At 46.8% G+C, this 72,089-nt stretch overlaps 1 pseudogene; it reads right to left on the reverse strand.

Annotated features, from left to right (window-relative positions):
* Positions 1-6,042: 6,042 nt before the first annotated feature.
* On the reverse strand, positions 6,043-56,058 carry LOC120879405 (annotated as a pseudogene).
* Between the last annotated feature and the right edge of the window lie 16,031 nt (positions 56,059-72,089).

Here is a 72,089-nt window from a genome sequence, read left to right on the forward strand (position 1 = left end):
ATTTGAGCAGTTTGGAGTTCAGCCTTTAAATGAGGAGGGACATGATCAGATTTGTATTCACCCACTTAGAAGCTCCAGTTTGATCCCTGGGTTGGGAAGATTCCCTTGGAGAAGGGAACGGCTACCACTTTGGAATTCTTGCCTGGAGAATTCCATTGACAGAGGAGCCTGGCGGACTACAGTCCATGGGGCCACAGAGAGTCAGACCTGGCTGAGCGACTAACGCTACTACTACTATTTATTTGACAAAGACGTATGGACTACCTACTACATGCCCAGGACTGTTTGACCCTAGGGATATAGGAGCGAGACAGACTCCTTCCTCACAGGAGCCAACACTCTTGTGGGAAAACAGAAAACTTGTAAACTATTAAGAAATAGTGTATCTTCAGCTAGTGTTGAAATGCTAGGTAGGAAAATTAATATGGGTAAGAGGCTAGAAATCATTCAGAGGGGGCAGTTTCAGAGCCAGATGAGGAACACGTTGGATACAATTACATTTACTGCAAGGAGCAAAAGAGCTGGTTCACAAATAGCCTGGTGTGTAGGAGTTTATTTGTATCTCACAACAGGAAGTTCAAGAGGTAAGCACTCCGGGGCTGGATGGGGACTCAGGGATGATGTCAAGAAAACCTGTTCCTCCATCTTCTTGTTCTATGCTATGAGCTTTATCTCTGATGTTTTAATTTTCCTTAATGAAGAGTCATGCATTACATATTTACTTCAAGTTCATAATTAAAGACACAATGCTTTGCTGATATATAAATTTCTCCATCCAGAAAAATTCAGAAAAGTCTGACGCTCACAAAAATGACTGATAGGAGTTTGGGGCAGTGGGAAATTGGAAAAAGGGCCAAAGCCACATCTGTATTGATACGGTAGATGATTAGATGGCACCTGTATGTATGCAAGGTATTCAGTTCCTATCCTGGGCAAATTCAGTGGAAGCAGGTCTTCAAAACCAGAAATGGCCATGAGTGTGTAAGTCCCGTCTCCCCACATCTCGCACAAAGAAACATTTTAGTGGAAGTGTCAGGCTTCCTAAATGTAATAGATTGGGAGATATGGGACAAGCTGACCGCCCGACTGACTCTTGGTTTAGAGAGGATCACTCTGGGGTGGTGGGGAAGAAGGATGTGAGGAGCAAAGTCTGGAAGCAATCATCCTGGGAGAGATGGGGAAGGCTGGCCTGGGCAGGTGACGGGAATGGAGATGCAGGAGCAGCTTTGAGAACTATGGGGTAGAAAGCTGACACTGTGGCAGTTCAGGGAGAGATGAAGGAAGGGCGACTGAGAGGAGGGGGCCCGGAGGCAGCTGCAGGAATTGGTGAGCTGTTCCCAAGCCCCAGCGTTCTTGCGCCCCCTTTGGATTGCTGCTTGTAAGAGGCGAATTCCAAGATGGCTTTCTGAATGCTAAGGAGTTCCTGGGGTCAACCTGTCCTTCTTTGATTGGTGGAGCCAGCCAGTCATGAGATTCAAATACTGACTGGGTACTGAGCATTTATTAGTGTCTTGGTAACCAATGACAAATCTGTTTAAAAAATACACACACACACACACACACACACACACACACAGGGTAGCCGATATTTAAGGAACTTGAGGGAATGCAGGCCAAGGAACCCAGCCCTCGGGCCCCAGTTACTGGACTCTTGACTTGGTTACTGTTTAGGGGAGATTTTGTTGAGAGCTGGTAAAAGTTGCTCTAAAAAACCTGGGGCTAGGAATTCCCTGCAGTCTGGTGATTAGGGCTCCTCACTCTTACTGCCAAGGGCCAGGTTCGATCCCTAATCAGGGAACTAAGATCCCACAAGTCATGTAGTACAGCCAAAAAAATAAAAATGAAACAAAAACCCAAAAGAAACAACACCCTTAGGGGCATGAATATCATCTCCTAAACAAGGAAGGGAGGGTATTGGTCTGAGAAAGCTTCCTTCCTCATAGATTAAGACTTTTATTTTTCTTTAATGTAACTAGTTAAACTGGTTTCAGGTAAACAGTCTACCCTGCCTAGGCCAGGCACTAAAAACAAAACAGAAGAAATTCCTTCCCTCAGAATTGTGGTAGTAGGAGACACCCAAAGCCCTAAATAAACAAGTTGTCTGTATATGGTATACTAGTGGTTTCCTTTTGTTTTCCTATGTTAAGCAGTGTTCTTGGAGCTAAATCTATCCTTCTTTGCATAATTCACTCATAAGTCAAGTTGGGTTTTTTCTTCTTCAATCATACAGTCAAAAAGAGATTTTGGTTCAGACGTGTGCCTGTCAACCAGCAACAGGAAAAGTTCTGGCTAGCTGTTGTCCCAAAGTTTCTCATTCTTGAATCTGGGAGAATTCAAAATGGAATGACTGAAGCCCCAGAGTGAACTGTCCAAGGATCAGTCAACTGACAAACAAGATCCAGGCTCCCCAGTTCACAGGCCGAAGTGGTAAATTCAGCATCATCTGATGGTGAGACTGCCTGTTCTACACTCCAGAGCAAGCTGCTGGCCCAGGGGCTGCTACACACACCCCCCCGTGGTAAAGACATTGTTAAGTATACAGCTCTTGCTAGGCGACAGAGAATTTCCACATTTGTCACCTCACTTCACACAGACTTACTAAATTTAGTAAATGAAGTTACAAATTACCCAGTTAAATCTGAATGCAATATTTGGAACACACTTACACTTAAAAAAAATCTGTCTATTTGAAGTTTGATTTTAATTGAGTGTCTTAGTGCATTAGCGCTGCTATAACAAAATACACCAGACTGGGTGGCTTAAAAAGTACACATTTATTCCTCATGGTTCTGGAGGCTAATAAGTCCAAGATCAAGGCACTAGCAGATTTGGAGTCTGGAGAGAGCCCTTCTCCGGAATTCACAGATGGCTGTCTTCCCCCTGGGTCCTTGTATGGTAGGAAGGATGAGGGAGCTCGGTGGGGTCGCTTGCATCAGCAGTCACGGCATTCAGGGAGCCTCTGATCTTGTGACCTGTGTACCTCCCAGAGGTCCCACCTCCTAATACCATCACGTAGGGCAGAGGATTTAGCAAATGAGTTTTGGTGAGATATAGGATTTAGTCTATAGCACTGGGTGCTCTGTATTTTGTCTGGCAACCCTAACCCCACAATCCTCAGAGGCAGGCAGTATCAGTGTCCCTGTCTAATCGCTGAGGCTCACAAAGAAAATTGCCTAAGGTCAATCAACCGAGGTGGTGGAGGAACCTGGCCCCTGGGTTCACCCCTGGGTGTCATCTTTAAGGCACCAAGGATGTGCTGGGGTGGAGTGTGGGTGTCTTGGGGCTAGAAGAGATGAACTATGTAAGCTAAGGCCATAGAGGGACTAATCAGCGTAAGTCGTGGATCCTGTGGTCTTCATATTAGAGGGCAGAGAAGAGAGCGTTTCCGCTCTTAGCTGTAACTGATTTTCGGTTTTAGTTTACTGTACCAAGACCTGGGCACCCTAGCCAACAAGGCTGGAAATGCAGGAAGCCATCTGGAGCTGTGTGCTGAGTCATAGGGCCCGGAGAAAAACAAGAACATCATGATGGCAGAGGAGGAGGTGGGGAGCAACCTCCCTGGAGATCACGAATGGCCACCAGAAATAGAAACTGCTCCCTCTGAAGCATCTGTTAGAAGGGCCAAGATCACCACGCAACTGGAATCCCCTTTCTATTAAACACCGACTGAATGCAGAGCTCTGTTCTGTGAGAATGTCAAAAAGTCAGGTGGTTAGTGAAAGTTCCTAGCTTTTTTTGAGGGGTGGGGTGGGGTATTGGTTCTTTTTTTTTTTTTCAAATCCAGACTCATCCTCTTCTCTTACTACCTGTGAGCCCTTGGGTGGTATACTCAAATTTTCTGACCCCATTTCATCTTCAGGAATAACAATCCTCATCTCACTAAGACAGTGTGAGGGTTTCAATGAAATCACATTTTTAAAAAGTGTCTTGCCTAGGTCTAGCACACAGTAGATGGTCCCAAAAGAGTAGATTTTGTTGTCAGAGAGACATAAAAATATCTTCCTTTGGGGTTGGTGCAGGGATTAAATCAGATAATGTGGGGAGGGGAAACACTGGATACAGGTCTCAGGGAGAAGTCAGCTAAAGGTGAAATTCCTTTTTCCTTGTTTTGCCCCTAAGTCCTGAGATGGCTGGTTCTGGTCCCCCTGGATGCTGTTTAGTAAGGCTAAATACAAACACAGTGAAGGCTTATATATGTTCATTCAATCCACAAATGTTTCCTTTAACATTGTGCATATCACTGGTTCTCTAGCCTCTGTGGAGGTAGAGACAAAATGAAGATGAATTCCTGTTTGTCCATTGATTTCAGCAATTGTTTCGTGGTCAGGCACTCTGTGAAGCACTTTATGTAGACTGGATTCTCAGAGCAACTCTTTCAGATAGGTACTATTATAATCCCACTTTACAGATGGGAAAACTGAGGCTCAGAAGGATTCAATACATTGTCCAAAGGCACAGAGCTAATAGGAAGCAGAGTCAAGGCTCAGTCCCAGGCCTGACTATCCCTCCCACGGACCAGTTCCCAGAGGGAGAAAAACACTCAGTTGGAGATTTCAACTTATCCAGGCACAAAGGTATCTACACAGCACAGTGAGATGAAATGTCAGAGGAGAGATTGGTCATCAGAGTGACTGACAGCGGTTCTGGGCTGCAAGGGGCTCCCTGGGGGGCTTCTGAGAAGGTGAGAGTGGGGAGTAGCCCTAGACCGTGGGGAAGCAGATGGAAGAGAGTATAGTGAAGGCGGGTGAGCAAAGGCACACAAGACTTGGTCAGGTGTGGGCAGGGTTCAGCGGCAGGCCAGTTGGCTGAGCCCAGGGCCTGTTTGAGACACAAAAGGAGGAATATCCAATTGGGACAGAATCTGGTTGGGGCAGGCTGTCATCAGTTTCCAGAATGATAAACTCGGGCCCAGCTGAAGCGACTTCTAGTCTTAAAGCATCACTGCTTAGAGGATCCCTACAAATCACATGCTGGCTGTCAGCGGTGCTCGAAGGTGTACCTGTCACTGGAAATGAAGGAGGTTTCTGTAGGCAGTAGACATCACCTGTCTTGCTGCGTGACCTCAACCTTAAGGAAGGAGATAGTGACATTTCCTTTGTATTCAGAGGATTCCACTAAGAAGGCCAAGTGCTAAGGGTCATCAAAGCAAACTCAGAGATGGTACAACTGTTCTTCAAGCCAGTCCGGCAATATATATCAAGAGGATAAACATGATCCCCGCTTTGATGCCACAATTTTACTGCTAGAAATTAATCCTAGGGAAATGGAGGGATGCAAAACTCTGTGTACAAGGATGGTTGCTATAGTGTCACTTGCAAATACAAGTACCAGAAATGTCCCCCCTCCAACCCCAAGAAAGAGAACAGATCTGTGGGTAGCAAAGGGGGAAGGGGAGTGGGGGAGGGGTGGATTGGGAGTTTGGGATTAAGAAATGCAAACTATTATATATAAGATGGATAAACAATAAGGTCCTACAGGGTACTAAATTCAATATTCTGTGATAAACCATAATGGAAAAGGACATGAAAAAGAATGTATATGATTATATAACTGAATCATTTGGCTGTACAGCAGAAATTAACACAACATTATAAATTGATTATACTTCAATAAAACAAATCAAATAAAAAAGAAATGTCCCAACTAGTCAATAACAGGGACTTAGCTGAAAATGCTGATATATCCATTCAATGGACTACCACACTACCATTCAAAGTCGCTGTTTAGTTGCTAAGTCGTGTCCGACTCTCTTGCAACCCTATGGACTGTAGCCTGCCAGGCTCCTCTGTCCATGTGGGATTTCCCAGGTGAAAATACTGGAGTGTGTTTCCATTTCCTTCTCCAGGGGATCTTCCTGACCCAGGGATCGAACCCAGGTCTTCTGTTTGGCAGGAGGATTCCTTACCACTGAGCCACCACCTGGGAAAAGTCATTGTGGTCACACCATATTAAGTGAAAACATCAAGTTGAAAACCATTAATATAGTATGATCTCAGCTTGAAAGTACATTAATAAAATCCATCCCCCCCACTTTTTTTTTAATTCCACAGACATTTACTGAGCACCTGTCAAGTAGCAGGAGCAGTCCTAGGCATGGAATACAGCGGTGACTATAACCCACGGGATGCCTGCCTCTGGGAGAGGGGTGAATGCAAGGCTGCGGATGGTGGTCAGCACGGTGGGAGGGCAGCAGGGGAGCGGCAAAGGCTTGGCCAGGAGAGCTGCTCCCCAGTTAAGGAGGAGGCCCCAGTACCCGAGGGGTCTGTGGGGAGGCACTTGGGGCCTCCTCACCTGCTGCTCGGCGCCCCCTGAGCCAGCCCATTTCTGCCCAACTTGCACAGGCCTCAGGGAGCGACCCAAGGCCATGACTTCAGCCCAAAGAAGACAGCGGTGGGAGGGGGACCCCCACGCACCCACCCCAGCAGACAGGTGGGCCTGACCTTTTAGGCCTTGGGACTTTGGTGTGCAGCTAAAGGCACTTGAAGCTGCCTCTGGGGTTTGGGGGTCCCCAGAGTTCCCGGTGATGGCACGCTGGGGGGCCTAGGCACCAGAACACAGTCTCCCCGGCAGGGGAGGGCCAGAGCCGCAGCCTGGACCACAGCAGCCTGGCTGTCAGGAGTGTCGGTACTCACCACATCGCAAGAAGCTGCGGTGCACACGGAGGGCTGGCGCCTGCAGACGCGGTCAACCGCGCTCTAGCTTCAGGCTCTTGTACAGGCAGCTCGTGAAGAGCACGCCAAACACCTGCACACAGGTGATGCCCAGGCCCATGGCCCTGCTCATCCTCAGGTGCTCCTGGATGAGGGTCTCCAGCTTGGTGATGCAGCCGCCCCCGACTCTGCAGATGTTGGAGCTGTGGTCCCACTGCCCACGGCCAGCAACCATGGTCTTGCAGCAGCTGTCGGGGACCACATGTCCACCTGCCTGGCCTGAGTGGATGCGCTCACTGTCCTGCCAGGCCTGCGAGCTGTTGCTGCCACAACAGTGGAGCTCCTGCTGCAACTTGTCCACAGCGCTGCTCACGCCCTCGTGGCCCGGCTGGTGGTTCCCCTTGGTCCTGGTGTCCTTCAGGTTCTCCTTGAGCTCTGCGTTCAGCCGCTGAGTAGACACAGACTCCTGCGATGATCTCCAGCAGAGCTAATAAGGGGAAGGGTGCGGTCCCCATGTAGCAGTTTCCTCTGTTCCGTGAAGGTGGCACAGCAGCCCAGAACCCCAGTCACAGTGACGACGGCGCCCACCACCACCAGGATGCAGGCTGTGGCCAGGCAGGTGCCCCCGGCCAGCGGCTGGTGCACTCACGCCGGAGGGCCAGCGTCCAGATGCCCACGGCCGAGACGGCCAGGCCAGCCAGCCAGAAGCAGCAGCTGCAAGTGAAGAGCAGGCACTCGAGGCAGACGGTGCCGCGTGCAGCTGTGGACTTCTCCCCGAACTCGCCCGCCCATCCCGGGGCTGGCAGGCGGGGAAGGCGCTGGCTGGTGGGGAGTGCTCCTCTGTAAGGCGGGAAGACAGAAATTCCCCGCCTGAGGAGGCTCCACGAGAAGGCCAGGGACAGACAGGTCACAGCCCCGCATCCGAGTCCGCGGGCGGTGGGCTGCGCGGGCCGCGGCTCTGAGCGCAGAGAATACGCAGCTGGCGCGGGGCCGGCCCGCGGCCAAGGACGCCGCGACGCGGGTCAGAGCAGAGCTCCGCGCATGGGCCGGACACCCACTCGGGCCCCCGGGGTCCACCCAAGGCGGCAGAGGCCAGGTGGGCTGTGGCCCCGGGGTGCCCACAGCTCCACTGCGGCCCACGCCCTCTCCATTCACTTTTTAAGTAGCTAAGGTGCTGTGTCCCAGACAATATTCTGAACACTTTGGTGATGGAGGGCAACGAGGTGAGTGTATTATTTGGGGGGCAGCCAGATGACATACATATAGAATATGTTCAGGAATAAGGTAATTCTGAGGGTAGTACAGTGCCATAAAGAAGATATAAGATGGGCTAGTTCAGAGGGAGGGACAGGTAGGGATGATCCGAGGAACTGACGGGTTGATTGCCTCCTGCGTATTGAAAAACATCTGGTCGTGAGGATCTGGGGAGGAGCATTTCCGGCAGAGTGCGGAAGGCTTTAAGGACAATGCAACTGGAGTATTAGAAAAGAAAATAAAGGAAGAGAAGTAGTGTGTGAGCAGGGAAAAAAGAGGTGGGGAGAGTCAGGCACAGGGAGAAAAGAGGTGGGGAGAGTCAGGCAGGATAACTAGTCAGAAAGCCAAGGTGAGGCGTTTACAGGGAGTTTGGATTTGATTCTAAGTGCAATGGGACACTGCTGGATTTCGTCAGGCAATGATTATATTCACATTTACATTTTTGTAGGAGATGGCACCCCACTCCAGTACTCTTGCCTGGAAAATCCCATGGACGGAGGAGCCTGGTGGGCTGCCGTCCATGGGGTCGCTAAGAGTCGGACACGACTTCACTTTCACTTTTCACTTTCATGCATTGGAGAAGGAAATGGCAACCCACTCCAGTGTTCTTGCCTGGAGAATCCCGGGGACGGGGGAGCCTGGGGGGCTGCCGTCTGTGGGGTCGCACAGAATCAGACATGACTGAAGCGACTTAGCAGCAGCAGCAGCAGCCAGAAGGAAATACATCAATGGGTTAATAGAGATCATCAAGGGGTAGAGGGGTAATGAACAATTTTTTCTTTGTTTCTGTGTGTTTTTCTATAATACCCAAACTTTGACAACTAGAGACAAACAATAATTTCTCTTTTAAAAACCATGCACCAGAGAGCAAAGCAAGCTAATGGCCACCACTTACGTGGAGCCATTTACAGGAAGAAAAGTCTTAGGCCCATCATCCCATTGCATTTTTGCAATAACCCCATGAGTTAAGTCAGACCATTTGGAAGGCGCAGAGACTCTAGCAGAAAATGTCAGAACTGGGACCAGAATAAAGTTTCTACAGCCTTTGCCCAGGTTGGCTGATTCCATCACACAGTGAGGTCTCTGGGGCCCTTAGGTCTGCCTTAGATGCATCCAGATACCCAGAGGCCCCAGGAAGAAGTCATGAGATTACTGAACCCTACCCCTGTCTGAGAGAGAGTAGGGAGGGAACAATGCCCCCAGTTGTACATGGCTAGTGCAAGAGCACGTGTGTGCAAGAAGAGGGGTCTTGCCCATAGGGTAGATGCTCCATAAACATTTGTTAATTAGTGAAATGACTTGCTTTCAGGAAAATGCTGCTTACTCTTGGGAGGTGGTTTAGCTGACTCTACAATTCATTAGCTGTGTGATCTCAGGCTAATTATTCTACCCTCCAAGCCCAGAGTCATCATCTCTAAGATGAAGATAAAGCCTGTACTCATTCACCTCTGTGAAATGTGATAGATAGGGGCAGGCTCTAGAACCAGACTGCCTGGGCTTGAATCTGCTTCTACCCTCTTCTGATTATGTCCTTGTGGAGACGCTGAGCCTCTCAAGACCTCAGTTTTCTCATCTGTAAAATGTGAGTAATAAAACTTGTCTCCTAACATTGGTGTTAGGATTAAATGAATGGATGGAGAACTTTGAAGAGGTCATAGCACATAGAATGTGCGCCTTGAATGTCAGGTAATATTAGCGTTAGCATTTTAGGGAGTTTGCATCAAGGGAGAAGCTTTTGGAAGCACAGAACTTAACACAGGGTGCCAATAAGGCTGCTACTGCCTTTCTACCGCCATGCCTGCCATGATCACTGTTTCAGTGATTTTTCATAGGAATCATATAAATTCACCAGCCACCTTTTTGTTTAGAGGGGAGACCCCTTACCCACCAGGAGGTCCTTTGCCAAGTTAAACAGTAGATCTACTCTCTCGCATCTCAGGAGGTTTATCTGTTCAAGGTCTTGGGAAGAATCCTGACATTTTCCAGGGTCTCTGTCTCTAATTCAGTTAAGGAGCCACTTTTTACATTTCAGGCTTGACATCTGCTGAATGACATGAATGGAGCCTGCTTAGGTGAGCAGCCTGGGATCATGTGACCTCTGACCTTTACCCCTGTTTTCAAGCTTCAGTTGTTTGAAGACCACCAATAATTGTGCAACAGCTGTATACCCCTGGTCTACTGGGTCTCCTCTTCCCTCATTATTTTTCTTGAATTTGTCTCACATTTAAAGCTCAAAATATGTTGATTCTAAAGGGAAGCATACTCATTACTATAAATGGAAAGCCACAAATAGAAGCTACTCATAAAAAGAAATATTATGCAAATGAAGCAGGATTGCTGAATTCTAGAGGAATAGGGTCGCCCACTGAAGGCTCGAGGCTCATGAAGCCTTTTAGATGTTCATTTAAATGGGAGATCTGGAGAGGTGTGACAGACGTTAGTGCCCCAGTGAGTGTCTTCTTTGTGGAATAAGGATTGAGAAAGACTTCAGAGGGAAAAACTCTCTAACCACCTGATTCTATCTTTTTATTCCTGTGTCTGTTCACCTCCTAGAACTTCCTCCTGCCTGCTAGGGGCTCCCTTCTATGCTATTCAGTTCTCAATTCAGAAAGGTAAGGAGTGAACAGCCCATTCTCTGCTTCTTGCTTGTTAGGTCTTTTTAGGAAGATCCTTAGTCCTCTCTGAAATGCCACTGCTATGCTTTTGCTTAGTTGTATCTGATTCTTTGTGATTCCATGGACTGGAGCCTGCCAGGCTCCCCTGTTCATGGAATTTTTTAGGCACGAATACTGGAATGGGTTGCCATTTTCTACTCCAGGGGATGTTTTTGACCCAGGGATCAAACCCGCATCTCCTGAGTCTCCTGCATTAGCAGGCAGATTCTTTACCATTGCACCACCTGGGAAGCCCCTCTCTGAATTGAGGGAGCTGGATTAGAAACATATTCTTCTCTGATGATTTTCAGGCTCCCAAAGTGTGCTTGGCTGCCCATCCATGTTTTTCACCTGCGGACAGAGCAGGAGTGAAACCCACCCCCAGGATGGTCTTGTGGAATAGTTCAGGTCCCATGAGAAGCAAAGAAGTGGGATTCACCACATAGCCACGAATGAATGTGTGTTTCCAGAGGGGTGCATTTTCTGCGCGTTGAACTGAGCAGATGGCTGTGTTTGAATGAAAAAGGAAATACACCCTAGGAAGAAGTGACAAAACGACTTCGGGTTTCATCCCCTCATTCAGCAGCCCCTGCAAAAGTTTCCTTCTTTAGAGATCCTGGTAAATGCTGCTGAGGCATCGCTCCGAAATGATTCCTCTTTCCAGGTCTCTTCCCTGCTTCTAAATTGCTTGGAATCTGCCGCACCTGTGTGTATTCAGATTCTGTAGCCTGACGTGTGAGCCCCTCCTCTGCTGCTGCTGCTGCTAAGTCACTTCAGTCGTGTCCAACTCTGTGTGACCCCACAGACGGCAGTCCACCAGCTCCCCCGTCCCTGGGATTCTCCAGGCAAGAACGCTGCAGTGGGTTGCCATTTCCTTCTCCAATGCATGAAAGTGAACAGTGAAAGTGAAGTTGCTCAGTTGTATCCGACTCAGCCTACCAGACTCCTCTGTCCATGGGATTTTCCAGGCAAGAGTACTGGAGTGGGCTGCCATTGCCTTCTCCGGAGCCCCTCCTCAGTCTGGTTCTAATCTGCACTTGCAGTTCTGGCTGCTGGAATGCCCCTTCCTTGAATCTCCTGCTTCGGGCAACCTGGTTCCCTGGCACAGAGTAGGTGTGAAAAAACATAATTGAAGAAAAGAATCTGTCTTATGCTGGGATGCCTCTACAGTCCCTTTCAACATGTAGTTCTTGAGTGTCAGAGACGAATGGTGATTGAAAAGTTCCTGTATGCCTGCCGTGGTGGGGTGACCACTGTCTCAATTTGCTGAGGATTTTCCTGATTCTGGCACTGGCAGACCAAGAACCAGGAAACCCATGTGACAAAGGCAATCAGGATGGTCGGTCACCCTGTGTGTTAAGACTGCACGTGCTCTCTCTCCGTGGGAACTCCGGCACAGTGGAGGAGGAGATGGTAAACAAATTATCCCACAAAGAAATAGGTCATTACAAGCTGTGGTGAGTGCAAAAAGAAGCAGCCCCAGGACTTCCCTGGTGGCTCAGTGGTAAAGAACCCACCTGCTAGTGTAAGGGACATGGGTTCGATACCTGGTCTAGCAAGATCCCACATGCTGCAGGGCAACCTAGCCCACAATCCACAGCTACTGAGCCTGGGTGCCCTAGAGAAGTCCCTGCAGTGAGAAGTCCACACACAGCAATGAAGAGGGGCTCCCCGCTGGCTACAACTAGAGAAAGCCCATGCACAGCAATGAAGACCCAGCACAGCCAGAACTAAAGAAGAAGGCAGCTGTGAGCTGAGTGATGTGGGTTCGAAAAGGAAAACACAGGGTCCCAGCCCTGAAGAAGTTTCTGGTTGTAGCTAGGAGAGAGGAGGATACACAGCTTGCTTAATGTCAAGTACCGAGTGTAATGGATCAGAAATACACGCTCCCTTTTCCCTCTTCACAATGCACCATTTCTATTTTAATTGCGGTGTCAAGCATCAGAAACTCACTGGTAAATTAAATAGATATACGTCAATCGAAAGGGCATTACCAGGAAAAGCTGAAAAACTAGGAGGCCTTGGAAGAGAGAGAAATGATGGTCTCTTAGGGAGCTGAGAGAGTAAAAAAAATATGCCAGAACAAAAGAACATGCCTTGTTCCATTTCCATTAGAAAAACTGACTCAAGCCATCCTTTGCCCGTGGGTTTCTCTGCCCAATATTCTAACTCTAGTAAGAAAGAATTTGATAGCCAAGCCTGGGTCTCATGCCAACCCCTTGGCTAGGCTAGGGTGGCTACCATGATTAGAAATCCACCAAAATAGTTTGTGATGGGGCCCTGGGTAGCAGGGTGGTTGCTAATGGCAATGGAATAGCCAGGATGCTGGAAAGGTGAGGGCCTCAGTCACCTGTATCTCTCTTCATGAGGCGGTCCAGACACCGCCTGCCCGAGGCCTTCCTGTACTGTGCTCACTGCCTTCCAAGGAGCTCTGCTGGCCTTGTGTCCAGAATATCCTGTTCTATTCTGTGACCATGGACAGCCCCATGCTGACGTCTGCCTTCAGCTGATGGCACCTTGGCCATGCCCCCCTTAGAGTGTGCACTGGGTCCTTGGGCACGGCCTGCACATTTCCTGGCACAGAGGCATGCTACTGAGGACTTTCAAGAGAGTTCTAAAAGAGCCCATTGCCCTGATGATCCCACCCGCCTTCCCCCCGGGCCACTGCCCTCGAGCCAAACCAGTCTTCTTTCTGCTTCTCACGCACTCAGCCTGCTTTGCTATCCCTTCTGCCCATTTGTCTGCTTTGCTGACCTCATAGCTCAGCAGTTCTGCATCGGGGAGATTTTGTCCTCCAGGAACATCTGGGGACATCTGGGGACAGTGTCAGCTGTCACACTAGAGAGCAGGCTGCCACCAGCATCTTACAGGTCGAGGCCAGTGATGCTACTAAATGCCTCATAAAGCACAGGACAGACCCCTGACAGATCCTCCAATAGAGAGCTATCAGGCCACACACACCCCTCGGGCAGAGGTGGAGGAGTCCAGGGGTGAGGCTGAATGCCATGTCTCTGCTCAGAAGTTCTCCTCAGGAGGCTTTCTCTCCCCATCTGCCCGTGTCTCTCTATCTCGCCCCCTTTTGTATTTTCCTAAAATGACTGTGTCTGTGTATTCAGTTGCTTATTTGGGGCCTGTCTCCTGTACAGAAGGGGCAGCCCTAGGAGAGTGGGCCCCCGTGGGCCTTCTTTCCAGCCTGGAAAGCAGCACCCGGCACCCTGTGGGCTGCTCCACAAAAATGTGATGAGTGAATGTTTCATAGAGGAGAGTGGCTCCACCTCCTCAAAGAGCAGAGGTCAGAACACTGGGCTGTGAAGCCCCGCCCTTCTCAGACTGGCCATCTTGGGATTCATTTGCATTTGTTTATTTCCCCAGCCAGTTCACATTTAGCCTTTGGCAAGTTTCTGAAGCCTCCTGTGACTCAGTTTCTGCATCTGTCAAGTGGGGCTATGTTTATTAGCTCCTTCCTTGCAGAGCCGTGGTGGAGATGAAATAAATTAACCCACAAGACACTTAAGAACATGCCTGACTCAGAAGCGCCTTAGTAAATGCCATGTCTCATCATCATCATCACAACGGCTTGGCCAGAGTAGGCGGTGAAGATGACAGAACCGGCTCTGGGGCCCTCCCAGAAGATTAGGGGATTAATGCAGCTTGCAAAGCCAAAGCTGTCCCCACTTGGTTTTGCCAGCTCCTTCTCTGTCCATGAAATAAACCAGATGAAGCCTTTATCCATCTCTTGTTTTGAGAAGGAGGCTATCAGGAACTGTGGATTTAATGTGGCAGATGGTGCTGTCCTTGAATTATGAAACCAAAGGAGGAAATTAAAGTGCTCCCTTGCAACAGATATGGGCCAGAAGGGGTAGAGGGCAGGGCCCGGGCCACAAAGGAGAGTGAAGGAGGTGTTTTATCAGCTGGACAATGGCTATTCCTGAGAGTAGCTGGAGTCCTAGAATAATAGAATTTTATAGCCTAAAATCATTTGAGACTACTTTCTTCATTTTATATAAGCAAATGAGGCCCAGAGAGGGAAAGTGACCTCGAGGTCACATAGCCAGTTAGTGACAGAGCAACCCATACCTCTTGTTTTGTTGATCAGGGTTATGTTTTCTGTCCCAGGCCAAGACCAGGGGCAGCCTCTGTCCCAGGGCGTCCAGACTTCGAGCATCTCTGCTCTGCAGAGCCTGGGGCACATGTACGCCATGTCTCTCCCCAGCACATCAGGGGAGTATGAGCCAGAGCTCTGGAACCCTGTCTGGGTCTTAGAACCTCAGTTTGCTTATCTGTAAAATGGAAATAATAATAGGCTGTATCTCACAGGGTCACTGTGAGAATTTAGTGAGTTACTATCATATCAAGCATTTAGCCATGGGCTTGGCACATAAAATGCTCTGTCAAATGTTGGTTGTTATTATGGCTCCAGAACTGACTAGGGTCTGAAGGTCCCTAGGCTGCAGGCCCCTCAGAGGCAGTGCCCATCTACAGGATATCTTTTGTCCTCTATGCTGTGCCAGGCAATTATCACCTGCCAGGAGCTCAGTAAATGGTAGTGGCTGACAGCTGGCCCCCTTAGAGACCCCCATTTCTCAATAGGAACAACAGAGCACCAGGAAATGCTGCCAGCAATGCATGTGACTTTGGTCACTAGTTTAGACTTTAATCCTAAACAGATAAAGCAACCCTCTTGTCCAGTGGTGAACCAGCCTCATGATGAGGGCTGTGTTTGTTTCCCATCCTTCCTCGGCAGGCAGTGTGGAATCTTTCCCCAACTTGCTGTGGGCTATTTGCATTTAAATTGGTTTTCTCTCATTATAGAAATCTCTTAGGTCAGCTGCAGTTTCCATTTTCCCCAGCATCAGTCTGGAAGCTCCATTTCTTGCTCAAGGGTCCCTCATGCCTTCCTCCTTCTCGCCAACAGTGAGATGTGCTCACCTATTCTCACTGTGGACACCAGATAGCCTGAGAAATTTGCCTGAATCCCAGGCAGGCTTGGCATGTTTCCCCCATGAGAAGGTGGAGGCTGGGGAGGGGCTGGAGGATTCTGGACCCTGCTATTGCAGTAAGGAGACCCTGGGGGCTTCGTCTTCTGCACCTAGGCCTTATTTTCTCATTTGCTTAAAAAACACACACACACACACACACATTGATCAAGTAAGTATGATGCTAGGTGCTTGGAATGCAGAGATAAATAAGACACATCTACCATCTCCCAGGAAAGGAGAGAGAAAAGAATACCAAAAAATTTAATATAGTCAAATAATTGCTTTAATATGGATCAAAATAGATTCAGCCAGAGCACAGGCTTTCAGATAAGGCTCATCATAAACCACGGTCATACACACGCACACACACGCTAGCTAACATGTTTATAGCATCCATGTGTGGCCGGGGATCTTTCTAAGCAGATAATACATTAGATCTCTATTACATCTACATCTGTATTATATCTATATTGAGCTTCCCAGGTGGCACTAGTGGTAAAGAAGCTGCCTGCTGACAGGAGACACAAGAGACGCGGATTTGATCTCTGGGTCGGGAAGATCTCCTGGAGACGGGAATGGCAACCCACTCTAGTATTCTTGGCTGGAAAGTCCCATGGACAGAGGAGCCTGGTGGGCTGTAGTCCCTAAGATCGAAAAGAGTCAGACAAAACTGAAGTGACTTAGCACCATATATATATATATGTATATATAATATGTATCTGGATGTGTGTACATGTTCAGTTGCTAAGTCATGTCCAACTCTGACACCACACGGAATGTAGCCCGCCAGGCTCCCCTGTCCATGGGACTTTCCAGCCAAGAATACTGGAGTGGGTTGCCATTTCCTCCTTCAGGGGATCCTCCCAACCCAGGGATTTAATCCACATCTCCTGCATTGCAGGTAGATTCTTTACTACTGTGCCACCAGGGAAACCCATAAGGCATTTCCTTTGCTTTATTGCGCTTCACAGATATTATGTTTTTCGTAAATTGAAAGTTTGTGGCAACTCTGTGTCGAGCAAGTTTGGGTGCCATTTTTCCAATAGTATTGTTTTTTAATTAAGGTATGTACATTGTTTTCTTAGAAATAATGCTATTGCATACTTAATAGACTATAGTGTAAACATAATTTATATGCACCAGGACACCAAAAAAGTTGTGTGACTTGATTTGTTACAATATTTGCTTTATTGCATTGATCTGGAACCAAATGTGCTATATCTCCAAGGTATGGTTGTGCAAATATACAAATATATTTATACATAATATATAAATATATATTAAGTAATATACTGATTTCATGTTCATGGTAGGCCATTAAGGAAGTGCTATCATTCTCATTGTTCTCCAAATGAGGGAATTGAGACACAGAAAGATGAAGTCACTTGCCCAAGTGAAAGTGAAGTTGCTCAGTTGTGTCCGACTCTTTGCGACCCCGTGGACTATAGCCCACCAGGCTCCTCCGTCCATGGGATTCTCCAGGCAAGAATCCTGGAGTGGGTTGCCATTTCCTTCTCCAGAGGATCTTCCCGACCCAGGGATCGAACCCAGGTCTCCCACATTGCAGGCAGACGCTTTAACCTCTGAGCCACCAGGGAAGCCCTTAGGCCATTGCTAATCAATCGTAGCGCTAGATTTGAGCGCAGGCACTCCAGCTCCAAGGCTTGTGCTGTTCATCCTGTGTTATACCCACAGCTGACAAAGAGTGATGCACTTACGCGTTTTCCACCCTAGCTCATCTTTCAGGAAGCATCCTCAAGCTCCACTGCTTTGCTAACCTGACCCACTGATGGGCTATGGACCATGGTTGAATCGAAATGCAGAAGGAGGTTCCAAGTCTGCTTGGGAGAACTGGGGAGCGTGAAACAGGGAGGAGATGCTTGCAGTGGATTTGAAGGATGACTAGGAATTTTCTGGATGGGCAAGAGGAAGAGCAGAGTATTTCACTAAGGACAAGACTGTGCTGATCCCCACAATATTAGCAAGTGTGGAAGTCTAGGTCTCGTGGCCAGTGGCGGGGGGCTCAAATTGCATGACAGGGCTCAGATGTGATGTGGACTGAGCAGGTTGTGAGCCATGGGACAGGGAGACTAGCCAAGACCAAAGCACGAAGGGCCTTGAATGCCATGTTCATCACAGGCTCTGTCCTGGGGGCCAGGGAAGCCATGAAGTGGTCAAGTTGGTTACAAGGATCACTCTAGCTCTGGTGTGGAGGACTGCCTGGACAGGGACACCAGGAGACACTATAATCAACAGACGGAACCAAGAGGTGTAAGAGCTACAGTTGATTCAGTGTAATCAACAGTGTTAGGTGGGGGGTTTTCCAGCCAAGAGGCACTCCTGCTGCCCAGCGACGAGTGGTGGCGCTGCACCTACCCACAGAAGATATCCTTATCTAATTCACCCAGACACCTTATGGGCTGGTGGTGGCCCTTGTGTGTGATAGTCAAGACGGGTGGGGAAAGGGCTGAACGAAGGCTGTGGCACTTGAGGAAGAGATGGGGACCAAATGTACGAGACAGTGTGGGGAGATGGGGGACCAAATGTATGAGACAGTGTGCAGCAAAATAATCTGGTCTTGGTGATCAGCCTGATGCCAGGGCTTGAGGGAGAGCGAGAGATGGGATGGTGCCCATCCCATCTGGTTCTGGTTGAGCTCAACCAGCTTTAATCCTACTTCAATCTAACATCAGGGGGTCGGCAAACTTTTCTGTAAAGGACCAGACAGAAACTTTTGTAGATTGTGCAAGCCCTGTGGTCTCGGTTACAACTACTGAACTCTGCCATTATGGCGCAAAACACTCCTAGGCATTGTGTAAGGGAATGGTCGTGACTGTGTTTCAGTAAAGCTTTATTTACAGAAACAGACTGTGGGACGGATTTGGCCTGAGGACTGTTGTTTGCTGACCACTGCTTTATGCCATCAGGTGACCAACCACCAAGACGACCAGCTCACATACCAGGCACCCACTGAGGAAGAGAAAGGCTCACACCGTATCAGGTACAGATAGATCTCATATCTCCTCTTGAATGAGGTCTTCCTGTTCACAAAAACTCACCTGCGTTAAGGAGTAACTCCAGCGTCTAATTCCTGGAGCTCAGCTCTGGCAGAAGGGACGCTGCTGTCCCACTGCAGCTGCGCGGCCTCTGTTGCACTCCCAGTGGAGGCCTGGGCTGGCGCTTCCGTCAGTTACCGACGCGGTGCAACAGCAACACTAGCTCTCCTCCATTGAGCACTCTCTACACCAGACGCTGGGTCAAGGGCTTTACTTGGATGAGCTCCTTTAATGTTGGCCAAACCTCAGTGAGGCAGATAATGTACTATTATGTATCCCCTTTTTACAGATGAGGAAACTGAGGTACAAAAAGGTTCAGTATCTCTGAGGCTGGAAACCAAGTAGTCCAACTCCAGAGCCTAGGTCCTCAACCACTCTCCAAAGCTGACGTCACAGGTCTACATGGATGACCTCGGTCCTTATGACAAACCCCCACGCTAGCCCTAGTACACTGGAGAAAGCTGGCCAAGAGCTTGGGAAACTTTTGTCCTCTGGCCTGCGTGGCACTCTTATTAAAGACCAGCAGTCCAGCAGACATAAACCTGCTTCTAAACCAAACCAAATTGACAAGGTAAGTCTCTCCAAGATCTCTGTTTTGGAGCAAAATGGTTGTCAGAAGCGAGTCTGGATGAACAGATTGATATCTGAAGGCATTGCATCTAAGGGGGCAGGGACAGAAAATCAGAGAAAACAGCTGATCTCCATGGGTTCACTCTGCAAACATCCACTGAGGGCCTTGTCGTCCCCTGTCCCTGCCTTTCTGGAGGGCACTGGCTGGCAGAGAGCCAGACGCAGAGCAGACCATTGAAATGCCCTGGGCATCACACATGGTGTGGTGAATCCAGGGTAGGCTGGGGACACGGGGTAGGGACATCTGTCTTAGCCTGAACAGAGGCACCTGGAGCCCAGCCCAGAAAATCTGGGGGTAGGGTGCTGGTGAGGGCTATTCCCAAGGAGGGAACAGCATGTTCCAAAGCAACGGGTGGGAGATGAAGTCTTGCTGGAGTGAGAGAATCCTGTAGAAGGGATGTGGCTGGAGATGTGGGGAAGTTGGCCCCCAGCAGTTGGTCTGGACCACTCTGGGATGGAGGTCACCTCATTCTCAGCTCCTTTTTACAATTAGAACAGCCTCTGAGTTCTAGAAGAAACACAAATTGCTGGTCAGAAATGGCGATGCCAAGAACACTCTGCTGACACTGTGTCTTGAAGTCGTAAAAACAAATAATAGTAAATCACTTATATCACATCGTCGGTTTCCCCCTCACTCCCAGAGGCTGTGTCTTGCTTACATTCACAGACAGTTTGAAAGTGGGCAGATATTCATATTCCCAGCACCCTTGTTGTATCAGCCAAAATAGTAACAGCTCTCATTTGGGGGCCCCTCACAGTGGCTAGCAGTGAGCTAAGTGCCTTTATAAATAATATCCTGTTTAACAGAGAAGCAATCTGAAGCTCAGAGAGGCATCACAACTTGCTGAAGTTCATGTGTTAGGAAAAGAATAGAGCCAGGATCCAAACATACACCTTCCTGACCTCTGAGCCTGGAGACTTCCTGCTCAGCCTCTTAGCCTTGATAGCAGAGAATTTAAGGACTTTGTGGATTTCTGAGAACATTTTCATCTTTTATTATATTGGCTCCTCCAGAGAACTTCTGAACTTAGCATGTAAAAAATCCTGGGCTCAGCGAGGTACAGTGTGCTCCCCGAGGTCACACAGCTTTTAAATAAGGGGCCAACCAGAGACTGGAACATTACCATTCCAAAGCCAAAGCTCTGTCTTCTTTATCACGGCTTCCAAGTCTACAGCAAAGAAGACGGACAGCTAACGTTACACCCTTGGATGATTCTTATTTTAAACTACCCCTCCGCCTAAACTCATGTTCTCTTAATGTCGACATTGGCTGGGACGTATTCATCAAGCAATCAAAAGACAAATACCTAGGAGAGCAGAACGTGCAGACCGCAGCCAAAATGACCTCACAAGGAGCAGGTTGTGCCAAGCAAATCTAATTTCCTCTGACAGAACGGCAGGCTGGGAGATAAGGCTAAAGGCACCGACGCTGTCGTTTCCCTGGTTCTGAAGGACAAGTTCGATTAGCTCCACAGAAACACCTGCGGAGGGGGAGGGGGGCAGCTCATCCCACACACACCCACAGAACCATTCGCACACAGACAGTGACAGACATGTCTCCAAAGACACGCGTGCCAATCGAGAGATGCACACAAATGCATATGCACAGACACACGTCTATCCACACACCCCCAACTCAGGCACACACTGTCACGCACACACACACACACACGCTTAAATACAGACACAGTCAGAGACACACAGTCACACAGAGACATACGCAAATACACATATACCTACACACAAGCATGCCTGCCTCCCATCCTCACGCACACACAAGAGGTACGTGCACACATTCACACACACACACAGAAACAGAGACACACGTGTATGGTCACAGACACACACACACAAACCAAGACACATCCAGTACCTCTCGCGGCCAGGAGGAGCCTACTCTTCTCAAAGCCCTCTTCCTCTTCCGTAGCCTGCAAATTACATCCGCCCAAACCGGAGCCTCTGAAAGCTGTATGCCTCTGGTGTCCATGCGTGTTCTCGACTCTGCCTTGGCCTGGTGTCTTCACCCAGAAACTTGAAACATACCCCAGCAGCTGTGTGTGGTTGAGAAAGATCCCACAGTTTGGAGTCAGGCTGGTCTGTGTGCTATGATAGTTGAGGCTCTGCCAGTCACTAGGTGTGGAGATCTAGACAAGTCTCTTCACCTTTCCGAGCTTCAGTTTTCTCATCTGCAAAAGGGGCTGATAATCCCGGGCATGAGTCCACTGGACGGGAGCCCCTTGAAGTTCTAGTATTCAGCAAGGACCTCTCCATGGCAGGTATTTTTGTTATTTGAATGTCTGTCTCCCTCCCCAACCTGGAGCCACCTTGTAGGTAGGAGTCTTGTCTGTTTCCACCCAAGTCTGTTTTCAGGGCTCAGCAGTGTCTGCCAGGCACGTGGTAAATGAAAGTGAAAGTGTTAGCTACTCAGTTGTGTTCGACTCTGTGACCCCATGGACTGTAGCCCGCCAGGCTCGCCTGTCCATGGGATTCTCCAGGCAAGAATACTGGAGTGGGTAGCCATTCCCTTCTCCAGAGGGTCTTCCCAACCCAGGGATTGAACCCAGGTCTCCCGCACTGCAGGCAGATTCTTTACTGCTGAGCCGCCAGGGAAGCCCTGGCACATGGTAGCTGTTCAGCAAATGCTTATGAAATAAACAAGCCTGTATCCTTAGCTCCTAGCACAGACTGGGCACAGAGGATATGATCAACTGCGGTTACAGAGTGCTGAAAACAATGACAGGTGAAACTATAATTGCAACCATGGGCCAAGCTCTACCTGTGTGTCAGGCGTGTCTGTTACAGCATTCTGTGCTGTCCATGACGGGCATTCATTTTGTAGATGAGGAAACTGAGATCCAAAGAAGCAGTTTACCAAGGTTATCTGGTTTCCTGAGGGTGGCAGCTCAAAACTGGGAATCTGATTACTGAACCTAACTCTAGATTCCACGAGTAAATATCTTCCCTTGATGACACAACTCAACTGATGATGTCTACAGCCAGCTCTGTCTTAGTTACACTGTGGACTAACTCTTCAGAGTGAATTGTCATATTCAATCCCTGGACATCTCAGTATATAGCATCTGTCTGGAATATCTTCCATATGGCCATGGTTACACTTTTTTAAATATTACAATCCCAAACTCCTGATGTCTGTATTTTTCCTTGGTCCCTCTCAGCTAACATCCATCCATTGATCTATCTTTCTATGACCTGACCATTTTCCATTTAAGGTCCATTCTGTCCTCAGATGTTTTTCCTCTGTGTTCCTGTAAACTACACAACCCCCGCCTGGATCTGTCAAATCTGTTTTCCTCTCTCTTGCATCGCTACAATCCAAGAGTTTCAAACTCAACCCACCTGTGGGCCAATTAAGCTACTTTGCATGACAACCGCATTTGGCAGTAACTGATGGCGCACAGTTAAGCATTTTGCAAATCCTGAAAAGTTGCTACATTTGTACCAGCCTTGCTTCTGCATACCTTAGAAAACAGACTCAAATCCCCACCACAACTCCCTCCCCCAACAATTTCTCTAAAAGAAAAAAAAAAAGAATTTTATGAAAGATTTCTGCCTCTTTTCAGGGCCATGCAAAATGGTAATAGCCACAGGGTATGGAGGCCATAATTACCGTTCCACACAAAGGAAAATACAAATGTCTAAAGACAGTGGCCACCTTGCATGCAGGGGGCCAGGACAGGCTGCAGTGACCCATCAGGCACCCCAGGCAGCCCCTCTCCCCCTGCAAGCAGGCTGCATACTCACTCGCAGCTTTGCCAGGCGAATGAGTGGAACAGAGGCATCTGACCGCGGGGGAGATTCTCTTTCTGGTAGCTTGAACCCTAACATGACACAGGTGGTTTTTAAGACTTTTTTTAGTGAAATCATCCTGGGGGAGGGGGCAGTGAAAATATTAGTCATTCAGTCATGTCTGAGTCTTTGCAACCCCATGGACTGTAGCCTGCCAAGCTCTTCTGACCATGAAATTCTCCAGGCAAGAATACTAGAGTGTGTTGCCATTCCCTTCTCAAGGGGATCTTCCCAACCTGGGGATCAAACTCAGGTCTCCTGCACTGCAGGGATCTTTCTCAACTGCACACAGCTGCAGGGGTATGTTTCATTTTCCTTTCATATTCTCTACCATCTGAGGCACCAGGGAAGACCAAAGTCATTCTCCTACTTCCCAATCATGACTCTGTTCACTGGAACAGTCTCTGTGAACAGATTTTTTTAAAAAATAATATATACATAAATATGGTACATATATTAGCCAAGCAACTTGTATTTTCCCTACCCTTGCCACCTCAAATCCCTCCCCCAACTCTCACCCTCAGCATCTGCATGAAATTCTACCATGATCAGTTCATTTTATGGGACTGAACTTGGTTCTGGTGTGGGTGTCGGAGGATGGATTGTTTGATAGAACAGCAACTTCTCAGTGTACAGAGCAGGTGGGTGGGAGGGAAGGCATGCTGACATAGCAAAGAAAAGAGCCCCTGTGAGCCAGGAAGAACACCAGGCACTTCACAAAAGTCATCTCCTCAAACACTCACAGTCTCCAGTCCCCAACTCTCTTCATTTTAGAGATGCTAAAAGAGACATTCAGAGAGAGGACGTGACCTACTCCTACCAAGCACTTGCAGAAAGGCTGCAGGTTTGTTTGGCTTCAAAGGCTAAACTCTCTCCTCATATCCCCATCACCTCCCAAATGTTTTACAGTCCTACTAAAATGCTGCTGAACACACCACACTTTGTCTACCCAGGGATGACAAATGTCCGCTCAAGTGCCAATGTCAATACACTGGCGGAACCAGGAAAATGTCATATTTCCCGGGAAAATTGGTCTATTTCACTGAAACGGTGGAGCTGAGGATACAGCATGCATGTGAGACCAGGAGAAATGGGTACGAAGATCTGAAGTACAGAGGATGGTGGAGAAGCAAGCAGGCAGGGGTCCCTGCAGGGATGCCCGAGCCCCAGAAAGCAGCCCCAGAGTGCTCTTCTTTGGTGAAGCCTAGTTTTTTTTTTATTTATTTGGGCCACAGTGCATTTTACAGTCAGCTGCTGCTGAAACATCCTAGTTGACCATGGTCCCTAGCAACTACAAGAAACTATTGGAGTTCTGAGGCTGCCTCTCTGATATACATTGTTTTGCATTTTATTTTATTGAAGTATAGCTGATTTTCAATGTTGCATTTCTACTGTATGGCAAAGTGATTCACTTACACATATATATATTTCTTTTCATATTCTTTTCTATGATTATAAACTCTAACATTTTTATCTTTGGTTCTCTTTTCTATGATGGTACCTTAATAGAGTAAGAGCTCTAACAGTTGGAATAAATCAATAATGAGTTAATTTAGTCATTTTCTAAGGGACGGGCTTTAACTAAAACAAGACACCTTCCATGTGACCCTAGGAAGAGGCGCAGGTGAAGACAGACTGACACAAGCTTCTCCGCTCTAGAGATTTCTGCTGGGAAGCATCCTTACTAACAGAATCCTAACTCCAAACTGGACTTCAGACCCAACTCACTCTCACCCCCTCTCCAGACTCTTTCTCTTGGGGTCCCCGTCTTGCCAGCTCAGTAAAAGACGCCATCGGAGGTTGCGGAGTCATGCTGAGCTCTTGGCTCTCTACGTCCCCACCTCCCTCATTTACCAAGTCTGGGCGGCCCTGCCCTCCAGGCTCCAGGGGATCGGTCCTCTGCTCACCAAGTATCTCTGCACTGCAGCCCTCTCTTTCCTTGTCAAGGTGGCTGCGCCAAGCCCCTCCCTGCTCCTCTGACTCCAGCCCATCCTCCCCCTGGCTCAGAGAGAACACTCTAATCACAAAGCTGGCCACCTCGCCCGCCACATGCTTAAAAGTCCTCCCATGGATCTCCATTTTCTGAAGAAAAAATCCAAACGTCTAGACCTGACATCCAAGACCTTTTGTTACCAGATCCCTGCTCGCTTCTCCAGCCTTATCTATAGCTGCTCCCCAAGGCACAGCCTGCACTCTCCTCTGTCCAAACAGGCGGCGGCCACTCAGAGGCCCATCTCCATGCCCCCTCTTTAACCAGGCTCTTCCCTGCTGCATGGCCCCTTCCGGCTTATCCGACTCCTCTCATTCTTCAGCTGAACTCTGGCCTTGAAGGCCCAACCCTCCTGTCTGGATGGCCCAGATGGGATGCCTCCTCTGGGCCTCCATGCCCTCCGGAGTCACTTATTGCCTGGTGTCAGGAGTCTGCTTTGGGGTTTTTAAGAGGAGCTTCTCAGGAGGTTGGACAGAACTTGCAGCTTAGTTAAAAACATTTGGAGGAAGATATGCACAGAGCAAGGTTCTCCACTCTTCCCTGCTGGTCAGAAAAATGTCCCCTGGGCCGTGCAGAAAAGGACTGGGAGGGCGAGAATGAGAAAGTCGCCGCCCTGCCTAAAGAGGCCTGTGTGCTCTGCTCCCCAAGCCGGGTGTGGGGACAAAGACAAAGCCCCAGGGGAAGAATCCGCGGGATCTCTGAGCAGAAGGGAAGGAGGACCCCCAGGGAGGAAGGAAAGCCCCCAAGCAGCAGTGTCCACATGGCACGCAGGTGATCGGGAATTCAGACATCTCACAGAGTTTACCACAATCCTGTGAGGCATAAGAAGTGATACGACGACTCTTGGGAGCCCTGGAATGTCACAGAGGTCACAGAGTCACCTGATCTGAGTTAACTCACAACAAGAAAAGGGACCGCTCCATGGTGACCCGCATTGACCAGTGACTGCACGATAAATGCCACTGACGGTGACATCAGTAACCAGGGGCCTTCCTTCCATCGCCTGTGCACACCAAGCATAGATGTGATTGGTGGGGAGTGGAGGGAATGCACTGACTGTGAGTGAGCTGAGACCTACCCCAGCTAATCAGAGACTCAAAATAGAAATTGAGCCTAGGCATAATAAAGAAGTACAGATTTTATATGTATCCCACACCTGAGTTTGTAGACTGAAAATCCTACCCATTACAAGTGAATGAAGGAATAACACAGTTGATAGAAGTATCTTGGCCAGTAAGGCACACATATTCAGAACTGGGATGAGTAACATTTCAAGCACCCCTCCTTCCTGTGACAGGAGAAGGCAGGCCAAGGATGGCTTCTCTGCAAGAATGGGGCTGGAGAGGAATTCTGAAAAATGAGTAGAACTAGGCAGCGAGGAAGACAAGAGCTGCCAAGCAGACAGAACTGCACAAGCAAAGGCCCTGTGGTAGGAAGGAGCTGGGCTCATTCATGGGGGGAAGTAGACTCCTGTGTCAGAACCCCTGAGCATGAAGGCGAGTGATGAAACAGAACACTGACTGGCGCTTCTGAAACTCTCCCTCCTCAACCCCCTGTAGTTGGGGCTGGACCTAGTGACTTATTTCTAACAAACAGGATAAGATAGCCATGGGATGTCACCTCTCAGATTAGGTTATAAAAGACTTCCCTCTTGCATCCACTCTGTCTCTGCCTTATCACTTGCTTGTTCTGCTGAAGCAAGCTACCATATTGTAAGCTACCCTACGGAGAAGCCCTCATGGCAAGACACGGAGAGAGGCTCTGGCCAACAGCCAGCGAGGAGCTAAATCCTGCCAATAACTGCATGAGTGAACTTGGAAGATCAGCCCTGAGTTGAGGCTTGAGATGACCGCAGCCTCCTGTATAACTCGGTTGCAGCCTTGTGCAAGCCCTGAGCCAGAGGACCCAAATTAGTCATATACAGATTTCTGACCCACAGAACTAGTGACATCATAAACCAGTGTTGTTTTCTAAGTCGCTGTTTGGGGGCCACTGTTACACAGTGATAGATAACTAATGCAACTGATAAGGTAGGCAGGTTTGAGATAATGCAAAATATTTTTGATTTAGGTGGTTAGTCTTAGGATTTTAGTAAATTCTCTGCATGGAACCTGTGTGTAATTCACCTGACCTTCTGACTCTGAACGTTTCTGATTCATAACAAAAATCTATGTAGCATTAGGAGTTGTAATTAAGCTAGTATCAGATTCTCTAACATGGAAATGGTATGGAGCAACAGGAAGTTGGAAGGGACAGGAACTAACCTTTGCTGACAATCTGTGGAGGACCAGGTTCTTGTAAAATGCTTTTGCTTCCAGTGTTGGCCCAGGCAGACCTTTCCAATTAAACTGAAGAAGCTTTGGCTATGGCAGGGACAACATTCTACTCTTTCTCTTTACTAAAAAGAACCCCTAAATTACTGGGGGGACCTACTTACCCAGTACACTTGCCCAGCCTCCTTTGCTGTGTGCATGTGTGGGGAGGTAGGCAGTAAGATATAAGTGAAGATCACTGGATGGAAGTTCTGGGAGGTTTTTTGTTTTGTTTTGTTCTTAAATGTTGACTCATCGGAGAAGTTTACTCTTGTATTTCTCTTTCTCCTTGCTGGTGCCTGGAAATGTGGGCACAATGACTGGAGCTGTGGCAACATTTATGACCATGTAATTAGAGACACCAAGGGAACATCTCATGCAAAGATGGGCTCAGTAAAGGACAGAGATGGTATGGACCTAACACAAGCAGAAAATATTAAGAAGAGGTGGCAAGAATACACAGAAGAACTATACAAAAAAGATCTTCATGACCCAGATAATCATGATGGTGTGATCACTCATCTAGAGCCAGACATCCTGGAATGAGAAGTCAAGTGGGCCTTAGAAAGCATCACTACAAACAAAGCTAGTGGAGGTGATGGAATTCCTATTGAGCTATTTCAAATCCTGAAAGATGATGCTGTGAAAGTGCTGCACTCAATATGTCAGCAAATGTGGAAAACTCAGCAGTGGCCACAGGACTGGAAAAGGTCAGTTTTCATTCCAATCTCAAAGAAAGGCAATGCCAAAGAATGCTCAAACTACCGCACAATTGCACTCATCTCACATGCTAGTAAAGTAATGCTCAAAATTCTCCAAGCCAGGCTTCAGCAATATGTGAACCGTGAAATTCCTGATGTTCAAGCTGGTTTTAGAAAAGGCAGAGGAACCAAAGATCAAATTGCCAACATCTGCTGGATCATGGAAAAAGCAAGAGAGTTCCGGAAAAACATCTATTTCTGCTTTATTGACTATGCCAAAGCCTTTGACTGTGTGGATCACAATAAACTGTGGAAAATTCTGAAAGAGATGGGAATACCAGATCACTTGACCTGCCTCCTGAGAAACCTGTATGCAGGTCAGGAGGCAACAGTTAGAAGCGGACATGGAACAACAGACTGGTTCCAAATAGGAAAAGGAGTACATCAAGGCTGTATATTGTCACCCTGCTTATTTAACTTCTATACAGAGTACATCATGAGAAACGCTGGGCTGGAAGAAGCACAAGCTGGAATCAAGATTGCCGGGAGAAATATCAATCACCTCAGATATGCAGATGACACCACCCTTATGACAGAAAGTGAAGAGGAACTAAAAAGCCTCTTGATGAAAGTGCAAGAGGAGAGTGAAAAAGTTGGCTTAAAGCTCAACATTCAGAAAACGAAGATCATGGCATCTGGTTCCATCACTTCATGGGAAATAGATGGGGAAACAGTGGAAACAGTGTCAGACTTTATCTTTTTGGGGGCTCCAAAATCACTGCAGATGGTGACTGCAGCCATGAAATTAAAACACACTTACTCCTTGGAAGAAAAGTTATGACCAACCTAGATAGCATTTTCAAAAGCAGAGACATTACTTCGCCGACAAAGGTCCATTTAGTCAAGGCTGTGATTTTTCCAGTAGTCATGTATGGATGTGAGAGTTGGACTGTGAAGAAAGCTGAGCACCAAAGAATTGATGCTTTTGAACTGTGGTGTTGGAGAAGACTCTTGAGAGTCCCTTGGACTGCAAGGAGATCCAACCAATCCATTTTAAAGGAGACCAGCCCTGGGTGTTCTTTGGAAGGAATGATGCTAAAGCTGAAGCTCCAGTACTCTGGCCACCTCATGCGAAGAGTTGACTCATTGGAAAAGACTCTGATGCTGGGAGGGATTGGGAGCAGGAGGAGAAGGGGACGACAGAGGATGAGATGGCTGGATGGCATCACTGGCTGGATGGCATCACTGACTCGATGGACGTAAATCTGAGTGAATTCCGGGAGATGGTAATGGACAGGGAGGCCTGAGAGTCGGACATGACTGAGTGACTGAACTGAATTGAACTGAACCGAATGATCTTGATGAGGGAAGCCACACTTTAAGGATAACAGAACAAAATGATAGAAGGAGCCTTGGCTCTCTGGAAGGGATGACATGGGAGCCATCATTCCAAGCCTTGACTCTGCAGTGTCACATGAGAGAAAAATAATTCTTTATCTTGCTTAAGTCATGATTATCTAGGTTTTCTCTTACAGGGAGCTGATAAACCAGTCAGTGCTAAGTAATACTTGCATTCTGAGTAAGGTATTTAGCTCCATTTTGGGATTTCACTTTTAAATTGCCAAGACTCCAGGCTCTCAGAGAAAGATTTTCCCTTTTGCCCCTCTTGGTTAACAGTTATTAGTATGCTTTTGAATTGTGGTGTTGGAGACGACTCTTGAGAGTCCCTTGGACTGGATGGAGATCTAACTAATCAGTCCTAAAGGAAATCAACCCTGAATACTCACTGGAAAGACTAATGCTGAAGCTGAATCTCCAATGTTGGCCACCTGATACGAAGAGCTGACTGACTGGAAAAGACCCTGATGCTGGGAAAGATTGAAGGCAAAAGGAGAAGGGGATGACAGAGGATGAGATGGTTAGATAGCATCACCGACTCAATGGACATGATTTTGAGCAAACTCTGGGAGATAGTAGAAGACAGAGGAGCCTGGCATGCTTGCAGTCCATGGGGTCCCAAAGAGTTAGACATGACTTGGCAGCTGAACAGCAGCAACGCTCTCCAGAGGAGAGGAGAGGAGAGGAGAGGAGAGGGGGCCTAAAATTTCCCGAACTTTACCCCACACTGCATACTCTACCCATCATTGGTACTTATCTCACAACATATTTGTGAGCTGGGGCTATCAGCCCATTTCACAGATGAGGAAATGGAGGCTCAGACAGATTGCATCACCCTCCAGGGAACAGAGCTAGGATCTGAACCCCGACCTGGCTGACCCCATAGCCTATACTTTTTCTGTTGTTTTGCCACTGTCTCCCAGTCTAGAACTCTGAGTCCCAGTTCAGGCAGAAGATGGGACAAGTCAGATCATCCTGAGATCCCTGGACCAGGCTGCCCGGATCTCACTCAAATCTTCTAATTGCAGCCACCAAATGAAGGCTTCTCTACCGCAAGATGACTGAAGCAGACGGCCCAGCTGGTCCTCTCTGTAACTCACTGCCATCCTGTTTACTGGCCATCTGGCCCTCATCTCTCTGATTCTCTGACTGTCCCTCCTCAAGGACCCTCTTAAAGGGACAGAAACTCTCCTTGGTTTCATAAAGAACCTCCATTCCTAAGTGAATATATTTCCAACCTTGACCATAGCAAGCCTGCCAAAGAAAAGGCCAAAACCACAGGGTTTTCTGGGAGCAACACAAGTCTATTTCTAACCTCAGATTACAGCATCCAAAAGGATTACCTGTTCCAAGCAAACACACTCACAACCCGTGACAGGAATGCAATCAGAGCCACCTGACTCCTCAGCAGGCTCTAAATATTCCCCAGCAAAACTTGCTTTATCCTGTTCAAAACTCCTCTGTCTGTCCCAGGAGAGACTGGAAATACACTCTTTCTAGGAGCCACTGGAAAATTAGCCCACATTAGGAGAAGCCTAGATGATGCTAAATTGGGGACAGAAAGGTCCATTTGAGAGAGGAAAAAAAAAAAAAGTGCTTTGTAACCAGGACAAGGCTAAACCTCCCTTCTCTCCATTGGTCCAAATCTATGCCAGCCTCCCACCGGCATCCGTGGGTGTGCTGAGAACAAGCTATGGATTTCTATAGAGACTGTCGCCATGGTACTCGGGGCCTTATTCTGCTATTTCAAGAGGAAAATAATCAAAAGGTCAAAGGAAGAAAATCTACCGTAGAGCTTTTCAAACTACAAATATTTGTTAATGCTTTAGCGAGTGCCAGCCATAGCAAGATGGGCTGGGAGAGATGACCTGTCTTGCAACCCCCAGGAGTCAAGCACAAGATTGGGCAGTGTCCATCTGTGATCCGATGTCTTTCTCACAACAAACTCGAAAGGGCAAAACAGCACAATCCTCAATTTGTCAAGTGGGGGGAAAGTGAATCTAAGGAACTTGCCCATGGGCATCAGAAGTGTCATACTGGATAAGACCAAATCCCAATAGAGGGTCCATTTAGGGGGTGGGGGAGGTGCTGAATATAAAGTACTGTTTGATCTGTTTACGGAGACATGGGGTGAATTAGGGAGCTGACAGGCAGGGGAAGGAGAGGGAGGAATCAAGATGGCAGAGGAGTAGGATGTGGAGCTCAGCTCCTCCTACAAATAAATCAGTAAATATACCTGCAGGTGGAACCAATCACACAGAACATCTACTGAACACTGCAGAAGACCTCAGGCTTCTGAAAAGGCAAGGAAACCTCCACATAACCAGGTAGGCTAAGATCATGGCATCTGGTCCCCTCACTTCATGTCAAATAGGTGGGGAAAAATTGGAAACAGTGACTGACTTTATTTTCTTGGGCTCCAAAATCACTATGGATGGTGGCTGCAGCCATGAAATTTAAAAAGACACTTGTTCCTTGGAAGAAAAGTTATGACACACCTAGAATGTGTATTAAAAAGCAGAGACACTACTTTGCTAACAAAGATCTGTATGGTCGAAGCTATGGCTTTTCCAGTAGTCATGTATGGATGTGAGAGTTGGACCATAAAGAGAGCTAAGTCTGAAGAATTGGAGCTTTTGAACTGTGATGCAGGAGAAGACTCTTGAGAGTCCCTTTGACTGCAAGGAGATCAAACCAGTCAATCTTAAAGGAAATCAACCCTAAATATTCACTGGAAGGACTGATGCTGAGGCTTCAATACTTTGGCCACCTGATGCGAAGAGCCGATTCATTGGAAAAGGCCCTGATTCTGGGAAAGATTATAGGCAAAAGGAGAAGGGGGAGGCAGAGGAGAAGACGGTTGGATGGCATCACTGACTCAAGGGACATGAGTTTGAGCAAGCTCCCAGAGGTGGTGAAGGACAGGGAAGCCTGGCATGCTGCAGTCCATGGGGTCACAAAGAGTCAGACACGACTGAGTGACTGAACAAAACAAAAACTGGGTAGGACAAGAAAAAAGAGAGAGGGAGGGAGAGATAGGGAGCTGATAGGGGTGTTGAGTCAGCTGGGAGGAGCACAGAGAAAATCTCACACTGTCTGTTGGCCTGAGGGGTGAGGAAAGAAAAGTGCGTTATCAGCTGGTGGGGACTGCAGGGGAGAAAGCTCCCCTGGACCTGGAGCAGCAGGAGCTGGGCAGAGAGTGGACAGGAGGGGTGGCAAATGGAGCCTCTCCAGCACAGGGACATCTACTGACCACACTGGGCCCATGCTGGCCCTGCTGGGTGGTGCCAAGCCCCATCCGAACAACTGAGGATGGAAGGGGAATGCTTCCCAGTAGGAACTGGCAATCACTATGCTAATTCTGGTTAACAGCCACCAAAGCCAGTGGCTTACATGAACAGGCTTTTTTTTTTCTTGGTTGTGCATCTGAGGACAAATTGTGCCCCTGCTGGGGTCGCTTGGGCTAGGCTCCAGGCTCCAGGTTGAGTTGGGTCTGTGCCACTTGCTCCTCATCCGATTGTGGATTTTCTCATCTCGGATGACAGGTACATAGACCAAACCGCACAAGCACGGTAAGACCCTCTGCTCACTTCATGTCCACCATATCCCATTAGTCAGTACGAGCCTCTTGACCAAGCCCAATAACAGTGCCATGAGGGGATAAAACTCCAGCTACTCGATTGAGAAGCGCTGAAAACCCATGAGTTGAATAACGTGATACATAACCCTGTTCTATAGGAATGAAGAATTAGAAGCAATATTTTAATCTACCATCTTCCCCCCAAGGGAAAATAAAAATTTTAATACCAAAAGAAGAATAGAAATAGATTAAAACTACCCATGTCAACCACAGTGGTCTCATGAAATGTTCATTTGGACAACCTGGAGAAGTTTGGGGGGAGGAGCATATGTTCGCTGGATTCTTGGGGTCAAGTCTCAAAAATTAGTAAAAGGTTGTAGAGGTTGGAGCGGGGAAGGTCTCTAGCGGAGATTTCAGGACTGTGAACTCAGTGGCATCCTATTCGTGACATTTACAAATGACATGATTACATTCCAGAAATTACAAAGTTAGGGATCACAACCCAACTGAAATACTTGCAGCCTTAAAATATTGTGAGCAGCTTTATGAGAGACTGAATCCAATCACATGATGTTCAAAGGGTAAGTCATTCCCATTGGGACTCAAAACTTGACCACAGGGACACCAGGTTAGGGGCTTTCACTTAGTTCTGGGCTTCTAAGTACAGCGCCTCTCTGCGCCTCAGCGTCTCCTCTGGGGCTGATAAGACCTGCTTCGGACAGACAGGGGAGGGTTCTGCGCAGCGCTGTGCGTGAGCTGAGCCTGGAGTCTAGGCGTGCTCCATGCACGTGGGTGCCTGCACGCCTTTGCCTGAGCAGCAGCAGGCCTGCCTGTCGCCTAGGGACTCCAGCTGACTCAAAGATGCTGCTGCGGCGTGTGCCCAGCAGAGAGGCAGAGCGGGCGCCCGCTACAGGGAAGAGGCAGCCCCACTGCATGTTAGCCCTCATCTGCAGCGACTCGTTCAACCTCAGGTATCTGGCTTGAAAGTGGGACCTTGACAAAAAGGATCAAGGGAGAGTGCCAGGGAAGGGAGGGGAACTCAGCACCTTTTCCAACCAGATTTTAAGGAATTAGGCATCTTGAGTGAGGACAGGCTCATGATGCCAAACAGTTGCCAGAGTGAACTTGAAGGGAGTGGCTTCGATTTGGGGAATGTGGCACGCAAGGCTGGACCCAGGGCAGGAGGCTCTTGGATGCCAATGACAGGCTGTGGATTTAGGCTCAAAGTAGGGAGGGACTTTGAACCCAACACTGTGGTCTGAGTTTGAAATGCACTGTCTTATCATGGGGCTTCCCTGGTGGCTCAGATGGTAAACTGTCTGCCTGCAGTGTGGGAGACCAGGGTTCAATCCCTGGGTCGGGAAGATCCTCCAGAGAAGGAAGTGGCAACCCACTCTTATCATGGGGCTCGGGTCAGATAGATCTTGTCCAAATCCTGGCTTAGTTTACTTCCTGTGCGACCTTGGGCAAACCCTCCACTGCCCTGGGCCTCTGCCTGGGTCAGAGTTCTGCTCACATACAATGCTAAGGAAGTGGTTACAGATTCAAGAATCACCTCTCCCTCCAGAATTAGGGGGGAAGCAGAAGCCATATGAGGGGAACTGCTGCAGCCCCCTTGGCACCAGGGGAGAGTGAGACAATGAGAAGGTCGCGGTTTATCGCCCCTCCCTTGGCAGAATGGCAGTCTCTCGGGATACAGGAAGGATGAAGCCACTGTCGGCTTTTTGGGCTGTCCTTCCGGGATCTGGCACTAGACCTGACGTCATGGAGACCTGATCAGCACTGAGAAGAAAGAAACAGTGAGGGAGAGAGGAAGAGAAGGCTGAAGAACATTCCATATGTTTAGCGTTCCTCCCTTACAGAATCTGATCTTCCCAAGAACCTGATAAACTAGGAATTATCATCCCTCACTTTCGGAATAAGTGCAAACTGGGCTCAGCAAATTGCCTTTTGTAATGTATGAGACCTGGGAAAGTGACTTCCCTGTGCCTCAGTTTCCTCATCTGAAAAATGGAGGTGGTGATATCATCTGGCTCATAGACTTGTTATGAGTATTGTATCATATATGTATCACATGATAAATCTTGACTAAATCAAGTGTTTGATTAGAAGATTTTTCCTTCCATGCCATGCACCTCTACAAATATTTAAGTGGTTCCATCACTGTAATCAATGCCACATACATAAATTAATTTTCTTTCCAAGGTTGAGGCCTGAGCACAATTTTGATAAATCAGAGCTGTCCACATGTTTCTAAGCTGGACTTGTTTTTGGAGGGCAGTGAAAATGCGGCACACAGCAAAGGAGGAAAAGTCACTCTCATAAAATAGTGCTAAAGCAATAGATGCAGCTCATGGGATTCATGAGGATGACAACCCACCAGTGTCTCTGAATATCTGATCAGGCTGGCTTTCGGGAGCGTGGTCTGGAATCTGCAGGCAGGCTGTGGTTCAAGCTTGCAAGAGATAGACATGCAGGCATAAAAGTAGCGGTAGTAGAAGCTAGTTCCTGCACCTGGGCAGGCCTTCCACCTGAAATTTCTGCCTTGCCAACTTGAAGCAGGCAGTGTGTCAACCGAAGGGACCAAGGGCCACCCCTCCCCACCCCAGAGTGACCCACATGGCCAGTGGTTCCCCTGGCACTGATCTGAGATGACACTATTAACAAGGGCTGAAAGCCACTCAGCCTGCTAGGGAAGATCTGGGTTCGTGTGAACCAATCTCCAAGTCCCAAGCTGTCCTCCAGCCCCTTTCAGGGACAGGTCTGGGAGCAGCTCAGGTTTCCCACTGCCAGGGCCTGTCTAAACAGATCCCGTTACACCCCATCAATGCCTCCCTGAGCCAGGGACACTCAGCTGGGGGAGGTCAGCTTTTGGGCTATGCAGCCTTGGGATGAGAGCATGTCGATGGGGCCTGGCAGTGTCCACTCCTGCATCCAGGCCTATGGCCGCTACTTGAAGCTGCACATAAGAGGGCATGCCAGGTTTGAATCCTAGATCTGCCACTTTCTAGGTCTGGGGCTTGAGCAAATCCCTTAGCCTCTGAGCCTCAGTTTTCTCATCTCTGAGTGTGAAGATATAAAAGCATCCAGCTCTCACATTTATTAGGAGACACAAGTGATATAACCACACAAAATGTTTCTCATAGTGCTTAGCCCACACTAGTGCTTAATAAGTCTGAGCTACTTTTATCATTTCTTCCCATTGTTACTGCACAGGGCATGTTCCTAGGAAACAGTTCCACACTGTATTGGCCAAATTCATCTCTGTTAGACCTAAGTGGAACAATGAGATAGTCTAGTGCCCAACCATTTTTTAGAGATTGAGACTTTTGGGCCTACCTGATAGGCAACTTCCTCCAGGTCACGCAGGTAGCTGGTGGCAGAACTGAGCCTGAATCCTGGCCTTCTGAGGCTCCTCCTCCTCCTCTTTCTCCTCCTCTCGTCCTCTCCCCATCCCCCTCTGCATTGCACTCTCCAGCAGACAAAGTGTTTGTACACATAGCTGTCCCCATCGCGTCAGGTTCCTGTGGAATCAGGGCTATGCAGCCTTGTCTAATTTGCATCTGTCCCTCTCTCCTGCAATGCATTCTGGGAAGCTCCCCTGAGCTCTGGGAATTAGCATCCTTCTGACAGACTTCTTCAGGTCCAAAGGAAATCAACACCTCTCTAAGATTTCTATTTGCCCACAAATTTCAGCCCCAAGCCTCAGTAATATCTCTGTTCCTCACTCCCTCCATTTCAAAGGAGAGCTTCAGAAACACGCCTGCCTCTGGCTTCTTTCTGTGAAAGCTAAGTAAATGTTCAGGGCACAGGGGCTTTTCTTCTCACAAGGAAGAGGGAAGGAAGAGCAGGGTTTGTAAAAATCATGCCCCAGGCACTGAGCCTGCTGCTAAAACATGAAGGTCACTTGTGTTATTATAAATGTTATTTTTTCCATAAACCTGAACTGAACTGTAGTCCAATGTTTGCCTCAAAACAAAACAACACAGGCTTTGAACCTAGACAGATGTGAGTCTGACTCCCAGCTCTGCCATGCACTGACCCCGGGACCTTCACCACTTCATCGCCCATCTCCAGACCTCTGTCTTCTCATCTGAAAAACAGTGACAACACTGTCCACCTCCGTGGCTCTTTGTCAGAGCCTTTGAGCAAAATGAGATGATATATGAAAAGTCCCAGACATAGAAGACACACAGTCAATAAGAGCTTTCATTAAGTGACTGTTACCACAGGGTCTTCAATCCTCCAGGAGCATATAAAGCAGAGTTTCAGGATGGTTCTGCTGTTAGGAGGAAGTTTGCTTGCTTGAAAAATCAGTGAACCTCTAAACCTCATTTTCCAGATGCATCTGCACTCCAGAGAGGTAAATTAGAAGGGAAGTAGGGGGGAAAAAAGCTGGAGATAACACAGAAAATCTGTTTCAGGGCCAAGGGGCTGCAGAGGGACAGACAAGATGACCAGGAATTTTGAGACTTATTTACAAAGTCACACCTACAACCTCAACCCCAGTGACCTTAGTGCCACAGCCAAGCACCCCATTGAGCCCACCAGAGGATTTGCAGTGGGGTTCAAGGCTGTGGGCAGGCTGACTTGTCAGCAGAACGTGTCCTTAGGTCAGTTCTGTTGCCATGAAGTGAGAATAATACCTCCATCCCAGGCTTGTTGTAAAGACAAATACTTAATGGAATAAAAGTGCTGCTAACTCATCTGAGTGGGGGATGGCAGGCATTGTGCCAGGCGCACCCCAAACATTTGGTCCTTTGAGCCAATAAAATTTATGTTAAGAGGAATCTTTCTCTCACAGTAGCAATTGGAAAATAGGTTTCGCTTGTAGATAGATGATCATCATAAAAATTTTGTGATTGTCGCTCAGCTGTGCCTGATTCTTCGCTACCCCATGGGCTGCAGCACGCCAGGCTCCCCTTTCCTTCACCATCTCCCAGAGCTTGCTCAAACCCATGTCCATTGAGTCAGTGATGCCATCCAACCCTCTCATCCTCTGTCGTCTCCTTCTCCTCCTACCTTCAATCTTTCCCAGCATCATAGTCTTTTCCAATGAGTCAGCTCTTTGCATCAGGTAGCCAAAGTATTGGAGCTTCATCTTCAGCATCAGTCTTTCCAATGAATAAAATAAAGTCTTCCAGTGTTTCCAGTTTTTCCCCATCTGTTTGCCATGGCAAGTTTGGTTGTTGCAAACTTCTTGGTGCCGGAATCCTTTGTTCTTACAACTGTCTGCCTAGGTCTGGCCACAACGTTACTAAACTTCCAACACTGCAAACATTATTCTCTGTTCTGCAAATTTTATCACTACATAAATGGAAAAGTGTTATACTTTTAAAGGTCAGACCCTTGAGAATGGAGTATCCTGTATTTTTCAGGTTATAGGCAACATTCTTAACTAGTAGCTAAAGCAATAGAACACAAAGGTTAAAGGAAAAGAAACAGATCCAATATGGAGTCAGAACTGTTCTTCCCTAGGGCAGTGTTAGACCATCCTCCCTAACACCACTGAGTGGGTGGGCAGGTGGGACAACGGAAGGACAGTCTTCTTGCCTCATGTCTTAGTCAGCTAGGGCTGCCACACAAAGCACTAATAGGGAGATTAAACAACAGAAACTTACCTCATTACAATTCTGGAGGCTAGATGTCCAAGATCAAGGTGTCAGCAGCATTGGTTTCTTCTTGTGGATGCCCAGTGTCTCCATGTGCCTTCGAATGGCCTTCCCTCCATGTCTCTGTCCTGATTTCTTCTCTTTATAAGGACATCAGTCATATCAGACTTCATTTTTACCTAGTTACCTCTGTAAAGACCTTATCTCCAAATACAGTCACAGTGTGGTACTAGGGGTTAGGACTTCAATAAATTAATCTCAGCCCTGACCCTTCTCCTGATTGTGAGAGGTTCGGGTGCCCGGCTGGCCTCTTAGCAGCAGGAGTCTCTGAGCCCAGGGCTCCCAGTGGGATCCATAGCCACCACACATGGGCAGGGCCTACTGCAACAACATTTCCTCAGAGGCCTCTTCTACCCATTCTGTCTAAAAAGGAACCCATTCTCCACTCCCACACACTCTCTGCACAGAGGTTATCATTGCTAGAACTTGCTATGAGTTATTCATTTGTTGGTTTCTTATTTAAGTCCTCCACTAAAATGTCAGATTCATAAAGACAGAAATTTTAATTTGTCCCAACTGTATCCCCAGCACTAAAAATGGCACCTGGGTCAAGGGATGGGACGGGGAGGCAGGGTGAGTGGCTGGAGCACAGGGGATTCTGACAGCAGTGAAACTACTCCGTGAGACTGTATACTGGATTACTCATGTCATGTTGCATTTGTTCAAAGCCAGAGAACACACAACACAAAAAGAGAATCCTAGTATAAACTATGGACTTCAGTTAATAATATTGTATAAATAATAATGTGCATGGGTGCTAAGTCGCATCAGTCGTGTCTGACTCTTTGTGACCCTATGAACCGCAGCCCACCAGGCTCCTCTGTCCATGGAATTCTCCAGGCAAGAATACTGGAGTGGATTGCCATGTCTTCCTGTAGGGGATCTTCCCGACCCAGGGATTGGACCCACATATCTTTTGCCTTGGAGAAGGAAATGGCAACCCACTCCAGTGTTCCTGCCTGGAGATTCCCCTGGTCGGAGGGGCCTGGTGGGCTACAGTCTATGGAGTTGCAAAGAGTCGGACACAACTAAGCAACTAACACACACACACACACATACACACATCTTATGCCTCCCATGTTGGGAGGCAGGTTCTTTACCACTAGCGCCACCTGGGAAGCCCAATGTATCAATTAGCATAATGTATCAATTGTCAATAATGTGTCAGGGGAACAAGTAACAGCAGTAAAACAAGAATCATGATGAGGAATCACTAAGACCCCAAAAGGGAAGGTCTCTTGCCCAAGTTTATGTGCAGTGGGTAGAGGGCCAAGGGGGACCCTGACCTAGGTCTGTATAACACCAATGCCTGTAAGGTCCCATGTGCCCACAAACCCACGCTCTGGTCAGTGAGTGTGGAATCTGCACTCTGCTGCAGGTTCCAGGGCTCCCAGGGAGTTGATACTAGAGGTCAGGTGAGAAGGCCACTGAAGTAATCCCTGAGAGTTTCCTGGAGGAGGTGCCCCTAGAGCCTTCACAGGAAAGCACAGATTCTGGAGTCAAGCTTGAGTCTGTGGTTGGATTCTGTGGCCCTGAGTGAGTCGTTTGACTCTGGGTCTCAGTGGTCTCACTAGAAAATGGGAAGATGGGGCCTGCCTCCCAGGACGGTTATGAAATTCAAGAGGGGTCCCAGTACTGTCATGAGCAAGCTTAGAAAAGAGCTTTAATCTCTCCAAACCACAGTTCTTTCATTTCTAAAGTAGAAATAATAACAGTACTTACCAAAAAGAATTGTCGTGAGAAGTAAATAACTTAGCGCACGTGAATTATTTTGTATGGCTCCTGAAATATAGTGAGTGCTCATTAAATACTGTGGTAGCTTTAATCAAGATATTTGTGGCAGAGGAGTAAATTGGTACCAACAATTTTAGCTAACATTGTGGCAGATCAAGTGTAAAATGCCCCCACCTCTGATCCAGCAATCCTACTTTCAGGCGTTTACTCCATGGATGTGTCAAGATACACATGTGAGGATGCTGACATTGTAGCAGCAAAATGCTGGGAGCAACTCAAACGCTCGTTGTTAGGGGGAATTATCAATCTAGTCACACCAATTGCAGCTAGACCCACAAAGAACTAGCATGCAGGTGTTCCAAGGCAAAATGCAGATTTGTGTGCACATACAGAACGAGGTCCATGACATATTGTTAAGTGAAAAAGCAAGCAGTGGAAGAGTTGTACATACTAATTCATCTTTGTTAAAAAAAATAAAGGCACACACATGTGCTTAGAAATATTCTAAAAAGATTTACAGGAAGCTGTTAACGGTGATTCTTCCAGAGTAGCAGTTCTCAGCAGGGCTAATTTAGCCTCCCAGGGACATCTGACAAAGTCTGGAGACATTTTTGGTTGTCACACGGTGGCGGGGGGCGGCGGGCAGGGGGAGTGTGCCACTGACGGTAGAAGACAAAGATGCTGCTCAACATCTTGCACGGAACAGGCGCAGAGCAGCCCCCACAGTGAGGTATCTGGCCCTAAATGAGAAACTCCACATGAGAGAGATGAAGGCTACTGAATTTGGGAATGAAGACTTATTTTTAATACAATGCTTTTGTAATGCTTGAATGTATTCCATTCAAGGGAACAACAGAATCTGCCCGCTCTAAACTGTGAGGTCAGGCATGTAAAATGCCAGCACAGGTGTTTGCTCACATGGTGTTCTTCCCATAGTTTCAGTTTCCGCATCTGCAGAGTGGGTGTGCTGAAGCCTGCTCTCAAGACTTACAGAAGGCAAAATGTACCGGGTTGAGTGCAACCCACATCTCAGGGCTCCGCGGTCACGCTTCAGGGACAGGCGGAGGCCGCCCCAGAGACGCTCCTGGAGTGTTTCAGGGCTGGGCCGACAGCCTCGGCCTCAGCAGGGGGGCGGCAGAATCGGAAGACGGCTGTCGGCAGCCTGTGCTGGGGGCCACGGAGCCTGCAGCTGTCAGAGGCAAAGCGAGCAGGGGCTCCAGGGCGGATCCCCGGAAAAGCAGTCCAGTGCGCAGCCCGTCAGAAGCCACTGTAGGAACGAAGGACGCCGGCTCATTCTGGAAAAACAGAGTCCCGCACAGGGAGGGCGATCACGCGGACCGCAGAGCCCCCGCTGCCAGCTTCAGCAAAGCAAAGCAGGTCCAACAGTTTGGGAAGATGTTTTTATCTTTCCTAAATACCTGTAAAAAATAAAAAAAATCTAACAGAGAGGTACTTCCCATTGACTCCTACATATTACATTTTACACATATTTTCCTACTTTATGCTCACACCACCCAAGAACCAAGGAGCCATCATTTTACAGGTGGAGAAACAGGTTCAGAGGGAAGTGAGATCTTCACAATTTCAGGCCAAGCACTCAAGCCCAAGTGGTCTGGCTCTGAGTCACCGAGCTGCGGGGGTGCGGCCGCCCCACATCCTTTCTGGGCTCCTTACTCCAATCAAGCGTATCCACCCACTTTCCAGACCAGGGGCGCTTCTGAGAGACACACCTTGGGTCTGACTACCCACATCCTTGTCTGGCAAAGAACTGTCAGGAGCCCCACGGCTAAAATCAGTTTCCCACGGCACTAACCTGACTCTGCTGGGTCCCTGAGAGATAGGGCTGCCAGGTAACATACAGGACAGCCTGCTAAATGTCCCCCACAAACTGTCCTGTTGTTGAAGTTGTTCGTTGCTAAGTCATTTCCGGCTCTTTTGCAACCCCATGGGCTGCAGCCCACCAGGCTCCCCTGTCATGGAATTTCTCAGACAAGAATACTGGAGTGGGTAGCCATTCCCTCTCCAGGGCATCTTCCCAGCCCAGGGATTGAACCCACGTCTCCTGTACTAGCACGCAGATTCTTTACCACTGAGCCACTAGGGAAGCCCAAACTGTCCTATATTATACTAAAAAAAAAAAAATTATTTGTTATCTGAAACTCAAATGGAAGGGGGTGTCCAATCTTTTAATTTGCCAAATCAGCTACCTGTCAGAGCAAGGAGGAGATTAGCGCTTCCTTGGTCCCAAGAAGCTGGTCACATCCTGGAGAGTTTGCATCTGTTTCATCAGAGGTCTTGCTCACTTACCAAGGGAGCTTAGAGACTGCTGGGAGGCCAAGTGGTCACTGCCTGCGCCAGTTACTCGAGCTGTTTGGAGGGACTTTTCTGGAGGCTGTTCGGCACAGGAAGAGAAAGGATTTAGAGCAGAAAAAAGACTAAAGTCCATTAGTTCAGAAGCCTTCTCTGGCACAGGTCCTATCTCAGACCTTATTTTATATTTGTAAAGTCTGCTCTCTCTTTCTCTTTTTAAAAGATGTCTTTTCTTTCTAGAGCAGTTTTAGGTCTACAATAACACTGAGAAACAGGTGTAGAGATTTACCACATACCCCCTGCCTACACACATAAGTAGTCTCCACCTTTATTAACATCACTCACATGGGTGGTACATTTGTCAAGAATAAAGCTACACGGACACATCATAATCCCCCCAAAGTCCATAGCTTACATTATGGTACAGTCTTGCTTTTGTACATCGTATGGGCCTGGACAGATGTATAACAACGTGTATCTGTCATTATAATATCCTACACACTATTTTCACTGCCCTAAAAATTCTCTGTGCTCCACTTATTCATTACTCCCTTCCCTGAACCCCTGGCAACCACTTTTTACTGTCTTCATAGATTTGCCTTTTCCAAATGTCATGTACTTGGAATCGTACAGCATGTAGCTTTTTTTGGATTGGCTTCTTTTACTCACTAATATACAGTTAAGTCTCCTCTGTGTCTTTTCAGTGCTTGATAGCTCCTTCTTGTTAAGGTAGGAACAATATTCCATTGTCTGCATGTTACACAAGTTTATTAATCCATTCACTTACTGAAGGACACCTTGGTTGCTCTGAAGTTTTGGCAATTACAAACAAGTCTGCTATAAACATCTGTATGCAGAGGTTTTGTAGATAAACATTTTTAACTCTTCAGGAGAAATACTAAGGAGTATAATTGCTGGATTTTATGGTAAGAATATGTTTAGTTTTGTAGGAAATAACCAAACTGACTTCCAAAGTGACTGTCCGTTTTGCATCCCCACCAGCATTATCTGAGCATTGCTGTTGCTCCACATACTCTCCAGCATTTGGTGTCTGTGCTTGAATTTTGGCCATTCCAACTGGTCTGTAGTGGTATCTCACTGTTGTTTTTATTTGCATCTTTCTGATGACTTAGGATGTAGGGCATCTTTCCATATGCTTATCTGTCTTCTGGATATCTTCTTTGCTGAGGTATCTGTTAAGGTCTTTGGCCCATTTTTAAATGGATTATGTGTGTTCTTACCATGGACTTTTAAGAGTTCTTTGTATATTTGAGATACCAGTCCTTTATCACACGTGCATTTTGCAAATATTTTCTCCCAGTCTATGGCTTGTCCTCTAATCATCTTGACACTGTCTTTTGCAGAGCAAAGTTTCTCATCTTAGTGAAGTCCAGGTTACCAATTCTGCCTTTGATGGCCCTGTCTTTGGTGTTGTACCTAAAGAAACATCACTATATGAAAGGTCATTGAGGTTTTCCCCTCTAGTATCTTTCAGGCATTTTGTTTATTAATTTCTATTTATTTATGTTTGGTTGAGCTGGGTCTTCACTAATACACACAGGCTTTCTCTAGTTGTGGCAAGCTGGGGCTACTCTTCATTGTGGTGAGTGGGCTCCTCATTGTGGAAATGTCTCCTTCTTAGAGCACAGCCTCAGAGTTGTGGCTCATGGGCTCAGAAGTTGTGGCACGTGAGCTTAGCTGCTGCATGGCATGTGGGATCTTCCCAGACCAAAGACCAAACCTGTGTTCCCTACATTAGCAGGCAGATTCTTAACCACAGGGAAGTCCTTTCAGGAGTTTTATAGCTTTATGTTTTATATTTAGGTCTATGACCCATTTTGAGTTAATTTTTGTGAAGGGTGTAAGGTCTCTGTCTAGATTCATTTTTTTGACATGTGGATGTCCAGCTTCCAGCACTGTTTGTTAAGAACACTATATTTGCTCCATTGTTTGCCTTTGTTCCTTTTTCAAAGATCAGTTGACTGTATTTATGTGGGTCTATTTCCGGGCTCTCTATTCTGTCCCATTTATCTGTCTATTCTTTTGCTGTTACCACACTGTCTTGATTACTTTGTAGCTTCCCAGTGAGTCTTGAGGTTGGGTAGTGTCCATCTTCTAACTTTACTTTTTGTCCTTCAATATTGTGTTGGTTATTCTGGGTCTTCTTCTCTCCGAATTAATTTCAGAATGAGTTTATCAATATTCACAAACTTACTTGCTGGAATTTTGATAGGAATTGCATTAAATCTATAGATCAAGTTGGGGAGAACTGAAATTTTGACAATACTGAGTGTTCCTTTCTACCCACAAACATTTATTTGGTATTTTTCTTTCGTTCTTCAGAGTTTTGTGGCTTTCCACATATAGCTCAGTCAGTACAGTCGCCCAGTTGTGTCTGACTTCTTTGTGACCCCATGGACTGCAGCATGCCAGGCTTCCCTGTCCAACACCAATTCCCAGAGCTTGCTCAAACTCATGTCCATCGAGTCGGTGATGCCATCCAACCATCTCATCCTCTGTCATCCCCTTCTCCTCCTGCCTTCAATCATCTTTCCTAGCATCAGGGTCTTTTCTAATGAGTTAGTTCTTCACATCAGGTAGCCAAAGTATTGGAGTTTCAGCTTCAGCATCAGTCCTTCCTGAATGAATATTCGGGACTGATTTCCTTTAGGATTGACTGGTTTGATCTCCTTGAAGTCCAAAAAAGATGTCCTTTTTATTTGGACTCCTTGCAGTCCAAAAAAGATGTCCTTTTCATTATAGGGTCCTGGAATGCAAAAGTAGGAAGTCAAGAGATACCTGGCGTAACAGGCAAATTTGGCCTTGGAGTACAAAACGAAGCTGGCAAACAGTTTTGCCAACAGAACACACTGGTCATAGCAAACAGCCTCTTTCAGTGAAACAAGAGAAGACTCTACATGATGGTCAATACCAAAACCAAATTGATTATATTCTTTGCAGCCAAAGATGGAGAAGCTCTATAGAGTCAGCAAAAACAAGACCAGGAGCTGACTGTGGCCCAGATCATGAACTTCTTATTGCAAAATTCAGACTTAAATTGAAGAAAGTAGCGAAAACCACTAGACCATTCAGGTATGACCTAAATCAAATCCCTTACAATTATACATTGGAAAGGACAAATAGATTTAAGGTACTAGATCTGATAGACAGAGTCCCTGAAGAACTGTGGATGGAGGTTCATGACATTGTACAGAAGGCAGTGATCAAAACCATCCCCAAGAAAAAGAAATACAAGAACGCAAAATGGTTGACTCAGGAGGCCTTACAAATAGCTGAGAAAAGAAGACAAGCTAAAGGCAAAGGAGAAAAGGAAAGATACACCCATTTGAATGCAGAGTTCCAAAGAATAACAAGGAGAGATAAGAAAGACTTCCTCAGGGATCAGTACAAAGAAATAGAAGAAAACAACAGAATGGGAAAGACTAGAGATCTCTTCAAGAAAATGAGAGATACCAAGGGAACATTTCATGCAAAGATGGGCTCAATAAAGGACAGAAATGGTATGGACCTAACAGAAGCAGAAGATATTAAGAAGAGGTGGCAAGAATACACAGAAGAGCTATACATACAAAAAAGATGTTCATGACCCAGATAACCATGATGGTGTGATTGCTCACCAAGAGCCAGACATCCTGGAATAAGTCAAGTGGGGCTTAGGAAGCACCACTACGAACAAAGCTAGGGAAGATGATTGAATTCCAGCTGAGCTATTTCAAATCCTAAAAGATGATGCTGTGAAAGTGCTGCACTCAATATGCCAGCAAATGTGGAAAAGTCAGCAGTGGCCACAGGACTGGAAAAGGTCAGTTTTCATTCCAATCCCAAAGAAAGGCAGTGCCAAAGAATGCTCAAACTACCACACAACTGAACTCATCTCACACACTAGCAAAGTAATGCTCAAAATTCTCCAAGCCAGGCTTCAACAGTATGTGAACCGTGAACTTCCAGATATTCAAGCTGGATTTAGAAAATGTAGAGGAGCCAGAGATCAAACTGCCAATATCCACTGGATCATCGAAAAAGCAACAGAGTTCCAGAAAAACATCTACTTCTGCTTTATTGACTATGCCAAAGCCTTTGACTATGTGGATCACAACAAATGTGGAAAATTATTCAAGAGATGGGAATACCAGACCACCTTACCTGCCTCCTGAGAAATCTGTATGCAGGTCAAGAAGCAATAGTTAGTACTAACTGTTGGAACAGGAAACAACAGACTGGTTCCAAATAGGGAAAGAATTACTTCAAGACTGTATATTGTCACCCTGCTTATTTAACTTATATGCAGAGTACATCATGTGAAATGCCGGGCTGGATGAAGCACAAGCTGGAATCAAGATTGCCAGGAGAAATATCAATAACCTCCGATGACACCACCCTTACAGCAGAAAGCAAAGAAGAACTAAAGAGCCTCTTGATGAAAGTGAAAGAGGAGAGTGAAAAAGCTGGCTTAAAGCTCAACATTCAGAAAACGAAGATCATGACATCCGGTCCCATCACTTCATAGCAAATAGATGGGGAAACAGTGGAAACTGAGAGACTTTCCTTATATAAATCTTGAATATACTTTGTTAGATTTATACCTAAGTATTTCATCCTTGGGGTTGCTAATGTAAATAGTATTGTGTTTTTAACTTTGAATTTTACTTATTCGTTCTTGAATGAAATGAAAGTCACTCAGCCATGTCCAACTCTTTGTGACTCCATGGACTCTATAGTCCATGGAATTCTCCAGGCCAGAATACTGGAGTGGGTAGCCCTTCCCTTCTCCAGGGGATCTTCCCAATCCAGGGATCGAACCCAGGTTTCCCACATTGCAGGCAGATTCTATACCAACTGAGCTAAATACAGAGGAAAGCAATTAACTTTTATACATTAACACTGTGTTGTGCAATCTGCTATACTGACTTATTAATTCCAGAGTGGATGCTCTTTCTTAAAGAGGGATCACAAACTGTTCAAATCCTTGCTATGGGGGCAGTGTTCAGGATGCGGCTGCCCCCCAGGACTTGTGGGAAGAAGAAGGTCTCCTGCAGGTAGAAGCACTACAGGAAGGGGTTGACCCCTTAGGGAGGGCTAGGACCCCAGTCAGGGCCAGAGCAGAAGACAGTTCTAGAAGTAGAAATGAAAGTTACAGAATTATGCTCAACAACTGAAAATGTCATCAAGCACCAATCTGGTGCCAGGCCCTGTTGCTAAGAGACTTCATGAGCATAATTTTATTTAACTCTCATAGCAAGCCTGTGGGGCCAGTTTGATTGTGAGCTGGGTTTTGCCCAAAGAGATGCTATGGGTACCCAAGAGCACCACATAGGTAAATAGAACTGGGATTTGAGGTCAGGTCTCTTGAGAGAAAGGAGGAGCCTCGGGAGTCAGGAGAGAGACAGTGCTGGGTGGCTGTATGGGTAGGTCAGGGCCTGCTGTGTTGGTTTCTGATGAGGCTGTAGCAAATTGCCACAAACATAGTGGTGGAAACCACGTAAGTGCATTATCTTCCAGTGCTAGAGGTCAGGGGTCCAAACAGTCTCTCTGGGCTACAGTCAAAGTGGCGGCTCAGTTATATTCTTTCTGGTAGCTTTAAGGGGAGACTAAATTCCCTTGTTTGTTTTCCAGTTTATAAAGGTTACCTACATCTCTTGGCTTATGTTCTCTTCCTCCACCTCCAAAGCCAGCAGCACAATATCTTCTCATCTCTCTCACTTTCTACCTCCTTCTTCCATATTTTAAGGACACTTGTAATTATCTGAATCCACTCCAGGATCACCTCCTCACTTCAAGAGCCTTAATTAACTTCATCATATCTGTGAAGTCCCATTTGCCATATAAGGCAACCTATTCACAAGTTTGGGGGATTAGGGCATGGATATCTTTCAGTCCAGTTCAGTTCAGTCACTCAGTCGTGTCCGACTCTTTGTGACCCCATGAATCACAGCACACCAGGCCTCCCTATCCATCGCCAACTCCTGGAGTTCACTCAGACTCACGTCCATTGAGTCGGTGATGCCATCCAGCCATCTCATCCCCTTCTCCTCCTGCCCCCAATCCCTCCCAGCATCAGTCTTTTCCAGTGAGTCAACTCTTCGCATGAGGTGGCCAAAGTACTGGAGTTTCAGCTTTTGCATAACTCCTTCCAAAGAACACCCAGGGCTGATGTCCTTCAGAATGGACTGGCTGGATCTCCTTGCTGTCCAAGGGACTCTCAAGAGTCTTCTCCAACACCACAGTTCAAAAGCATCAATTCTTTGGCGCTCAGCTTTCTTCACAGCCCAACTCTCACATCCATACATGACTACTGGAAAAACCATAGCTTTGACTAGACAGACCCTTCTTAGCAAAGTAATGTCTCTGCTTTTGAATATGCTATCTAGGTTGGTCATAACTTTCCTTCCAAGGAGTAAGTGTCTTTTAATTTCATGGCTGCAGTCACCATCTGCAGTGATTTTGGAGCCCCAAAAAATAAAGTCTGACACTGTTTCCACTATTTCCCCATCTATTTGCCATGAACTGATGGGACCAGATGCCATGATGCTTTTTAGTTCCTCTTCACTTTCTGCCGGTCTGGTTACCACAGCTTCCTTTGCCTTCTGTGATCTATGCCTTTGTTCTGGGACTTGGGGTGAAGTCACTGGACTGGAGTTCAAGGTAGGGATGTGGCTGGGCTGGTGAATGAAGGGAGGCCACAGAGACAGGTGATCCTGAGGTTGGGCCATGTGGGAGGGATCAAGGATGATCCTCCCTGAGAGGTCTCTGAGCAAGACTCTGAAGACAGTTTATGCCATCTTTCAAGGAAGGGGTAACTCCTACCCACTGAACCATGCCCGGGGGCACACGGTAGGGCACAGTTCTTCTCAGGGTTGTCTTCTAGATCTGTGGTACTGCAGGGAAATGGGGAAGAGCTCAGACAGAGCAGGTAGAGCGTCCTGGTGGTTCACATCTGAATAGTGTATCCTTTTGACGTTCCATTCATCTGAGTTTTTCCCACAAACAGATTCACCCATTCATGAAGAGATGTGTACAAACTTAATTATTCCAACTGCGTGCTCAGTTGCTCAGTTGTGTTCAACTTTTTGCAGCCCCATGGACTGTAGCCCACTAGGCTCCTTGTCCAAGGAATTTTCCAGGCAAGAATACTGGAGCAGGTTGCCATCTATCTTCAGGAAGTGGGACAGAAAGGTGGCTGCACCCAACTCTGGGGTGTGCGGCTTGGCCTGGATTAAGGTCAGAGGAGGTGAACAGTCATTCACACTGAGTATTACACTTGGCTATAGTATCTTGCGGCCTACAGTCAAATTCCCTGAAAAGTTTAACTGGTATTTGCGGCAAGAGGGATTGAGTGTCCCTCCAGAAAAGACCACGAGTTCAGTGACTATAGCTGAATCATTCTACAAAACTCCTTTCCTAAAAGGAACATCCTTTCTGTTGTGGTTATGAGAGCCACATTGATTCTACAAGAATGGTTGCTTTTTTATTTTGTGTTGATGGATTCCCAAATGGCTCAGTGGTAAGGAATCTGCCTGCTAATGCAGGAGATGCAGAAGACATGGGTTTGCTATCGGTCAGGAAGACCCCCTGGAGGAGGAGATGGCAACCCACTCCAGTATTCTTGCCAGGAAAACTCCATGGGCAGAAGACCCTGGCGCACTGCAGTCCATTGGGTCACAAAGGGTCGGACTCGACTGGACACGCACGTGGTTTATGTTGATGGCCATAATTAATCAATCATTAATTATTTGTTCACCTAACTTTTACTGAGCTTGTTTTCTGCAACAGGCCCTGGGCTGGGCACTGAGACTATGGAGGATAACGCACAGCTGCTGCTTTCATGGGGCTTATAGTCTAAAGGGAGGACCAGGTCCAATTATAATGCCATGAGCTAAGGCTGAGATGGGAGAGGGGGAATCTTTCTACATGGGGCTGTGGAGCCTGGAAGAGGGGTCCTGAAATTTAGCTGAGGGGTCTGATCTCCAACCTTCAGGAAGAATAGAAGTAAGCCTGGAGAGGAGAAGGGAGAAAGGAACAGCATTTGGAAAGATGAAAAAGTGAAGGAATATAGAATGCTTGGTGGACTAACTTTACTTAAGGTTAAGCCTGAAAATACTAACAACAAAGCCTGCAAATGCTAACCCTGCCTAATAATATCCCACATTCCTTGACTTCCTGCTGTGTGCCAGGCATTGAGCCAGCCATTAGTTAATCTTCCAAAGAACTCTAGGAAGTAGGCACTAATGTTTTATTTTATGGATGTGTTAATGCTATGGATGTGTTAAAACCCTAACTCCCAATTTGACTGTATTGGGAGATAGGGCTTTTAGGAGATAATTAAGTTTAAATGAGCTCATAAGGTGGGATTTTAATCCAATGGGACTGGGGGCCTTCTAAGAAGAGGAAGAGAGAGATCTCTCTAGCTTTACGCGCACCCACCAAGGAAAGGTTATGTGAGGACACAATGAGAAAGCAGCCACCTGCCAGCCAGGAAGAGAACTCTGCCAGAAGCTGAACCCTCGTACACCTTGATGTCGAAATTTCCGGCCTCCAGAACTGCAAGAAAAGATATCAATATTTGCATTGTTTTTATACCATCTAGTCTGTGGTATTTGTTATGGCAGCCTGAATTAACTAATATAATTAGTATTATTTTTATTTTCATGATAATCATCATTATTGGTTTAGTAGACATTTTTCCTTCCACATTTATTGATATATAATTGACATATAGCACTGAATAAGATAAAAATGTGCAGAATAATGATTTGACTTATATACATCAGGAAATTATTATTACCATAAGTTTAGTAAACATCCATCATCTCATAAAGATACAAAATTTAACAAATAGAAAACATTTTTTTCTTTGTGATGAGAACCCTTAGGATTTATAACTTTCGGGTATAATGTACAGAAGTGTCAATTCCATTTATCATGTATATTACATCTCTAGTATTTATTTGTCTTATAACTGGAAGTTGGCACCTTTCGGCGGCTTTCATCCAATCCTCCTTCCCCCCACTCCCCACCTCCTGGTGACCACAAATCTGATCTCTTTTTGTATAAGATTGCTTTTTCTTTTGTTTTGAAGTTTAACTGACATAGAACACTATGTTAGTTCCCCTTACACGACATAGCTATTTGATATTTCTATACATTTCAAAATGATCACCATAATAAGTCTAGTTGCCGTCTGTCACCATACAAAGATGTTACATAATTTTTGACTATGTTCTCCACACTGTACATGTTATATCCATGACTCATTTACTTTGTGACTAGAAGTTCCTATACATCTTAATTCCCCTCCGGCTATATCACTCCTTTCCCCACACCCCTCCCTTCTGACAATTTGGTTTCTTCTGATAATTATGACTCTTTTTCTGTTTTGATGTTTGTTCATTGTTTTATTAGATTCTATATACAAGTGAAAATCATATTGTATTTGTCTTTGACTTATTTCACTTAGCCATATACCTTCTAGGATATTCATGTTGTCTCAGATGACAAGATTTCATTATTTTTTTAGGTTGACAAACATTCCATTGAATATGTGTGTGTGTGTTTGTGTGTGTGTGTGTGTGTGTGTGTGTGTGTGTGTGGTGGCTCAGATGGTAAAGAATCTGCCCTCAATGCAGGAGACCTGGGTTCAATCTCTGGGTCGGGAAGATCCCCTGGAGGAGGGCATGGCAACCCACTCCAGTATTCTTGCCTGGAGAATTCCAAGGACAAAGGAGCCTGGTGAGCTACAGTTCATGGGGTTGCAAAAAGTCGTACACAACTGAGTTCCTAACATTTTCACTTTTACTTCAAATATATATATATATATTTATACTTTATCCATTCCTCTTTTGATTGGCACTTAGGTTGCTTCCATATCTTGGCGATTGAAAATAATGCTGTGATAAACATTGGGTACATATATCTTTTCTCAGTATTTTCATTTTTCTCAAATAACTATGCAGAAGTGAAACCACTGGCTGGCATGACAGTTCTTCTATTCTTTTTTGTGGAGTCTCCGTAGTGTTTCCCATAGTGGCTGCACCAATTTCCCTTCCCACCTGTACTAGTGTTCCCTTTTCTCCACATCATCCCCAACACTTGTTATCTGTCTTTTCTATAATAGCCATTCTGACAGGTGTGAGCTGGTATCTCATCGTGGTTTTGAGTTGAATTTCCACGATAGTTAATGATGTTGAGCATCTTTTCATGTGCCCCTTGACAACCTGTATGTCTTCCTCGGAAAAATGTCTATTCAGATCCTCTGCACATTTTTTACTTGGCTTAGTTATTATATTATTATTATTATTTTGGATGTTAAGTTTCATGAGTTCTTTGTGTATTTTAGATATTAACCTCTTATCAGACACGTCATTTCCAAGTATGTTCTCCCTTTCCAGAAGCAGCCTTTTCACTTTGTTGATAGTTTCCTTCACTGTGCAAAAGGTTTTTAGTTTGATGTGGTCTCCTTTGATTATTTTTGCTTTTATTTCCCTTGCTGGAAGAGACAGCTCCAAAAAAATATTGCTAAGGTCAATGTCAAAGAGTTTAAGTACTGCCTATGTTTTCTTCTAGAAGTTTTATGGTTTCAGGTCTTACATTTAAGTCTTTAATCCATCTTGAATTTATTTTTGTATATGGTGTGAGAAAGCAGATGACATGATACTATACATTGTTGTTGTTGTTCAGTCGTTAAGTTGTGTCCGACTCTTTGCAACCCCATGGACTGCAGCTTGCCGGGCTTCCCTGTACTTCACTAGCTCCCAGAGTTTGCTCAGATTTATGTCCACTGAGTCAGTGATGCTAACCATCTCATCCTCTACTGCCCCTTTATCCTTTTGCCTTCAATCTTCCCCAGCATCAGGGTCTTTTCCAATGAGTTGGCTCACCAGGTGGCCAAAGTACTGGAGCTTCAGCTTCAGTATCAGTCCTTCCAGTGAATATTCAGTGCTGATTTCCTTTAGGATTGACTTGTTTGATCTCCTTGCAGTCCAAGGGACTCTCAAGAGTCTTCTCCAGCACCTCAGTTTGAAGGTATCAATTCTCAGCCTTCTTTATGGTCCAGCTCTCACATAAGCAATAACTACTGGAAAAATCATAGCTTTGACTATATGCACCTTTGTAAGCAAAGTGATGTCTTTGCTTCTTAATACAATGTCTAGGTTTGTCATAGCTTTCCTTCCAAGGAGCAGGCATCTTTTATTTTCATGGCTATACTATCTATAGAAAGTCCTAAAGATATTATTCCAAAATTATCAGAACTCATTAATGACTTTGTTAAAGTCATAGAATTCACAATTAGTGTACAGAAATCTTTTTCATTTCTATACACTAACAACAAACTAACAGAAAAAGAAATTAAGAAGGTAATCCCATTTATAATTGCATCAAAAAGAATATAATATTTGGGCAAAAATCTAACTAAGGAGGTAAAAGATCTGTATTTGGAAAACTGTATAACATTGATGAAAAAAATTGATAACACAAATGGGAAGATATATCATGTTCACAGATTGGAAGAATTAATATTGTTAAACTGACCAGAAGTCCCAAGGCAGTTTGCAGATTCAATGCAATTACTTTCAAAATACCAAAACATTTATCACAGAATTAGAATAAATAATTCTAAAATTTGCACAGAAACGAAAAAGACCCCAAATAACCAAAACAATCCTGAGAAAGAAGAACAAAGCAGGAAGGACCACAGTCCTTGATTTCAAACTATTATTGCAAAGCCACAGTAATCAAAACAGCACAGTGGTGGTGTGCAGTTCCTAAGTCGTGTTTGACACTTTGTGACCCCGTGGACTGCAGCACACCAGGCTTCCCCGTCCTTCACTATCTCTTGGAGTTTCCTCAGATTCATGTCCATGGAGTTGGTGATGCTATCTAACCATCTCATCCTCTGCCATCCCCTTTTCCTTTTGCCTCCAACCTTTCCCAGCATCAGGGTCTTTTCCAGTGAGTCAGCTAGCACAAAAAAGACACAGATCAGTGAAACAGAATAGACAGCCAGAAATAAATCCATACTTATATGAGTAATTAATCTATGACAAAGAAGACAAAATACACAATGGGGAAAGATAACCTCAATAATAAATGGTGTTGGGGAAACTGGGCAGCTATATGCAAAAGAAGCAAACTGGACAAGTATAGACATTTCTTGACCAACATTCATCTTACTCCTTCCCTGCTCCACAAGCAGCTGATTCAGGTATCCATTCAATTGGTTGCCTGTACTACTCTGGCTAGGGTAATTCACCTGTAATTCAAGGTGTGTGTCTGATTTGGTCAGTGACCTTCTAACTCCTGCCACAGTGATTTGATCAGTCTTTTTTTTTTTTTTTTTAATCTTTTCCTGGTTCCTCCCCATTTCCCAGTCTCTGCATATAATATAACCCAAGACTCAGTCTTTGCATCTCTTTGATTCTCTGCTACTCTCCCTGCCCAGTTCTCAACCCTGATTGCACAATGGAATTACTTGGGTGCTTTTAAAATTCTCAACGCCTGGATATGCCCCACAAGTTCCAGCAGATGCCGAGGACTCAGCATTATAGTTTTTAAAGCTACTCACATGAATCCACTGAAGTTAGGCTGAAAACCGCTGCTGGAGGCAGGAGATAAAGCAGAGGAACCAGTTGGAAGGCCCTGCAAGACCTGGAGATTATCTGGGACTTTGACAAGGGCAGCAGTGGACATGAGAAGTGGTGGATTCTCGATATATTTTGAAGCTGGAGTGAACAGGATCTTGTAAAGAATTGAAGGTTTGATGAGAAACCAAGAGACAAGTCAAGGACAATGCCAAGGTTTTTTCCTGAGGACTGGAAAGACGGGGGACCCACTCATTAAGATAGAGAACACTACAGCAACAGCAGGTTTGGTGGGAGGTGGTCAAGAAATTCTAAGTTGGGAGATAATTATGATGATGATCAGGCATCCAAATTGAGACCTGCAGTCAGAAGTTGACTGAAACATGTATATCCAGGGACAGTTTTAAGTCAGAGATGAGGATTTGGCCTATAGACACATGTTTCTCAACTTCAGGTATACACTGAAATCCTGTGGATTCCCAGGGGAACTTTTAAAGATCCTAATTCCCAGAGCCCATTTCCACTTAACTACATCAGAGCCTCTGGGGGTGGGACCCAGGCATCTATATTTTTAAAGCTCTCCTAGTGATTCCAACGTGGAAGCAAGACTGAAGCTTTGTACATTCCTGACTCAGGGCCTTTGCACAGGCTGTTGGCACTGCCTGGAATACTCTTCCCCTAGATGCCCTCATGACTCACTCACTCACCTTCTTTGATCTCTGCATAGACTCCCATAGTTAACGCTGCAACTTGTGCTCTCCATCTCTGCTCTACTTTATTTTTCTCCAAATTTCTCTCTACTTGGCACGTGCTTGCATACTTAGTCATGTCCAAGTCTTTTCGACCCTTTGGACTGGAGCCCGCCAAGCTTCTCTGTCCATGGGATTTTCCAGGCAAGAATACTGGAGTGGGTTGCCATTTCCTTCTCCAGGGGATCTTCCCGACCCAGGGATCGAACCTGCATCTCCTGTGTCTGCGGCATTGCAGGCAGATTCAAAATACCACGTGTTTTACTTGTTTCCTTGCTTTTGTCTATATCCTCCTACTAGAATATAAGTCCATTTTTGGAACTTTTGCTTGTTTTTTCATCACTATGCTGGGGTTCTAAAATATTTGTTGAAAGGAAGAATAGCTTAAACCAGTATTCAGCCAAAAAGAGCTACAGGAACTGATTTGGAAATGGGTATGTATTGAAAAAGAATGAAATAATGCCTTTTGCAGCAACTTGGATGGTCCTAGAGATTATAATACTAAGCAAAGTAAGTCAGGAAGAGAAAGACAAATATCATATAATATCACTTACATGTGTAATCTAAAATATGACATAAATCAACACATCTCTGAAAGAAAAGCAGACAGTGTTTTGTGGTTGCCAAGAGGTAGGGGCAGGGAAGGAAAGAATTGGGAGCTCGGAATTAGAAGAGGCAAATTCTTATACGTAGAATGGATAAACAAGAAGTTCCTACTGTATAGCATATGGAACTATATTCAATATCCTGTGATAAACCATAATGGAAAAGAATATGAAAAAGCATATATATACATATATATATGTATGTATATATGTATAAGTGAGTCACTCTGCTGTAAGTAGAAATTAACACAAGACAGGATGAGGTGCCACTTCACAGTGTCAGAATGTCTATCATCAATAAGTCTATAAAGAGCAATTACTGGAAGGATGTGAAGAAGAGGGAAACCTCAAATGCTGTTGGTGGGAAGGCAAGCTGGTGCAGCCACAATGTAAAGTAGAAATTAACACAATAATGAAAATCAACTATACTTAAAAAAAATTTTTTTTTTTTTCAAGAAATGAGCATGTGACTCCATTTGGGCCAATGAGATGTGAGGGAGGTGGACTGGGGTCTTCTAGAATAGCTACAAGAAGAGATAGTGTGTGGATATGAAGGCTACAGTTGTCTTGCCATTTTCACCTTGTGCGTTAAGGGAATCTAGATGGAGATCCAAGTCATCACACCAGTAGGTTGGAATTGAAGGTGGTGGCGGGGGTGGGGGGGGTGGGGTGGGGGGGTAGGGTTCTAGGTTTGGAAAATCCCTACACTTAACATTTCCTTGTTTCAGCCACTCTAAATTTTGGGGTTTCTTCTTTTTGTTTGCTTTTAAGATTACTAACTGTATGAGAAGTAGTTATGGTGTTTTTAAAACAAATTAAAAGTAATTACTAGAGTAGTGTAACTGAAAGCCAGAATGAGGAGGACTTCCCTGGTAGTGCAGTGGTAAAGAATTGCCTTGCCATGCGAGGGACTGGGTTTGAGTCCCTGGTCGGGGAACTAACATCCCACATTCCCCTGAGCAACCAAACCAGTGCTCCGCGACGACTGAGCCTGAGAACCACAGGGAGAGTGTGTGCGCTGCGGTGGAAGGCCCCACACGGCGCAATGAAGGCCCTGAATGCTGCAGCTACAGCCTGATGTGGTCGGATAAACAGATTAAAAAAATAGATTTAAAAAAAATTTTTTTAAAGACAGGATGAGGTGCCACTTCACACGTGTCAGAATGTCTGTCATCAAAAAGCTTACAAATAGCAAATACAGGAAGGATGTGAAAAAGAGGGAAACCTCAAACGCTGTTGGTGGGTAGGCAAGCTGGTGCAGCCACAATGTAAAACAATATGGAGGTTCCTCAAAAGGTTAAAAATAAAACTACCTTATGATCCAGCAATTCTGGGTACACATCAAAAAAAAATGCTAATCTGAAAAGATACACGGACCCCACTGTTCATAGCAGCACTGTTCACAACAGCCAAGACGTGGAAGCAACTAAAATGTCCACTGACAAGATGAATGGATAAAGAGGGTGTGGGACGGGACTTCCCTGTTGGCGCATTGGTTAAGAATCCACTTTCAGTGCACGGGACATGGTCTGACCCCTGGCTGGGGAACTAAGACCCCACACGCTGAGGGGCAACTAAGCCCGTATGCCCCCATTAGAGAGCCTGCACGCTGCATTCTACAGAGCCCGCCTGCTCTGGAGCCTGTGCCCCACCGCTAGAGAGGAGCCCACCCACGGCACTGAAGAGCTGTAACTAGGACCTGACGCAGTCACAAATACACAAAAAAGAAGATGTGGTGCACAGACACAGTGGACTATTAGTCATACGAAAGAATGAAATGATTCCATTTGCAGCAACGGATGGACCTGCAGAATATTAAGCTCAGTGAAATAAGTCAGAGGAAGACAAATAGTGTATGATGTCACTTTTATGTGGAATCTAAAACACAATACAAGTGAATGCGTATACAAAACAGAAACAAACTCCAGACAAGTAAAACAAACTTATGGCTACCAACGGGGAGAGGAAGCAGAGAGGGACAAACTTGGGCTATGGGATTAACAGACGCGAAGTGAAAAAAATAAGTTAGCAATAAATTTCAAAAAATTTTAAAAATACAAATTAGTTTCTAAATGCAACCCATAGTTTTCTCAAATTTTTCTAAAGGTTTCATTCCCGGGCGCAAGACTGACTTTAGAACAGCAGGGCTGGAAGCCAAGAGGCCCAGGAGCGAGTGCCGGCTCTGCCATGAGCTAGCAAGTCTGTTTCCCATTTCCCTGAGCCTCAGTCTCCCCATTGTCTAAGGTGAGAAGTGTAAGTGATCCTCATGGGCCCTCCCAGCTGGCTGAGTCCATAGTTATCTGGGGTGATTGGATTTTGCTCCTTAGCCTCATCTTCCCCAGCACTCACATGGTAGGCAACTAGGCTGTGATCGTCAATTCGCGCCCCCACCCCAACCAAGGAAAAGAGGAGAAAGCGTTCCCTGTTCTTCTCTGTGACATGTTGCTCTGCTAATTTCATCCACGACGTAACTATAACCCAGTGATAGTGATGGTGCAGAAACAGAGAAGAGAGCATATCAGAGAGGCTCTCAACTCCCTCCAAAGTCTCAACTGAAGGGTCTGGGAGTGAGAGTGCATGTACGTCCATTCCTGCATTTGACAAGCACCTTAAGAGTACACTGCGAGAGGGTACAGGCTGCAGCTACGAGTGCCATTAGAATCTACCCCGTGTCAGCACTTACACAAGCATAAGCTCACTCTGTCTTCACCATATCCCGCTAGGGTCCCTACTGTTTTTGTGTGTTTTGTGCTGAAGGAAACAAGGGCTCAGACAGGGTGAGAAATGTGCTCTGAGTCTCAAAGGACAAGAAAGTATCACACTCAAGATTTGAACCCAAGTCATCAGCTCCTGACTCCTGAGCTATGCTTTTAAGTTCTACATAATTGCATTTGCCATGGGAGTCAGATCCCATGCACCCATTCATTGGACACAGGCATGTATATTTTGGGGGCATCTACTATGTGCCTAGTCTTGTCCTTGAAGCTGGGGGTTTAGCCAAGGATCAGACCCTCCAGAACCCATGGAGGGGCTCTGAGGTCTCATAGAGTCTAGCTAGTGAGATGGACTTGAGGAAAACCACAGCCTAATGGTGTGGTGCCAGGCATGGAGGCCTGTTCCTACTCGGACCCAGAGAATTTGGCCCATTCATTTATTCTCACTTACCGACTCATTTGCTCACTCATTCATTCATTACCTCACCCACTCATTCACCCAGCTCCTATGCTCTATGCTGTACAGGCCCCCTGCTAAGACCTGGTACAATTTCCCCTCGCCCTCTCTGCACTGCACAGCATGCAGGATCTTAGTTCCTCAACCAGGAGTCGAACCTGTGCCCCCAGCAGTGGAAGCTCAGAGTCTTAACCACTGGACTGCCGGGGGAATTCCCAGTCCTGGTACAATCTTGAACAGGAGAAAACCAGTCATAATCTCATAGACTTGAGGGTCTACTAGGAGAGGCAGACAGTCAACACAGAAGAAGATGAGCTGGTTCTGATGAGGATAACGCTGTGAAGACAATAAAATCGGATGAGGAATTCGAGCGACTGAAGCGGGTGGTGAGGCTGGCCAGGGAAGGGTCCTGAGGAGACGACTTTTACAATGCAGTCAGAGAAACGAGAAAGGGCCTGCCAGAGGGTGACAAAGCCAAAGCCCACAGAGGTGGAGAGAAGAGAGTGGTGTAAGGGGTAACTGTTTGGGCCCAGAGGCAAGTGGCTCCCAGGAGGCCCCAGGGCATGGTCAGGCCCCAGACCCACAGAGCCTGTATCTAGTACATAAGGAAGGCTTCAGGGTTTTCTCTAGGAGCCTCTCTTGGCAATATTCCAGACAGCTGTGACTGTAGTCAAGGCCTTCTTATCCCTGGCTGGGGCCAGGCCCACATCACCAATCCCTGCTATCACGGGTCAAGGAGTGGGGCCTTCCTCAGAGCACAGGGCTGCAGAGAGTGCATCCTTAGCTGGGCCTCCACGTGCCTCAGATCGTGTATCCCCTCTCCCGGCTCCAGGGCTGTGGCAGGCCTCATCTACAAGCCAGGCGCGGCACTAACGGTGCTGACGGGCACGCTCTCCGCAGCCAGGCAACAGACTAATTACAGGCTGGCTCTGTCATGAGAGGCAGGTTGGATGACAAGGAGTGGCCTGGGGTAGACAGGGGCGGCAGTGTGCAGGTCTGCGGGAGTGTGGGCCACCCGCTCAGCATCTAGCTGGCTCCAGACCCCACACGCACTGGCCCTGGAGAGGATGAAGGAAAGGGGGAAAGAATTGTGCTGAACACTGGCCGTGGGCCAGGTGCTAAGCTGGGGTTTTACCTCCACTTTCTCCACCTAGAGGCAGGTGTAATTTACTCCATGTGAGACAAGAAAATGCAGGTTTCCAGAAGTAAAGCAAATTGCTCAGATGCCTAAGAATGGTGGAATGAGAATTCAAACTTAGGGTGAACCCAAAAGCTTGTTTTCTTCCAAGGAGGAAATGAAGGAAGAGCTGGGTCTGTTCTGGAGCTGAGAAACCATGAAGAACAGGGGCTAACAGCAGAGAAGCAAAACGTGGAGCTGAGCCTGGCAGAGGGGGTTGCCGGCTGGGGAGCCGCTTGATGGGCACGGACAGGAGCCCCAGGCAGCCTTCTGGCTGTTAGAGCACAGGATGACATCAGAAGGCTGAGTGGTTTGGTTACAATTTGGGGCTCCTGTACTTTGCTTCTCTTTCTTTGGGGTCTTTTCTTACTTTTTCTTTGGGGTATAAAACCCTAGGAAAGCAAATCTCTCACCAGCCCCTGAACTAGGCTGTGTCTAAGATCGCCACCCAGCTGACCTCAAAAAACACCTCCTGCTTGCATCTTCCTCCTTGGAAGGTCTTGTTGTTGTTCAGTCACTCAGTTGTGTCCAACTTTGTGTGACCCCATGAACTGCAGCACACCAGGCTCCTCTGTCCTTCATTATCTCCTGGAGCTTGCTCAAAGGCATGTCCATGGAGTCAGTGATGCCATCCAACCATCTCATTCTCTGTCGTCCCGTTCTCCTCCTGACCTCAATTTTTCCTAGCATCAGGGTTTGTTCCAATGAGTCGGCTCTTTGCATCAGCTGGCCAAAGTATTGGAGCTTCAGCTTCAGCATCAGTCCTTCCAGTGAATATTCAGGGTTGGTGGTTCTTTAGGAAGACAGCCAGGCTTTTCCCTGGGACCTTGGGGGCATGTTTAGAAGAGATTTCAGTCGTCAGTGGCTTGGCTACATCTGTGTGGGCTGAGTAGCTATGACGAGACTCCCCAAGCCAATGCCATGCCTTTAGGGCTCAAAAGCAGTCCCCACAGCACGCTAAGCATTCTCAGCCCCCCTCAGCTGCTTCACCTGCTCCTGATTCACCACAGGGCCTGCCGAGGGGGCCGAGGGCTCAGCTGCTCCCTGGGCTCAGATCACCACATGAGCCCCAAGCTCCGGCAGGAGTCTGGCTCTCCCAACCCAGCAGGACTCTTCGCAATACATTCTAGACATGTTTGGGGGCTCATGAGAGAGCTTCCCACTTGCGAAATGCCCACTCACAGGCGAGAAGCACCAGCCTGCGTCCCAGATGCGTTTCTGCTTATTCCGGTGGCCTGGCAGGCTGAGCAAAAGCTGGAACACGAATCCTGGCTTTGCAATTTAGCTGAATGACCTTGGACACCTGATCTTACCTCTGGGAGCCTCAGGGTCCTCAGATATAAACTGGGATGACAATTGTTAAACCTCACATTTGTTCCTATGTGCTCCAAAATTGTGTAAGACCTCAGGCTCTGGGAAAAGAGATCTCAATTGGCTCTGCTGCCTGTCGATCTTGGGCACCTTGTTTGGCCTTGCTAAGCCTGTTTCCTCATCTATAAAATGGGGATAATGAAAGTCTCTAATCCACAGGGTTGTGGAAAAAATCAAACACCATCTAAAGTGGTCCACCAGCCATTTAACATCTCTTCACTGAGCACTTACTCAGGACCCACCCAGGGATGCAAAAGCCCTAAAGATTCCCGGGCTTCTTGCCTTTTCCTCTTTTTATAGGAACACCATCTATTCAGACACAAATGATTTTCTTTCATCATCCAGGAATCAGAAAAGATGATGTCACATTCCCTGAGAAACAGCTCTCTTTCCAAAAAGGGAAATTTCCCGTGACAGAAGCTAAGGAGACAGGCCAACAGGGCAGGGCTCTCTGTCAGCATCCTGAAAGCTGGCATAGGAGCTGAAGTCACTAACGTCTACATGTAGAGACGCACACAGTAGGTCGGCACACCTCAGGGTGGCTGGCAAGGGCAATGCAGGCCTCCCCTTCCACCCAGAGGGGCGTGTTCATTCACTGCACCAGCACATCAGCTGTAGGATGGCACCAACCCCCACTCCCCACCCCCAGAAAAACAGGTGGTGGTGCTGAGGGTCTGGAAGAAGATTGGTATTAAAAGAGACTGGAAGGGCCTCGTGTGTTTTGTTCTCGGAGGCTCAAATCACATCTTGTCAGCCCCGTGGCTGCTTCTGCCTTGTGCGAAGGCAGAAGCAGCTGGCATTGCCATGGTAACCAGGCAGCATCAACTTCCAATTTGCCCCTGAATTTTCTATAACAATGGCAGAGCCACGGAAAACATGTTTGGGAAGTGAGAGCCACGAACAGAAAAATCACACCAGGGAACTGCTGGGAGCTGGAAAAGAGGGGCAGTCACGTTTCCTACATTTTCAGTGAACCCAGAATGCAGTGAAAAGACCCAGGAACAAACCAAATTCAGGCTGAGACAAAGAAACGTGTCTAAGACTTACCTGTGCTGAGATCCCCAAAACAGGGATTGCTCTTTGCATTGAGATCACAGCCACTAACAGTTGTCTGCCAGGCTGCAGCTTAGATGCTGGAGTGAGAAGGAGACGGGATGCTCCCATCAGTGAGATGCAAGCACCTGGAACCCAGACTGGAGGGGACTTCACAGAAGAGAGCTCTTCAGTAGATTTTTGAGGTGCAGTTTTCCAGGTTTGTCAGCACGAGGTACCTGGCATCACAAAAATGGCTCCGTACCTATCAGCTGATCCACCTCAAGAAGGTCCTGGTCTCTTCTTAACCATTTTATGGTCAGCCACATTATTAACTTTAATGTCTCTAGGAGCCACATTAATCAGAGTAAGAAGAAACAGGTGAAATTCATTTTAATCCTATATTCTATTGAATCCAATAAATACATCCAAAATATTATTTCAATACATAGCCAATAGACAAATCGCTAATGAGATGTTTTATATTCCTTTTTTTTTTTTAAACCAGGTCTTAGAAATCTGGTGTGTCTTTTACCCTTACAGTGCATCTCCCTTTGGACTAGTACATTTCAAGCCCACAGCAAACACATGTAGCTAGCATACGGGACGCTGCAACTCTGATATCGGACATGGAGCCTTGGCTATGTGACAGGCTTTGTCTCAGGTCACCCAGATTATATACTTCTGAGCTGGTCCAGTAATGCGACCATGAGAAGTGCTTGAGTAGCAGGGATCATCTGGACAAGGAGCTACAACAGGGTTCCTTGTGCTGACATTGTGCTCAGGATTGTTTTATGTCGTAGTGAATAACCTGTGCATTATAAGATATTTACAACCTCCTTGGTCTCTCCCCACTAGAGGCCATTCAGTTCAGTTCAGTTCAGTCACTCAGTCATGTCCGATTCTTTGCGACCCCATGAATCGCAGCACGCCAGGCCTCCCTGTCCATCACCAACTCCCAGAGTTCACTCAGACTCATGTCCATCGAGTCGGTGATGCCATCCAGCCATCTCATCCCATCCTCTGTCGTCCCCTTCTCCTCCTGCCCCGAATCCCTCTCAGCATCAGAGTCTTTTCCAATGAGTCAACTCTTCGCATGAGGTAGCCAAAGTATTGGATTTTCAGCTTTAGCATCAGTCCTTCCAATGAACACCCAGGACTGATCTCCTTTAGGATGGACTGGTTGGATCTCCTTGCAGTCCAAGGGACTCTCAAGGGTCTTCTCCAACACCACAGTTCAAAAGCATCAATTCTTCAGTGCTCAGCTTTCTTCACGGTCCAACTCTCACAACCATACATGACCACTGGAAAAACCATAGCCTTGACTAGACGGACCTTTTTAACAATCCTTAAATTGTGACAACCAAAAATATCTCTAGATGCTCTGAGATGTTCCTGGGGCAGGGGGCAAACTCATCCGCATTTGAGAACCACTGTGCTAGAATAAGATGGAGCTGGGGGGGCTGGGAAGTATGGTATTGGCTTATGTGGCCAAAAGAGGGGAAAGGCAGGGGTGAGGCTGGGTCTTGGGGACAAATGGAACCAACTGGTGGAAGGACACCAGGACATTCTCTCTTCATCTTTCACTGTTGCTTCTCTAGCCTCATCAACCTTGTTCTACTCTATGAGGCTGAAACCAGGGGTGCTAATGGGCTCCAAGCTTGCACATCTCATTTTGACCACAGAGAAGGACTCTCTGCCCCTTTCCATTAAACTTCATTCCCAAATTCCAAGGGCAGGTCTCTGATTGGCCCACCCTAGGTCATATGGTCACTGCTGCACAGGCGTTAGGCAGGACACCCAGATCATGAGGTAGGAGCAAGGGGAGTAGCTCACCCAAAGAAGAGGGTGAAGTGCTGGGAAGATAAAACAATAGTGTCCCTTTCAGGGCAGTAAAATGCCCAGGAGCCGGTGAGATAGAGAGTTATGTGGGGACCAGCATGAAGGCTGATTTTCCTCCTCAGAAATCACAAGCATGGTAGATGGGATGGAGCAGGCAAAGAGCTTCAAGCCCAGGTTGAGACTGACAACAGAATCAGGATGATCTTTTTACTAAACTTTGAGCTTTAGAATGTCAGAAATCCCATTTTTCCCTTTGGAATTCTCCTTAGCATGAAGCAGAGCATGGGGCAGATAATATCAGTTCAGTTCAGTCACTCAGTCATGTCCAACTCTTTGCGACCCCATGAACTGCAGCACGCCAGGCCTCCCTGTCCATCACCAACTGCCGGAGTCCACCCAAACCCATGTCCATTGAGTCAGTGATGCCATTCAACCATCTCATCCTCGGTTGTCCCCTTCTCCTCCTGCCCTCAATCTTTCCCAGCATCAGGGTCTTTTTAAATGAGTCAGCTCTTTGCATCAGGTGGCCAAAGTACTGGAGTTTCAGCTTTAGCATCAGTCCTTCCAATGAACACCCAGGACTGATCTCCTTTAGGATGGACTGGTTGGACCTCCTTGCAGTCCAAGGGACTCTTAAGAGTCTTCTCCAACACCACAGTTCAAAAGCATCAATTCTTCAGTGCTCAACTTTCCTTATAGTCCAACTCTCACATCCATACATGACCACTGGAAAAACCATAGCCTTGACTAGACAGACCTTTCTTGGCAAAGTAATGTCTCTGCTTTTGAATATGCTGTCTAGGTTGGTCATAACTTTCCTTCCAAGGAGTAAGCATCTTTTAATTTCATGGCAGCAGTCACCACCTGCAGTGATTTTGGAGCCCCCAAAAATAAAGTCAACCACTGTTTTCCCATCTATTTGCCATGAAGTGACGGGACCGGATGCCATGATCTTAGTTTTCTGACTGTTGAGCTTTAAGCCAACTTTTTCACTCTCCTCTTTCACTTTCATCAAGAGGCTCTTTAGTTCTTCTTTGCTTTCTGCCATAAGGGTGGTTTTATCAGCATATCTGAGGTTATTGATATTTCTCCTGGCAATCTTGATTCCAGCTTGTGCTTCTTCCAGCTCAGAGTTTCTCATAATATACTCTGCATATAAGTTAAATAAGCAGGGTGACAATATACAGCCTTGACGTATTCCGTTCCCAATTTGGAACAAGTCTATTGTTCCATGTCCAGTTCTAACTGTTGCTTCCTGACCTGCATATAGGTTTCTCAAGAGACAGATAATATATGTAATGGTTAACTTTATGTGTCAACCTGGAGGGTGTTTTTAAATGAGATTAATATTTAAATCAGTGAACTTTGGGTAAAAGAAATTGCTCTCCATATTGTGGGTGGGCCTCATCCAATCAAAGGCCTGAACATAACAAGACAGGCCTCCAAATAAGAGGGAATTCTCCAGAAAACTGCCATCAGACCTCATCTGCACCACTGGCTCTCCTAGGTCTGCAACCTGCCAGCCCACACTGCAGATTTTGGACCTGTCAGCCTCCATAAGTTCATGAGCCAATTCTTTATGATATCTATCTACATATATCAGTTCAGTTCAGTAGCTCAGTATGTCTTGACTTTTTGCAACCGCACAGACTGCAGCACACCAGGCCTCCTTGTCCATCACCAACTCCTACAGCTTGCTCAAACTCATGTCCATTGAGTCAGTGATGCCATCCAACCATCTCATCCTCTATCGTCCCCTTCTCCTCCTGCCTTCAATTTTCCCCTGCATTAGGGTCTTTTCCAATCTACATATATAGATACATATCTATCTATCTAACCTACTTCTCTGTGGAACCCTAACTAATACAATAAGTTTTCATCAGATGAAGCTCTTTCTTTTTTTTGTCATATAGTTTGATTTTATTCAAGGATAATTGATAATGGTCCTCGTCCATGATAATTCTCTGACTTCACTGTTATTCCTTTTTTTGTTCTATTCTTTTTTTTTTTGATGTTTTAAATATAATATTATTTTTTATTTTATTTTTTTTTTACTTTACAATACTGTATTGGTTTTGAGGCTCTTTCTTCTTATCAGATATTGGAGACTGAAATTTTGAGAAGGGGAGATGGCTTTAAATAAGACCCAAGCTGAGTATGGGATGAGGCATGGATGGGGCAGGCCAGGGTGGGCTGCAGGGGCAGGGAGAATTAGAGCTGACTCTCAGAGCAATGTTAGATGGGACCAGTTGGAATTGGCCATGGAATTTGGGAAGGGCGGGAGATGGAAACCAAGTTGGTGAGCCCTGGACTGGGGCCCTGGGGACCAACAGGAAGCTTCTCAAGGAGAAGACAGAGGCCTGCAAGGATCCCTGGGAGCACAAGCCCTGGGAAGCAGGGACACGAAGCCAGCCAGAAGAAGGAAGAGGCTTGACCAACCACAAGCCCTGCCAGGAGCACGGCCCCTGCTCAGGAGACACAGGGGCAGCTCACTCACACCACTGTGTGCCCTTGGCTATGACCTCTCTAAGCCAAGCCTCCTTGTCTGCCAATGGTGAGTAGTGATTACCACCTCCACTGAGTTACCATGAAGATTAAGTGGGATTATAATTGCGAAGCACAGAGCACAAAATAGGTGTTTAATAAACCTCTTGGACAGCCTGTCGGCAGCTGCCTGATCCTGGCGCCCACGCCCCAGCTGGCCCTGCATGCAGGGAAGAGCACGCTGGCCTTTTCCTCCTCTAAGAGCAACTATTGTTGGGCATTCCCATGAGCCAAGTGCTTCTCTACATGCTTTACTGGTAGACACTCACTCCTCAAACAACTTTTGGGTGGTGGTGTTGTTCAGTCGCTAAGTTGTGTCCGACTTCAGGAATAGCACTAGAATTATTATCCCTATTTTGCAGCTGAGGAAACTGAGGCAGAGACCTGCCCAGAGGCACACAGCTCTTAAGTCCTGGAGCTGAACTTCAGATCCAGGCTGCTGGACTCAGGGCCTGTTCAGCTCTGCTCAGCCAACCTATGATTTCTGCCACCAGACTCTGAGGTCTATGAGGGCAGGGGGCCCCTCGCTGACCATCTAGCCTGTGGGATTAATGGTCGCCCCGCAGAGAATTCAAACAGCGCACCAGGAGAAGGAAGCACTCAACCCCTCCTTGGGGCCCTCAATGCACCTTCTCAGAGACAGAGACTCTGGGCTGAGCAGTCTACACCCGGAACACCCATCAGTGTGATTCAACAGCTGAGAGGCAAGAGAGGACCACAGTGGCTAGACCACCAGATCCACCCAGAGCCAGATGCTAGGCTGTGAATGTTGAACCAGCAGTTATAACTTCAGGGGGTTTAGGCAAGTTACTTAACCTCTCTTGGTTCAGTGACTTCAAACAGAAAGCAGATAATGAAAATACCAACCACACAGTGTTGACTAAGAGAGGCAATTGGGTGACTTTTTACTCACAGAGTGCTGAGTAAATGTCACTGGTTTTCAGAGGAAGTGTTGAGGCCTAGGAATGAAAGACAGCAGCTGCCGCTTATCAGACGAGAGATGTTCCAGGTCCTTTCTCTGCATTGTATTCACAGACCCTCACCACCTGCCTGGGAGGCGAGGCCTGGGGGGTGGTCATTATTCCTAATGACTGACAGATGAGGAAGACAAGGGATGAGAGGACAAGGGAGTGCCCCAGGTCACACAGCTGAAAGGCCAAGGCAAGACTTCACTTTGCTCCTGACTCGAAACCACAACACCTCCTGCCCTTGCTGCATCGAGGAATGTTGAAGGGGAGCACAGACCTGTTCCCCAGACAGAAGAGAATTCAGGACGAAGGTGAAGAGGAGACGGGATGGAGGAGGAGGGCAGGACAGTGGCATCTTGTTGGCTGGACCCTGGGAGAGGAGCTTTTGAAATGTTGCCTCACTCTGTGCCATTATCATCCCCATTTCCCAGATGAGGAACGTGAAGCTCAGCCAAGTGAAGGGCTCATCCAAGGTCACAGAGCCAGTGGGCACTGAGCCAAGATTAGAACCAGATCTGACTCTAAACTCATTGAACACTGAGGCCCACCTGCTCTGCTCAGGGGCACCTGGAGAAGGAGGGATGGTAGGCGGACAGGGAGTGGACAGAGAGGTCGCAACCTTAGCCCCATGGGCATCCAAAGAAGTGTCCTGGAGCATTCAGAGGACCAGGATGCTGCTAAGTGGATTTCTGAATCCCACGTGGATTATGAGGAGGGTTAGTTCCTTCCCAGGAGAGAAGGGGTACAGGGGACAGAGACTGGCTTTACCAAGCATGCAGGTCTGCAGTGAGTACCTCTGAGCCTCCATCTGCCTCTGCATGCTTCCATTCCAGTTTAAACCACGCTGTCTGCTTTCTCTCTCTCTGTCTCCCCACTGAAATGACAGCTCCTAGAAGAGAGGAACTGGGTCTCTCCATCTCTGTGCCCCTGGAAATCCACACAGCTGGCCTGCAGTGTGTGAACTCACACTGCATCCTCTGCTCCACAGACCCACCCTGTCACTCACCATCCCCATTCCCTTTGTCCTCAAAGAACGTATCTGTAGTTGACACATCGCCCATGCTAGGCTGTGAAGAGGAGAGACCATCTGTCTGTGAGTACCTAGTAGAATTCCTGGCACATGGGAGGCACTCCATAGATACTTGTCGGATAATTGAATGCATGGTAAGTATGCAAGACGATCTTTTAAAATCAGTGACAGGGCAGTGGCTTTGTATCCTGGGCAGTTGTGTGTGTTACTGCATCGAATCCTCACATGCAGCTTTTGATAATTATCTATCGCTTAAAGATCAGATGAGAGAGGAAAAGTGACTTTCCCAGGGTCACACAACTGGTTGGTGGCATTTGTGGGATTCAAGCCTGGTTCTACCTGATTCGAAAGCTATCCCTGTTCCCCTTCTTTCTTCTCTCCCTAATCTAATGGGGAAATCAGTAAAGCACGGTGCTTGCTTTGCCAAGAGAATGGTTACATACGTGCCATTCTCTGGTTACATAGCTCACAACATTTCTGATCTGGTCATCAGAGGACAAGGACCAACCAGGCTGAATTAAAGAAAGCATCCAGCCGCACCTGTTCCGTGAAGATCGATAAGCTGTGAATGACGTAACTGAACTCATGACAGCCTCAGTTTTCATTTCCTTGTTTTACTGGGGTTCAGAGGGGTGAAGTAATTCGCCCAAAGCCACACAGCCAGCTCCTGGGAATGCTGAGTGGAGATCTGATCCCAGCTTCACTTGACTCCCATGTTCTCCCCAAGCTGTTTCTGTTTTATGCATGCATTGGCAGACCCTGGAGCCAAACTGCAAAGCCATCCCATAGGCATCTGTTCTTACCCTATTCCCACAGGATTTCAAATCCTTGGCAGCTAATTTCAACTTCAGTATGAGTTTAACAGGGGTTCCAATAGGAGCCTTCGGAGACTGAAACACCATTGGGGTTTAGTCAAATAAACCTCTGAAGGAAATTCAGGCATTTGGGCAGAGGCTTCAGTGTAATCAATAACTATGATCCTGCCTGTATGGTGCCACCCCCTTTCCTGGGAATAACTCTGTCCCCACTTCAGCCACTGAAGCTCTCTCTGGAGAGGCCATGTCTTACAGGATCCTGCTCCGCAACCTTTGTTCATCTGTCCAAGCTGAGCCACTCATGGCACTCTCCTACCTCAAGCAGTTTTGATTGCTCCAGCCCAGACCGGAGACCTTTCCTAGGACTTTTTGAATGGGAACTGAAGGAATAGGTGACACCTTCTCCAGCAACAGAATGTGCAAAATGTTCAACTCAAGAACCAAGAGGTAGCAAATTCACAGAGAGAGATTCATTTGAAAGTTGAGACAGCCTGCCTTGTGTCCCTGAGGACATGTGATGCTGGTGGGGTATGTGTGGGAGGGGCAGTCTTTTGTGCATGCTCTGTTCAGTGCCATAGCCCGCTTCCCCTGGGGATTTCTCCATGGAAACACTGCCCACACAGGCGCCAGCCTCACTCTGACCCCACAATCCCCTGCAAAGCTTTTACTCCTCATCCCTTCTCTGGCCTGAGCCTCGCCCAGCTGGGCCTGGAATGGCAAACCCCAGAATTCCTGGCTGAGCCCTTCTGCTGTCATCTGAAATTCACCCCCGGAGATGTCCCGCCCTCTTCTACTCCCTTCCCTCCAGAAGGCCGGGTATGCACGTGCCTGGGGCGCACAGCCACACTACACACACGTGCACATGCACACGTGCCACCACACGCCCACTCACCCTCTCAGAGCACGCTTCCATTTATAGACACAAAATCGCACTTCACAGGGTACCCTGTGCCCTTGAATGCCACGCTCTCACTTCCAGGCATGCGCACACACAAATACTCTCCCACATGTGCGCAGGATCAGAATCACAGGAGCATTCTCAAATGCCGATGATATTGAACACTCACACGCTCATATTCACACCACGCACCCACAATCCTTTTCTTTGTGACAAGGCAGACTTTCCCCAGGAAGACCTTGAACCCTAGCATAGGGCACAAGATGCCTAGCACCTTGTTCCATCCTCCAACCAACACCATGAGGAAGGCACCCTTTGCACCCTCGCCTTACAGATGAGACAGCGAGGCTCAAAGAGGGTACGTGCCTGCAAGCACACAGCCACCAAGTCACAAGCTGGGCTCTGGCCCCTGGTAGTTTGGTTCCAGAACTGGACTATCAGTGCCAGTAGTGTGTCACTTAACCTGTGTCTGAGCCAGGACAAGTTCACTGCCTTAACTGGCATTGAGGTTGCCCATCTGCAAAATGAAGTTAAAGGAGGTATTCTCTCATCCACTCCCCCAAC

The sequence above is a fragment of the Oryx dammah genome, unplaced genomic scaffold (assembly GCF_014754425.2).
Source record: "Oryx dammah isolate SB20612 unplaced genomic scaffold, SCBI_Odam_1.1 HiC_scaffold_20, whole genome shotgun sequence".
NCBI classification, from domain to species: domain Eukaryota; kingdom Metazoa; phylum Chordata; class Mammalia; order Artiodactyla; family Bovidae; genus Oryx; species Oryx dammah.